Source organism: Primulina eburnea, chromosome 14 (assembly GCF_022965805.1).
Source record: "Primulina eburnea isolate SZY01 chromosome 14, ASM2296580v1, whole genome shotgun sequence".
NCBI classification, from domain to species: Eukaryota; Viridiplantae; Streptophyta; class Magnoliopsida; order Lamiales; family Gesneriaceae; genus Primulina; species Primulina eburnea.
Window position 1 is genome coordinate 14,428,069 of NC_133114.1, and position 72,089 is coordinate 14,500,157.

Consider the following 72,089-nt stretch of genomic DNA (forward strand, 5'->3'; position numbering starts at 1 on the left):
GTAGCGCAGCGGAAGCGTATATTATTAGGATTCTAGAATTAAGAGTCTAAACTTTTTGTTTATCAAGGATAAGCGAATTTCGAGGACGAAATTTCTTTTAAGGGGTGAAGGATTGTAAAACCCGTAAATTGGACTACGTATAAGCCATGCATAATTTTAGTATTTAAATTAAAATGATTTTATTGCGCTTGAATATTTAAATTTAATTATTTTCCGTAGTAGTTTAACTTTTATCATTTCGGTTAATTCAGTGAGGCCAGACTGGAGTTGGAGTTTTGAGATAGAATCTAAGATTTAGAAATCATTCCCAGAGTTTATTTTAGCTAGCTAATAAGTTAATTTAAGTTAAAAAGAAGGTTTAGGGAATTACTTAAACAACTTGAGGTGAGTAGAAAATAAGTTCATTTAAGTTCCATAATTAAGGGCTTAATTCACAAAATTATTTAAAGGATAGGTAAGACTTTAAAGGTTTAAAAATTTACTAAATAAACAACATTTCCCCTTCATTTTATTGTTTAATTTCGGCCACCCTTTGTTGTTTAAGCATTGATATGCCAACTCACACTTTGACCCATTCTTTGTTATTTTAGCATGCTAAACTTTTTAATTATTAACCAACCTTAATTAATTAATTATTAAGCATTATCCTAGTCTAGATTAGGATGAGAGAATCGGTCATGCACCCTAGCAAACACCCCAACAAATATTTGATATCAACCAAAATTCAAAATTTAAAAGAGGAGACTTGGTCATACCTTGGTATCCCTTTATTATTGGATCTCCCTCACCCTCTTAACCATTTACCCTCCCCCACCACCGAATATTTGAGAGAATTTCAGAGCTTGGACGTGGGTTTAGTGCGGAAAAATTGATAGCTCATTAAGAAAAAATCGAGTGAAGAACAAGGTAGCAAGAACGCTCCACTCCTCCGCGCCGAATGGTCTCATTCTTTCGTTTTTCTTTCAAACGAAACCAGGCATGCATATATTCTTCCTTGACTCTTCAATCAAGTCCTACTATCATTTTTATATTACATGATCATCAATTCATGCAAAATCCGAAATATGTCAAGAACATTTTGAAATAAAACATGCAGATTTCGACTTTCATGATGCTCTTCACGGGTTCTCTTTTTTTGATGTTTCAGGTGGATGGTTCGGCTCCAGGCTCACTAGGCTACATCTAGACATATACTAGGGTTTTTCAAGACCATTTCGGTCCATTCAAACAAGCCCCATGCATGATAGAATTCGAATTTGACAGCAACTCTTCAATCTTGGCCATTTGATTTTTCGAAAAATCTGTTGTGTGCTGTCAAGGGAATGGATCTGATCTGGGCTGCCACAAGGAATATAGCCATGGTTAGATCACTTCCCTAGCATGTCTAAGACGTGACGAAGTCACCCTTTTGGTGGCTTGGTCCATGGTAAATCGGTTTTTACAAAATAACACAAGAACATCCCTTTACCCATTTCGGCTCTTCATTTGTACAGCATGTGTGTTTCGAATTTTGGTGGATTGGTGTGGATCTTATTTGGCCTATGGCCCTTAGCCCTGGTTCAACCCATACCCCTTGATGTCTAGATTGTTCCATGGTAAACCAAATGGCCACTGGAAAGGTCCATGACAGCAAACGAAGCGAAACTCCCCAAGCGCGCAGATTACGTTCTCGGCTAGGAGTGTGGTCGTGTTTCTGGTGTGGTTCGGATTTGTTTGGCCTAGGGCCCTTAGCCATGGTTCGAATCATTCCTTGGGATGTGGATAAGAGTCTCTGGTCGGTGGTTCAAGCCCCAATGGCCGGTAGTCTCGAAAACAACACAAGAAAAGCAAATGTGCAGCTGCTGTAATTTTGACAGCAAGCGTGCTGTTGTTCTCAGGCATCGTTTGAGTTCTTGGTTGGCTTTTAGCCTATGGCCTTAGACTGGACGGTGACTCATCGCGTTAGTAAGGTCATGTTTTTGGCCGTTCATGATTCGGATCATTTTTGAGGTCGTACGAATATTTACGGTGCGATGTGCCAAATTGACTCTCGAAAGAGCGTTTCATGTTTTGGCCTCCATTCACCTAGATTTTGGCCCTCACCATTTTAGGAGCATTAACTCATCATTTTAAGCGTATTTTAATCATGACTATACGATGGTTCAGTGTTGGTTCGGGTTGGTTCGGAGTCATGATTAAATACGAAGTTGTTGGGCGTCATTGTGCATTTTCGGATTTAATTGCATAGTTTGCTCAAGAAAATCATTTGCATATTTAGGTTGTAGCGAGCCTGGAAGCGATCCAATCCAAATAGTAAATTATTACAGGATATTTAATTGTGCCATTTAATTATATTACGTGCATAAAAATATAAAATGTTCATTTTTGAGATTATGCGATATTGCTTGTGGCCATTTAACTATCATATGATTATTGCTATATCCGGTCGCCAGTTACCGGTCCGATCGCCAGTTACCGATCAGTTCAGTTTGTACCACCCAGTATACTGTGGCATAGTCTGATCAGACGTTCACTATTTTATCCGGTCGCCAGTTACCGGTCATGGGATCATTTTATTATCCGGTAGCGAGTTACCGGTCAGTTTCAGTGCAGGGGCCACTTGCGTAGACAATAATCTCAACAGAAAATTTATTACAGGCTATTTCAGTACAGGGCTACAAGAAGCAAACATTTTGACTATGACTTTCTGTTCAGTTATGCACGTATGATAATCGCTCATGATATGTTATTTTCACATTGTGCCTCATGACATGATATTTTTACTCCCATGAAATTTTTACTATATTTACTCTTTATTTACGATATATGCATGTTGAGTCTTTAGACTCACTAGGCTTGATTATTGTAGGTACTTATGATGTCGAGGCCGAGGGCGGGGACCAGTGAGCTAGCTTGGGTTGGCAGTAGTGGAACCCGAGGACCTCATTTTGCATTTACCATTTTTATGCTCAAACAGTTTATCTGTTGTTGGATTATTCTTAAATTGTTCTTTTGCAAACAAATAATTTCTTCCGCTGCTATTTTTAACATTTAAACTTTATTTAACGGTGTATTTTATGAATGAGGCATTTTACTTACTTTACAAAGAAAATTTTTAATTTTTCCGCAAATATTCAAACACGAATTTTCGGGCCGTTATAGCCTTGATCTTACGTATTAACATATCATCGTATACATATACATATCTTTATCCAAGAAAACACGATCGTCGGGCTCCCACTGAGACCATAACCCTCACAATATCTCCAACATATCATCGTATTAGTCACAATTACTTCACTTCCTTCAAAGTTTCAAATTTTTCATCACTTTATAAAATTTAAACATGCATATAACATTTTCTTTTAAACCATAATGCAACACATCTTTTAACGTTATCGTTTTATCATAAAAATCCATAATCGTTTAAAATAAACATTTTAATATCTTAAAAATCCATAAACCTTTAAAATAACATTTTAACATCATAAACATTTAAAATAACATTTTGACATATTAAATCATAAACATTTAAAATAAACATTTTGACATATTAAATCATAAACATTAAAACCACCATCATAAAAATTCATAAACATTTGAAATTATCATATTAGCATGTAAAATAACATTCAGGGCACTGCCATGACGTTTACTAATTTTCAAGTGTACAATTATCGTTTTACCCCTAGACGTAAAAAATTTTGTATTTATCCTTAGACCTCGAATTCAAAATCATTCCAAACTTCACATATAACCTTAAAACACTCCCATAAATATTTCTTAGGCTTAAAACTTAGTTTTTGATAGATTCCCCGATTCGTTTTTAAATTTAGACGTACCTCCCGGTTTTGACTCGTATGGACTCGAAATTTAACCAAACTTGAACCAAAGCCTAATAACACCTAAATAACCCATATTCAACCCAAATCAAGCCAAATAGAACCAATGGACAACCTAGGATGCCTACTGAAATTTTGTTCTTATTCCTTTGAAAACCCTAGCCACCCTAGCCTTGTAATTTTTATCCTAGCCCTCAAGCGACTCGACCAGCCCCTATGAGCCCTTCTTAGGACCATGACTGAACCCAAAACACGCTGTTGTACAGGACCTAAAAGACCTAGAACCTCAGCCCCTCAACCCATCAACTAAGCATGCACCTGTTTCCCCCAAACCCGTCCAAGCACATGCACATCTACCTTTCCCTTCGAGCCCCCCTCTTGCCCCCCTCTTAGGAACATCATGCAGCCCACTTAAGTCTACTGGACCCTCCCTAACCGCAGCTAGCAGCCATGACCCTCAAAGACTCCTAGTCGAAAAGTTCTTTCCCTTTAGAAGTCTATTTTCGTTTTTATTACTTCCCTATTTTTCCCAGCCCTTAAACATACAACTAGGGACCCTTAAACATGTGGAAAAACATCCCTTCAAGTATCCCTACCATGGCAACCCCTTTGTGCATCATTATGAAGAGTTTAAAAAAAAAAGAAAAATCTAGTTTTATGCATAATAAACCATAAAAACGAAAATACAAGGTAGTATTTCATATTTTTCATGCAAACATGCATCGAGATATAATATGGTTTGACAAATGAGAAAAAAGAAGATTAAGGCGTGCCTTTGCATATTTTACGCACGAATTCTCGTTGACGATTGCGAAGAACGAGGACGACAACCTTGGCTAGAAGTTCCTTGAAGCCTTCGAAATTTTTCCTCTAAAATTTTGATGTGTGTGTGTCGTGTATGAGGAGTTCTAGTGTGCCAAAAACTGAAAGTGGCCGTGTGTTATCATGATAATGGGGAGGGTTTAACATATTTTATAGTTAATTAATCCTTAATTAAGCTTAGGCCAATTAAGCATACAAATTAGGCCCATTAGTGCTTAATTAGAATTTAATTAAAATATTAAAATAGTTTTGTTTAAATAAGTTTATGAATTTATTAACGGGTTGCCAAAACATTTGCATTTTTGTTGAAAAACCAACACCGATAAAATTTACGTCTCGGTGTATAAAATCACATCAAACTCCTTATTTTCAATAATATGAAAAAGCATCAACCATATTTTAAATAATTAAAAACCATTTTTTGTAAAACCAATTTTCATTTTTCAGCCTCCGGTCTCCGTTCCTCGATCGCAACTCGAATAACCTTTTAAAAATACATTTTTAATGCAATCATGTAGAAAAATATATTTTAAACATGCAAATATGCACAACATAATTAATTCCTGCAATTAAAACATTTAATTAAAATACAAGAGAATTTAATAACTGCATGCATGTGGTTTGCGTGGACTTTTAAATTTTCGGGGTGTTACAGGTTGCGTGTGGCAGCATACATGGGGCTGTAAGCTTGGGGTATGTCGGTCCAGGAGGGTCCTAAGGTGGCTAGGAAGGGTTGGCCAAGGATGGTCCGAGCCGGTAGGGGGCCTAGGGTCGAAAATTTGCAAGATTAGTGTACTAGGGTTTGAAGGTGTCTTGTGCAGAAAATTCCAGAAACCTTTGGGGCTTTTTCGTGAGTAATAAGTGGTCTGAATGAGTATTTTAAGGGCTGGTCATGTAGGTTTAAGTGACGGAATAAATTTCGGGTTGAATCGAGCTAAAACCGAGACCTCAGTCCAAGTTTTAAAAAGAATCATTTAATTTTTTAAACGGACGCAAGTTTACATCTGAGAAAGGATTACTAATATTTTTTGAGGTGTTTTACGGAGTTTGGTAGGCTACAGATCGAAATTTTGAGGTCTTGGGGCAAAACGGTCATTTTGGGTTTCCAAAGGCAAAATGGTCATTTTGCACCTGGGTCGAGTTAGAAGTCGTGGCAGCGCACTAAACACGATTTTACATGTTTTAAATTTTTATTTGATTGTGTATGTGACCTTTTGTGAAATTATGAAAAAATGCGTTGCATGCTTGATTTTAATAAAAATTACGTATACGCATGATTTTGTTAAGTAATGAAATGATGATATTTTTGAAGGATGATAGTTGATTGTGACTGAAGATATATGTATACGATAAGCTGAGGCCAAGGATCAGTTGATGGGTAATACTGTTGCTGATGTCCCCGCCGCCGGGTACCACGGTTATATGTAGATGGATCCATCGAATAGAACTGATACGATAGAGCTGATATGATTAGAATTGATACGAAAGTCATAGCTAATAAACTGAATTCAACAAAAGTAAATGTATAAGTATATGACGATATGATGAACTGTTTTGAATCGCATGCATTTACGATATGTTTACGTTTTCAAGATCATGAAATTTAATTTTATTACAGTACTGATGGATCGGTTCAGGTACCTTTGAAGGTGCTTCAAACAAAATATTCTCAATAAGCTGCAATAGCGCGTGTTCTAAGAATATAAACCAAATGGAAAATACTTGAAAAAATAATTCGTTAAGAAAGCTAATCAGTTTAAAGCTTTTAACTTGTGTAAACTGATTAACTGATATAATGGGAATCGATTTTTGCATATATAAGTTCAGTTATGGTGAGACCCGAACTGGTAACAGCTCGAACTGATCAAATTAGTTTGAAAACAATAGTTAAAAAGTTAAGAACATAAGTTATGTTTATGGATGTTCGGATACTTCAACTGCTCCTACGTCAGCCCTTCTACCATATCGGGTATGATCCACTAGATGACGTTGATTTATACAACACATTGTACAAACCTACCCAGCTTAAAACTTATTCACTGGCTAACTGAACTCCAAGTCTAGACTGAAGGCATCACCTTCCAGCCAACACTTGTTTAATGTCTGTGTGTCAAAGACTACATGTCACGCCCCGAGTCCGAAGCGTTTTTGACATCCGGCATTGTTTAAAAATTAAATTGAAAACAATAAAACCTCGTATCAAATTAAACCAGTCATTTTCATAAATGTAATATTGTCCTACAATGACAATAAAAATGTAGATTACATCAGAGTTTTCAGAAACGAATTCAAAAGAAAAGTACGAAATCTTGAGCTTGCTATCGATCATTGATTCACCATCCCCAAAAAACTTCCTGCTCTTCCTCATCAATCTGCTCCTCATTCTTATCTAAAATTTGTAAGGGGTGAGTGTTTTGGGAAACACTCAGCAAGTGGGGGGTCGATCGATTTCCAAAAATACATATAGAACATAAGTCTTTAAAACAATTCTGTAACAATCTTTCAAATCTTACTACTTAACATAACAGAAACGAACATGAGACAAATATTTCAGAACGAAACAGATTCCTCAGAACAGATCATATCAGAACAAACAGAACACTGTTACTCATCTCATTTCCATGGTCAAATTGTCCCCAATATGTTACTCCTCTAAGGGGTGAGGCCAGAAATGGTTTTATACCCACCATTGGGGGCCAAACAGAAATAGTTTTATACCCACCATTGGGGGCCAGACAAAATCACAATTCTCATCCCATTTCCAATTGACTCGTAACAGTTTAAACAAAATTCAGACTTATCAGACATAACTTAACAGAATCTCAGACGGATACATCGGAATCAAAGAATCTCGAAGAACAGAAGAAAACATATAATCGATCGAAATTTTAAATAGACTGACATCATATTTTCAAAATGAAGACACACATATATGCATGTCATGATATACATATTCAAGTTTAAAAATACAAACAAATATATAACAAAAGCCCACTTACCTTTGTTCATTGGTTGATTCGAAACTCGCTTGAACTTGAACGGATCTCGACCGAACGCGAACCGTATTTTGGACAAGCCTTGGACGGCACTTGGTCGGATTTTTGGACAACAATTTGGCGAGCCTTTGGACAATATCTTGAGTTGATTATGTAGCACTTGGACATGCCTAGATGATGAACACAATAGCCGTGATTTGCCTTCCCTCATTTCCTTGCTATGGCCGAAACTTGGAGTGTTTTTGGGAGAATTCTTTTGTGCCTTTATATAGCATGAGGGGTGGTATTTATAGGCTGAAAATATGGCTTTTCAACTCCTCATGGCCGAAATCTTGAGCCCCAAGAAGTGCCATAAATGTGGTCAAGGCTATTCCAAGCATCAAAGGTCATCTAGGTTTTCTAAAGGGACTTTTCTTGCATCATAAATTTGTCCAAACTTTTAGCTCCCTTTCTTAGTCAAATTAATGGTCATTTCTTTCATAATAAGTTTGTTCAAACCTTTAGCTCATTTAGTTCCTTCCTTGGTTAACTCAATGGTCATCTCTTGCACAATAAGTTTGTCTAAAGTTTTAGCTTATGGACACTTCTTGCTCAATAAATTTGTCCATTCCCTTAGTTCCTCCTTTATCTTCCTTTTTGGTCCTTTTAGGACAATCATTGTTGAGCTTCATTGAGCTAGGATATTGAATTCATGAGCTAGGGATTTCCTCCCCGACAATCTTGGAGCTTCCTTGAGCTGAGGGTTTTAGCTTATGAGCTGAGGGTTTCTTTTCCAAGAATCTTGGTGCTTCCTTGAGCTGAGGGTTTTAGCTTGTGAGCTAAGGGTTTCCTCTTCCGAGTGACGTACCCTCAATTCTCAAGGTTTTGCATTGGCTCGGCTTCTTTTTTTGAGCTACTTTCCGAGTTTTGTTTTTTGAGGTGCTTTGCTTCGAAAAATCCGGGATCTCACATCCCACCCTCCTTATTGGAAGTTTCGTTCTCGAAACTTGAGTTAGCTAAATCTTTAAATAGTTGAGGGTGCCGAGTGCGCATACGTTCTTCAAATTCCCAAGTTGCTTCTCGTTCCATATGATTTGACCATTGTATCTTGACATATGAAATTGTTCGGCATCTCAGCACTTGGTATTTGGTATCCATTACCCGAATAGGGACTTCTTCATATTTCATTTCCTCGTTCACATTTCCTTTGATTAGTAGCGGTTCAACTTTAAGAATGCTACTTGGATATGAGACATACTTCCTTAGCTGTGAGACATGGAAGACGTTGTCAATCCTTGACATGTCTGGTGGTAAAGCCCGCTGATAAGCTAGGTTTCCCATTTTTCTCAGTATTTCGAAGGGTCCGACATATCTTGGAGTTATCTTTCTAGATTTGCTGAATCGAACCACTCCTTTCATAGGGGAAACTTTAACATAAGCTTTCACACCACTTTCAAACTCCAATGGTCTTCACTTTAAATTAGCCCAGCTCTTTTATTGATCATGAGCTGCCTTGCGTTTTTCCTTGATAATAGCTACTTTATCAACAATTCAAGTATCATGATAGCTTTCTCTCTGATTTCGATACTTCCATGATAATTATTGCTATCGGCAAATTCAATCAAGGGGGGTGTTTATTTAATTCCTCCGAGGTCCATGGCACACGCCCTAGAATATCTTCAATAGTTCGATCCACCGTCTTTGCCTCGTGTTTAATCCCTTTTGTAAAAACAGTACTTTAGGCTTTGATGATCGATAAATTTCACACATTTGAAACCAAAGAAATTGATTCTCTGGATCTTTGGCTCAAATATAATTCTGGCTAATTCAATATCATGTGTTGGATAATTTTGCTCACATGATTTTAATTCCATCGATGCATAGTCAATTACCTGCCCTCTTGAATGAGAATACATCACAATCCTCTTTTGATGCATCATTGTAAATGGTGAAATTCCTGGTTTATTCGGGAAGTACTAATAATGGCGTTGAAGCAAGTTTCTTTTTCAGGATCTAAAACTCTTCTCACATTCTTCACTCTAATTGAATTTAGATTTCTTCTGAGTGAGCTTGGTGAGCAGAGGAAAATTTTTCAACACATTTTCTTAATAGCCAACTAATCCCAAAAACTTCAAATTTCTATTCCAGTATTCGATCGAGGCTAGTCTATGATTGCCTCCACCTTATTGGTGATACACTGATATGCCCATTTCAGAGATTATATGACCGAAGAATGTGACATTTTTTAAATCAAAATTCACATTTCTTGAATTTAGTATTTAGTTATTTTCCTATGAGCATCGGTAGAGCAAGACGAAAATCTTCCTTGCGGTCTTTCTCACTTGTTGAATACGCAAGCATGTCATCAATAAATGCTACCACAAACTTGTCGAGGAATTTTCTTGAACACTCTGTTCATGAGTTCTATGAATGATGCTGGAGATTGGTCAGGCCTAAAGGTATTATCGTGAATTCATAGTGTCCATACCCTTTTCTTTTTAAGGCTGTTTTAGGAATATTCTCTACCTTGGCCTTCAATTGTGGTAGTCTGACCTTAGATAGAGCTTTGAAAAGATCTTAGCTCCTTTTAACTGATAGAAAAATCATCTATTTTTGAAAGATGACATTTGTTCTTAATCCTATTGAGTTCTTTGTAGATCGACACACTATCTTGTGTTTTCACCATTCTTTTGTGTCAATAAGACTGAAGCTCCCCAAGGAGAGGCACTTAGTCTGATTTGTTTTTGACTAACAAATCTTGGAATTGATCTTTTAGCTTCTTGAGTTCAACTGAAGCCATTTGCTAGGGTTCCTTAGATTTTAGTGTAGCACGAACTATCTAATTACTTTCGAATTCTACTTCACAGTCTGAGATATTTCAAAGTAACCTTTCTGAAGCTCGCTACCACATGAATATTTTATATCTTGAGCTTAATTACTTCTTTTGCTTCTCTCATTATCGCTAGTTAGACTTCTTACCCATACTCCATGGCTTTCTAAATCTGAGATGCAGAAAGGAAATATTTATGTTCTTTATCCTTGCCATGAAATACGATTTATTCCTGTATTGGAGTTAGGCATTCTTACCTCGACAATCTACCATTGCATGATTCTTGTCCAACCAATCAATTCTCAGAACCCGAATAAAATCAGTACTGAATATATGCATATCCATACTTAATTTATTTTATCTTAAAATTATCACGATTAATATCTCAAAACTTAAAACCAATATAGAATCTTAGAACATAACTCCTTTTCAGCCTATTGACTTAAGTCTCAATAATTTAGTTAAAATTTCTTTCAACCTTGTAAGGAAGAAACTAATTCCTCAAACAATTCTTCTTTTACTAAATCTTCTTTTAATCAAGACTATGAGTCTAGCATGCTTTAACACAAACAAGTTTCGTTGGATATCTTTCTCCTCAAATCATCCCCCAATATTTTTTTTTGTACTATAAGAAGAGTCAGAACTTATTATACATGTTACACTTTCCTCGATGTCCACCAATATCTCATAACTCTCTTTATTTACCTCAGGTAATGACCTTAATTTCTTAAGTTATTGTTTCTTATCATCATTAAATATTCCAAAATCCTACATATTTAAATTTATTGCTTAACATCCCAAATTATGTCCATACCCGTTAATTATTGACACAAAAATCAACTTCTACGTCTGAATATCAAAACTTATATATTTCTTATCTCATATTTTCATAAATAATTTATTATCCCCGAATCAAACATTTCATCTTAAGTCGGAAGCTTATCTTCGATAGGTAAATTCCCAAAAATATAATCAACTTATATCTGATAGGTACATTCCAAAAATATAATTCAATTTATTTTTGTAAATTCCCAAAGAAATATTACACTTTTTTCTTTTCATATCATATAACCATAATACTAGTCTAGCCTACCTTATCATCTCTCAACATTACTGTTAATTTTTTTTTTCTACTACATCCTAAGTGCTTCTTCTTTTTATTCCACGTTGTCCACGACAAGGTGCGCAGTCTATCTATTGCGCCATGAAGATTGGCGATGTAACATTCTTGCTTGCTAGAAAGGTCTTCATGTTGATGACGAGAGCGGTTAGCAATATTCTTCTCAGTTTCAATCCTTACTATCAACTTTCGATTAGGGGAAACTAGTCGTACCACGTGAGATGGGTTACGTAGTGTTAGGGAGAGCTGGCTCTTTGCTCAATCAAGGTGATGGTTGAGATGGTGTATATCAGTTTGAATCAGATTCTTAATCTTCGTGAGTTCTTGTTTTCCTCTAGTAAGTTGACGCATGCCAAGTGCAGCTTGAGCACGAGTACAAGACCATAAATTGAGGTAAAATTTCAGAATGGTATCAAGGTAAAGCATAGAAAGGTACAAAATTTGGATTGAAACAAAGTTTTCGTGGAACTTTTTATAATAGAAATTTCAGAATGATTGAAGGAGCTAGACTTTGAATTTCGAAGGAAATGACGTCGACATAAGACGTGAATGAATCCGATAGGCGAGTTTACTTTAGATAGGAATGCACTAGGCTTTTGCCAAACTTTGACTTTGTCAAATTTTGTCTGTCAAAATCCCAGCAGGATTATGAACCTGGCGGCTCTGATACCACTTAAATGTCACGCCCCGAGTCCGAAGTGTTTTTGACATCCGGCATTGTTTAACAATTAAATTGAAAACAATAAAGCCTCGTATCAAATTAAACCAGTCTTTTTCATAAATGTAATATTGTCTTACAATGACAATAAAAATGAAGATTACATCAGAGTTTTCAGAAACGAATTCAAAAGAAAAGTACGAAATCTTGAGCTTGCTATCGATCATTGATTCACCATCCCCAAAAAACTTCCTGCTCTTCCTCATCAATCTGCTCCTCATTCTTATCTGAAATTTGTAAGGGGTGAGTGTTTTGGGAAACACTCAGCAAGTGGGGGGTCGATCGATTTCCAAAAATACATATAGAACATAAGTCTTTAAAACAATTCTTTAACAATCTTTCAAATCTTACTACTTAACATAACAGAAACGAACATGAGACAAATATTTCAGAACGAAACAGATTCCTTAGAACAGATCATATCAGAACAAACAGAACACTGTTACTCATCTCATTTCCATGGTCAAATTGTCCCCAATATGTTACTCCTCTAAGGGGTGAGGCCATAAATGGTTTTATACCCACCATTGGGGGCCAAACAGAAATAGTTTTATACCCACCATTGGGGGCCAGACAAAATCACAATTCTCGTCCCATTTCCAATTGACTCGTAACAGTGTAAACAAAATTCAGACTTATCAGACATAACTTAACAGAATCTCAGACGGAAACAGCGGAATCAAAGAATCTCGAAGAACAGAAGAAAACATATAATCGATCGAAATTTTAAACAGACTGACATGATATTTTCGAAAATGAAGACACACATATATGCATGTCATGATATACATATTCAATTTTAAAAATACAAACAAATATATAACAAAAGCCCACTTACCTTTGTTCATTGGTTGATTCGAAACTCGCTTGAACTTGAACGGATCTCGACCGAACGCGAACCGTATTTTGGACAAGCCTTGGACGTCACTTGATCGGATTTTTGGACAACAATTTGGCCAGCCTTTGGACAATATCTTGAGTAGATTATGTAGCACTTGGACATGCCTAGATGATGAACACAATAGCCGTGATTTGCCTTCACTCATTTCCTTGCTATGGCCGAAACTTGGAGTGTTTTTGGGAGAATTCTTTTGTGCCTTTATTCAGCATGAGGGGTGGTATTTATAGGCTGAAAATATGGCTTTTCAACTCCTCATGGCCGAAATCTTGAGCCCCAAGAAGTGCCATAAATGTGGTCAAGGCTATTCCAAGCATCAAAGGTCATCTAGGTTTTCTAAAAGGACTTTTCTAGCATCATAAATTTGTCCAAACTTTTAGCTCCCTTTCTTGGTTAATTTAATGGTCATTTCTTTCATAATAAGTTTGTCCAAACTTTTAGCTCATTTAGTTCCTTCCTTGGTTAACTCAATGGTCATCTCTTGCACAATAAGTTTGTCCAAACTTTTAGCTTATGGACAATTCTTGCTTAATAAATTTGTCCATTCCTTTAGTTCCTCCTTTATCTTCCTTTTTGGTCCTTTTAGGACAAGCATGATTGAGCTTCATTGAGCTAGGATATTGAATTCATGAGCTAGGGATTTCCTCCCCGACAATCTTGGAGCTTCCTTGAGCTGAGGGTTTTAGCTTATGAGCTGAGAGTTTCTTTTCCAAGAATCTTGGAGCTTCCTTAAGCTGAGGGTTTTAGCTTGTGAGCTAAGAGTTTCCTCTTCCGAGTGACGTACCCTCAATTCTCAAGGTTTTGCATTGGCTCGGCTTCTTTTTTTGAGCTACTTTCCGAGTTTTTTTTTTTTGAGGTTCTTTGCTTCGAAAAATCCGGGTTCTCACGCTACATACACAAGTTTTTTGTCTTTGTACAAAACAGTATTTGAGTGGTGGTGTGTGTGTGTGAGAAAGAAGTTCCCATAATTGTTTTACTGATGTGAGTATTCTTAATTAGCTTCTATTCTCCATTCTTTATTGTATCTGATTTGATATTTGTTTAATTGTCGGTGATTTCGGGGACGAAATCATATCTAAGAGGGGGATAAATGTAATTCCCGAGATTTAATTACTGTATCATACATTGATTAATTGACAGAATTGAGGTTATAGGAACTCAAATGAAGAAGCAGTGCATCGTTACATTATAAGCCAAGATGTTGGACCGAACATCAGGCGCCCGAACGGTAGAAAAGAATCGCTCGAGCGCCAATGCGCCATGAGTTTACTTCTTGGACAGAATGTTTGGCGCCCGAGCGGTAGAACATTACCGCCCGAGCGCCAAGAGATAATCAATTGAGTATCTCGACAGAAACTTCCGCGCCCGAGCGGAAATTTATGACCGCCCGAGCGCCAACCAGAATTGAGGAAAAGCTAACACGTTGCTTGGACATGCAACATGTGAATATATATATGTATACAAACCTTCAGAATTCAGTAGAAAAGGAAGAGAGAAATCGAGAAGCCTCCAGAAATTCTTACGCCTTTAGATTTCGATCCGTCCGTCTGCTTTTGAATCCGACTTTGGTACTGTGTTCCTATCGACGCAGGCTTCAACTGGACGTAAGTTTTGAAACCAGACTGAAGAACAAATACCATAAAGAATTATTATGAATTTCGGAGTTGATTGGATATCAGAATTGAGTTGTTATTTATTATGAGTTATTGGAATTGATATCTTACTGATATGATAGGGCTGGGTATATTGAGATTATGCTATTATGCCGTTGAAACGAAATTTGATTGGATTCTGATTATATCCCGTAGTGATTTGAACGGGTATTGATATTATACTCTTTGATATTGTCATTGCCATATTGATATTGTCATGCTTTGAGTTTGAGACTTCGACAGAGTAACAGAACGAAAGGTATAAATTAATGTTGAGTTGGGATTGCACAACTCGAGTGAAGTTTGACTCGAGTTTCCATAAATCACATACCTTAGTTTATTGCAGTGATATTTAAAATTAATGATATTGATGTGTGTGGTCTATTGATTCATAGACAATGTATGTATTGAGTCATAGACTAATTCGCCTAGTCACTGGCTGATTCTCCTAGTCATTGGCTGATTCGTCAATTCGGTGGCCGATTCGCCCAGACACTGGATATATGCCGTTTAGGAGTTGATTCATTCATATCAACTGAGATTCAATATATTTGTCAATATCCAGACACCGGGATCCCTAGATTAGGAATGAGTTGAGTCTGAGTCTGAGTATGATTCATTGCTTGATATTGATTTATGTTTCTGATTTGATACATGTTATGAATATCTGTTATATGCTTTTATATTGTGAATATGATTGCATATATACATTGTTTATACTGGGATGTATTTCTCACCGGAGTTATCTGGCTGTTGTCTTGTTTTGTATGTGTGCATGACAACAGATGGGGTAGGATCAGGATCAGGAAGAGGATGAGAGATTCAGGATTAGCATGGAGATCCGGACTTAGAGTGGAGTGATTTTCAGTACTTGACATAGCGACTGAACTTTAATTAAGTTAAATAAATGTTGTGCAAGATTTTTACTATTACACTGACACGTGTACCAGAGTTATTATCTTACGTTTCCGCACTTGTATATTAAAAAAAATTTATGTCCCACTATTACTTAGTTAACTTTGATCTTAATAACAATTAAGTTTTGAATTAGGTTCGGGTCCCCACAATGGCTAGGGGGTGACTCGATAAAATGGAAGATGACTCGGCACTACAAGAAAATCTTAATTCAACAACACATCAAAGACAACAGTTTTTTGTAAAAACCTTTGTGCTTTGTCTTTTAACAACGGTTTCAAGAAAAACCGTTGTGGTAGGCTCAAAAAACCCGCTCATAGACAACAGTTTCTTAAAAACTGTTGTCATTGTTAGCTTCTATTTTTTGGGCTACGACAATGGTTTTTAATAACCGTTGTCTATTAGCTTGTTTTTTGGGCTACGACAACGGTTTTTAAAAACCGTTGTTGATAGGAATCATCATTCCTTGTAGTGCCTCTTTGAACTTCCTTAGCCGTCCTTTGAATGCCATGCCCGGTCAGATTCCTATCATACTCCCTGATGCGATCCCGCCCACGAGATCTTTGATTTTTCCTGATCTTTGAAATAAGTAATTGATAGGTGTGACAATCGCCTCTAGATCACGCGGTCTAGCAACAACTAATCAACGATAGGAACAATCGCGTTCAAGAGAACTTCCAAAGAACTCGTCCTTGGCAACCCTCGTGAAAATCGATCGACAAACGCAACAAAAGATAAATATTTTGATAAGTTTGATTTGATACGACACAAAAGTTATAACGAAACTTAAGCTTGTTTTTGAGAGAATTCTCAAATAAAAGTTTTATAAACTCAATCAATAATGAACAAAAGTTGTTTACAATGATAGATTTTCGAGTATATATTGTTCACAAATCTCAAAGATATGAAATCTAGTTACCAAAATAATTAAATCTCTAATTTAGGAAAAATATTCTCGCCTAAAACTAAAGGACACGGACCCCGTGTAGGCATCCGTGTACGGGTCCGTGTGTGCTCGGCAAAATTACTCTCCGGGAAAACAATAGACACGGACCCCGGGTACAGGTCCGTGTTCGGGTCCGTGTAGCCTCGGTTGTTCAGAAAGATCCTTGAATAATGTTCCTTTGGCCTCCCAACGACATCCCACGCATCACAAGCCCTTCTTCCTTGTTCATCATTCCTTGTAGTGCCTCTTTGAACTTCCTTAGCCGTCCTTTGAATGCCATGCTCGGTCAGATTCCTATCAGTTGTCTATTAGCTTGTTTTTTGTTGGCCTACGACAACGGTTTTAAAAATTGTTGTCTATGAGTGTGGTTTTTTTTGCTACGACAACGGTTTTTAAAAACCGTTGTCTTATAGTTTGGTTTTTTGGGTTACGACAACAGTTTTTAATAACCATTGTCTATTAGCTTTTTTTTTGGGCTACAACAACGGTTTTTAAAAACCGTTGTCTTATAGCTTGTTTTTTTTTGGGCTACGACAACGGTTTTTAAAAACCGTTGTCTTATAGCTTGTTTTTTTGGGCTACGACAACGGTTTTTACAAACCGTTGTCTATTAGCTTGTTTTTTGTTGGCATACGACAACGGTTTTAAAAAACCGTTGTCTATTAGTGTGTTTTATTTTTCTACGACAACGGTTTTTAAAAACCGTTGTCTTTCAGCTGGTTTTATTAGAGCTACAACAAAAGATTTTTAAAACGTTTTCTTCTCTTAGTGGTTTTATACGGTTAACGACAACGGGTTTACGAAAATCGTTGTCGTAGAATTTTTTTTAAAAAAAAATTGTAATGTTATCTAATTTTATTATCTTTAATTAGGCTATATAAATAACTAGTGCATCAGCACTACTTTTTTTTTAATTTCTCTTAATTAGTTTGTAAAAGATGAACGGATAATTAACTTTTGATCACCCAAAATTTTTAAATTATAGCGCCCATATACACACAATACATGCACATACATCCCAAACCCCAAACCAATCTCCCCTTCTCCCTTTCTCTTCAAGCCGCGTCGCCGCCTGCATAGAGCTCTGTTTTGGCTTTGACTCCTCCGAAATTGACCAGCGCTTCTCCGATACATTCCCGATTACGGCCTCTACTACGCCATCAACAAGAATTGCAATATCCCTGTTGCGATGCAGTAGAAGCTGGCCGAGTCTCCCCCGATATCTCCGATGAGCATCTCGGTCAACGATATGATGTCTTCCATGCGCCAGCTGTAGTAGAGAAAAGTGAAGTCCATGCCTCATTCATGGATGGGTGGAAATTCTTCTCCGAGGACGCACTTGACACGATCCGATAACTTCAGCCTCCCAACGACTCCAACCGGGATCTTGACCCAAACTGAGATTAGCTATTTTGACGCATGGGAGGAAGCAGTTCCGGTGATGCAGAGGGTCGAATCTGTTAGGGATTTGAGGGCCAAGATGCTCGAGAAACTATGCAAGGGGAATCTCCTGGATCTAAATCCGAATCCGGATGTTGGGTGGGTGACGAATCTACTCGAATAGGTTTGATTCGAATATTGCTGGATAAGGAATCGCCATTTTGGAATCCAACTTTGTAAGTACGAAAATGGGTTTTTAATGGGCTTTCTATGTGTGGATTATATGCCAGGGATGAAATGGCAGAGGAAGGTTTTGATGCATAAATGTTGATGAGGTTTGAGGAGATCGAGGCCGATGATGACAAAAGATTGCAGTATATACGTATTTTTTGTTTGGAAAATGTTGATATTGTGGGACTCTACTGCCACATTGCCACGTTGATGACGAATATGTATCAAGGTCAATTGCAATACTAAATTCAAATTTGTAAAATTTTTGTTTATCGTTGGCATATTTTGGAAGATAGATTTTGAACATAACATAGTCACGGATTTAACGTGGTAAATATTTTGTTTTCGATTGTTATATTTTGTATAATTATTATTATATATATTATAAATTAAAAGAAATTTAATAAAAAAATTTTACCTAATGAAAAAAATTATTAAAGACAACAGTTTTGGATTCTCACTACAAGAAAAATGGTATACGGCATTTGTATAAGCGTATTTTTGAGACATTCGACAACTATTTAGCGACGGTTTTTTCTTTAACCGTCGCTAAAAGTAGCGAAGATTTTATTGAAACGTCGATTTATAATTTTGTGACGGTTTAATCTACACCGTCGTTATATTTAGCGACAGTTAAAAAAAACTGTCGCATGTTTAAAACTAACGACGGATTTGCCAAAACCGTTGCTAAAGTTGGCGATAGTTAAATAAAAACCGTCGCAACGTTTAGCGACAGTTTAGATTTAACCGTCGCCAATTTATAATTTCGCGACGGTTTAAGTAAAACCGTTGCCATTTTCAAAAAAATTCCTTCCCGCCTAAACTTCCCCCATTTTCTTTCACCACTCTCTATAAATACATGCAAATTTGCTTCAATTTCTTCCACTTCACTTCACAACAATTAAAATTTTTCTCACTTACACGATTTTACAACTTCACAACACTTAAAATTTTTTGTCTCTTACACGATTTTACAATTCAAAACACTTAAAATTTTTATCTCTTACACGATTTTACCACTTTACAGCACTTAAAATTTTTATCTCTTACACGATTTTTTTACCACTTCAAAACAATTAAAATTTTTAACTCTTAAACGATTTTGTCACTTCACGACTTTTAAATTTTTTATCTCTTACACGATTGTTCCAATTGAAAACACGGATTTATTAAATTCTTAATTTTATTTTATTTTACCTAAAATATTAGCGACAAAATCTATAAACCGTCGCTAAATAGAGACGATTTTGCACATGAATACCGTCGCTAACTATAGCGACGGTTCGTAAACCGTTACTAAATTTAGACGGGGTTTTAAACAGTCGCTAATTAGCGACGGTTACTATATGCAGAGCGTCGCAAATATCTTTTGCGACAGTTGTCCAAACCGTCGCAAATTGTAGTTTCGACAACACTTTTTCTTTTGCGACGGTTTTAAAAATGTCGCAAATTGTAGCTATGACAACGGTCAAAAACCGTTGTCTTTGAGCGGACCATTTAACAACAGTTTTAAAATAGCTACGACAACGATTAAAAACAACGGTTTAAAACCCTTGCAAAACCGTTGTCGTTGGTAGAAATTACAACGGTTTAATACCGTTGCAAAACCGTTTTCTTTGAGCGGACCATGGGGACTGAAATAATATAAAAGACTAAATTTAGAATTTAGGAATTTTATATTGAAGTTTGGGATTTTTCGGAATTAAAACGCCTTCCAAACGTCCAATTACGAATTAATTAAAAAGCCTCATTTTTAAGCTAAATAAAATTATAAGAATTTTAATTTAATCTTCAATAATTATCTGGGACATGTTAGAGTCAATAAAATCAAGAAAACGTCAAAAACGTAAAACGTCACGTCCAGGGGTAAAACTGTCTTTTTACACCGAAAAATTAGTAAACGTCATGGAAGTGCCCTATTTGCTGTTTTATATGCTAATATGTTAATGTATCATGTTTATGAATTTTTACATGTTGAAATATGATTTCTAAATGTCATGAATTATTAAGGATTAAATTGGACTAATAAAAGACATGTTGCATGCTTGGTTTAAAATGAAAAATGTTATATGCATGATTTTTCTAAGTGATGATAACATGTTGAAGGATGTGAAAGGATTGTGACTAACACGATGATATGTTGGAGATATCGTGAGGGTTATGGTCCCTGTGGGAGCCCGACGATCGTATTTCCTTGGATACGGATATGTATATGTATATGTATACGATGATATGATATTACGTAAGGCCAGGGCCCAGTTGACCGGTGAGAGTGTTGCTGGTGTCCCCCGCCGTCCAGTATTGTGGTTACATGTTGATGGATCCATCACCTAACACGTATACGAAAGTCACAATCAACGATCTGAATTCAACAAACACGAACATGAATATGATTATGAATACGAATATGGACATGGACATGATTATGGATATCATTTGAATATGTGTATGTGATACATTTATGTTTCTTTTGAAAATGTTTAAGTTTAAAGTTTATGCATTATTAAGAAAATGATATTTTAAGTATAAGTATTTTTCACTGTTATATGTTAACTGTATTACGTATTACTTGTTATCAAAGATAGGACGTGTTAAGTCTTTAGACTCACTAGGTCTGTTGATGCAAGTGAGATAAATAGCAATGATATTGGAGCCCTTGACGAGTGACTTGCTGGACTGTCGGTGCACATAACCCGAGGACTAGCGCTTCTATTTCCGCATTTAAGTTTACGACTATTAAGTTAAAGATTTTTTTTACGATATTTTACTTTATGCTTTTGAGAGATTTTTGAGAGGTTTAATGGGCTACACTTTTCAAATATTTATTGCTTTTTAGGTTTGGTAAAACGATTTACGATTTCATGTTTGACTTCTCCTTTTGGATTTGCAAGTACTAGTAGGATGGATTATTTTAGAAATGGTGACAAGATATTTTAAAATATTTATATATAAGTATATTTTTAAGTAGATTAAAAAAAAAATTTCTAGTACTTTTTAGAAAAAGAATAAGCAGACCTTTCAGTTGGTATCAGAGCAAAGGTCCTGTAAAGGGTTGTGCCACCATCAGCGCCGTGAAGTCCAGTCGTCAAGCCTCAATTTGTAAGTTTTACATGCTTTATATGATTTAATATGATGTTACCTGCGTGATAACATGAATAATATGTTTACGTTACATGTTTACTATCTTTTGATTATTTTTTTCTTTATATGCTTAAATTTCTAAATGAGCTAGGATATTACTCATGATTAGAGGACTTAGATTTAAATGCTTGTTGGTTACGTTAGAATTTGGAAAACGTTCAGATAAAATGCCTCCTAGACGTGCACACGTTATCGAGAATCAGGAAAAGAACAGTGTTAATCGTCGAGGGAATAGTCAAAGAGATGCGCCACCACCACCACCCCCTCCTCCAGGAGATCCTGCTACTCGTGCATTAGAGGGTATTGCTCGTCTCTTCGAGCAACAGTTACAGCAGCAATAGCTACAGCTGCAGTTACAGCAGATGCAGCAGCCACCTAGGCCACAACATGATATTTATGATCAGTTCCGAAGGCTAGGGCCGAAGGAATTTTCTGGCACTACTGATCCCTTCGCCGCTGAGAGTTGGATTCGCTCACTCGAGGTACAATTTCGCTATCTAGACATGGGAGATGCTAACCGTGTGATGTGTACCACTTATCTGTGTCCAGATGACGCTTCTTTATGTTGGGAAGAAGCCGAGCATGGTGTTGACCTTGCTACACTCACTTGGGCACAGTTCAAGACAAAATTCTATGAGAAATACTTCACTGCTGATGTCAGAGGACGGATAAAGAGGGAATTTATGACTCTCCGTCAGGGAGACATATCTGTTGCTGATTTTGTGAAGAAATTTGATAGGGGTTGTCACTTTGTACCTCTTATTGCTAGGGATGCGGAAGAAAAGCTTAGACACTTCAAGGATGGCCTACGACCTACCATTCGGGATAAGGTCATGATGATGCGTCCTGGAGATTATTCCACAGCAGTTAGCTATGCATATCAGGCTGAGCAATCCCTAAAGGACATTGACTTTGAGTTACAGCATAAGAGGCAACAACATCAGAATAATAACCAACCCAACAAGAAGCCATATACGGGTCCTCCTAGACCTCAAGGGCCTCAAAAGCCCCAAGGTCAAGTCAAGAAACCAGCACCACCAAAGCCACCACCTACAGCACCAAAGCCTGTCGATAAGCAACCTTGCAAGGAGTGTAAACGTTTTCATTTTGGAAAGTGCATGTGGGGATCTTATAAATGCTTCATCTGCAAGGAAGAAGGGCACAAGGCTTCCGATTGCCCGAAGAAGAAAGCACCTACGGTTGGAAGAGCTTATGTGACGAACGCCGAGAAAGCTGAGGAAGAGGTAGACACTACGCTCATCACAGGTAACCTAGTCATTTAACATTTTTATATTGCTTATTATTGCATGAAATGTTAAATTGGTTATTAGAATTGATTTGGGAACAAGATTCAACCTAGAAGAAATTAGGTTGCATGTTTTACTTAGTTGAATTCAAGTTACGATTTTAGAAACCATAGGAAATGATATAAATTTTGTGCCTTATTTTATGTGAAAGATGAAACAATTCCAAATAAAAAGTTTTAGGGCCAAAATTAAAGAGAATCATAATTAAGGTGTTGGGGAGAATTTCAAATTTTGGAAGGATCAACATGCAATTACCGAAATTTAAGGGACCGAAATGCAATAAATCGAAAGATACGTGACCTAAGTGCAATTTCTGAATTTTTATAGATCAATAATGAAATTCTCGAAATATGAATTGCTGAATCAGAAATTTTTGAAAATAATATCAGGATTTATTGGCAATAATTCGATAATATGGGGTCAAGAATGAGAATTACGGAAAATTGAATGACTAAATGCAATTTTTCAAGAGATACCTAAGTTCAACACGAATCTTCACCTAACCTTTGGGAAATTAATGGTAGTAAATCCTTAAGTTTCGACACGAAAAGATTATAAATACAATTCTCACCGCAGGGAGGATCATCATTCTAGGTGTAGTGATAAACATAAAAATTGTACATTAATTAAATGTTTTATAATATAAATATATAGTTTTTGTTTTAATAAATGTTTAAATATTATATGTTTTATAATAAATTGTATAAAATATAAGTTGTTGTGTAATTACAAGTTTTTACTATTTTTTACAGGTTCGATAAAACAAGAATAAACTTGGAGTTTCAAATGGGATTAAGATGATTCTTGGACCTGTAGAAAGTTGATGTTAATATCTACAATATTGATGGCAAGCATGAGATAAAAATCTTCTCACAAGTGAGATCAAATTAAGCAACAAATAAAGTTACCAAAGGAGTGGCAGTTTTACCATTCTCTAGTATTTTGACCATATCTCTCAAAAATTACTTGGTCAAATGGTTTGAAAAAATTACCACAACTAGACAACTCAATTATCCACATGTTTCTTTTTATGTGAAGAAGCAAATTCGGAGAAAAGATTTTCAAAAGTGATGTGTAATATAATATAATATCTTGGAACACCAATGAAGACTTTTGTGTAAAAAAATAATATTTTATTTGTGGTTGTCTCCCCAAATTTGGCTATAAATAGGGGTGCATTGTGATATATTGGGATATCCCTCATTCTATGAACAAACCTTTGAGTTCCTAATATTTCTCTCTATATTTTTCCTTTATTTCTTCATTTAAATATAATTAGCATGATAATTTCATATTCAAAGTTTTACACTTTGAATAATGAATAGCTAACTTCATAAAGTTGAGATGAAAAGGTGAAACTCTTGGCATGATAATAAGGTTACTAAAAGGTAAGAATCTATGTTTTATATTATTTAATCATTATTTATTGTTTATGTTATATTTATTTCTTTAAGTATTTTTATATCCTACTTATAAGTGGGAGTTTTGATTTATTGTTGCTATATGTTACACTAAATTCTTAGAACCATTTAAATGTTAGTTTGGTACTACCAACCATTTAAAGTGGATGCCTTGATTTACTATATATAAATATATCATAATATTAATTTCTTGGTACCATTTAAATGTTAGTTTGGTTTTACCAACCATTTAAAGTGGGAACCTTGATTTAGTGTTTACAAATATTTATAGCACAATAAATACTTGACCACATTTATAAGTTTTGGTATATATTATATACTTATAAGATAATAATATATAACATGATATAAATATGATTATTTAATATATTAGAACCATTTTATTAAGTGGATTTCAATATTGTTCGTTAATGTTAACTTTATTAAAATACCAAGAGTGGATCCTTTAATCTCAACTACTTAAATTAAAATTTGAACAATTAAAAATTACCAATTAAAGATTCAAACCATTAAAAGAAATAAAAAACAAAAAAAAAAAGACATTGTAGTGGACTTGTAATTACCTTAGCTTCCCTGTGGATACGATATTCGGACTCACCGAATTATACTACTTTGTGGACAACCTGCTCTTGGGAGTGCAACAATCAGAGTCGCAACAAGTTTTTGGCGCCGTTGCCGGGGAAGTATAATTTAATTTCAAGTCTATTTAATTTTGTTTATAGTTTATTTTTCTTTATTTGAATTTTTGTTGCTTTTGTGTGTTTTTATTCTTTTGCATTTGCATTTGCATGAGCATTTGGTCACGTACACTTGGTGGTCGACTCATTCGAAATAACCCTTTATTTTTACAAAACATGGCGGAATAACCCATCCAAGAAAATGAAGATGAAATTCAATCTCAACATGATAATGATAGACGAAGAACACTTAGAGATCACATGAATCCTACACGTACTAGTGCACCTTCATGTCTAGTTTTTCCCCCTGATGCATCTCATTTCAATTTTAAACCTGGTATTATCCAACTTTTACCCAATTTTCATGGCTTAAATTCTGAAAATCCATACATGCATTTAAGAGAGTTTGAAGAAGTGTGCAACACATATAATGATTTAAATTTTAGCATGAACATCATTCGACTTAAGTTTTTTCCTTTTTCTTTAAAAGATAAAGCTAAAACTTGGCTACAAAATCTTAGATCGGGATCCATTCGAACTTGGGATGAATTGCAACAACAATTTTTGAAAAAGTTTTTTCCATCGCATAGAACAAATTCTTTCAAAAGGCAAATCATCACTTTCACTCAAAAACAAGGAGAAACTTTTTATCAGTGTTGGGATAGATACAAAGAATTGCTTAATCTTTGTCCACATAATGGTTTTGAAATTTGGAGGGTTGTTTCTCAATTTTATGAAGGCTTAACACCTAAAGATAGGCAAATGGTTGAATTTATGTGTAATGGAACATTTGAAGATAAAGATCCAAACGAGGCAATTGAGTATCTCGATTCATTAGCTGAAATGCTCAAAATCGGGACACTATAGGTACAATCGAACCATCAAACAAGATTCAATCTCCTACATCTGGTGGAGGTATGTACACTCTCAAAGATGAACATGATCTTCAAGCTAGATTTACCTCTTTGGCAAGAAAAGTTGAGGCACTTGAATTGAAAAAGAATGGTCAATTAAAATCTGTGCAAGAAATTGCGTGTCACATCTGTGATACAAGTGATCATTTTACAAAAGATTGTCCCACTTTGCCCTCTTTTAAAGAATGTCTCCATGAACAAGCCAATATTTTGAACAATTTCAAAAGGCCAAATTTTGAACCATTTTCTCAAAATTACAATCCAGGTTGGCGAAATCATCCAAATTTTAGTTGGAAGAATAATAATGCTGCACAATTTTCCGCAACCACATTTTCAAAATCAACAAAATTTTCAAAATTATGCACCTTATGTTCCTCCACCTAAAAGGAATTTGGAAGATTTATTGAATTCTTTCATTGCAAAGCAAGAGTCTATCAATACTCAAACTGCTCAAACCATGACAGATTTGAAAGATACTCTTGCTAAATTTGCATCTGCACTTAATGTTCATGAAAAAGGTAAATTTCCTTCACAACCTCTGCCTAATCCCAAGGATCATCATTCACAAATTGGAACTTCTGGAACTCAACCGATGGATCAGGTAAAATCTGTTATTACCCTTCGAAGTGGTAAGGTTGTGGAAAAATCCATTCTTGAACCTTGTGAAGATGATGATAAATCAACTTCAAATGGTAAGGAAGTGGAACCTATAACTTGCGAAGAGGAGGTTCAACAGACAGTGTCACCACCATTCCCTCATGCATTAAAAAATACAAAAAAATCAAATTTGAATTCTGATATATATGATATTTTTAAACAAGTAAAAGTTAATATTCCTTTATTAGATGCAATAAAACAGGTACCATCATATGCCAAATTTTTGAAAAACTTGTGCACTGTGAAAAGAAAATTGAATGTGAAAAAGAAAGCATTTTTAGCCGAACAAATAAGTGCAATCATTCAAAATAATAATACTTTAAAATACAAAGACCCAGGTTGTCCTACTATTTCTTGTATTATTGGAGAACGAAAAATTAAAAAAGCATTGCTTGACCTTGGAGCTAGTATGAATTTACTTCCATATTCAGTTTATCAAGAACTCAATCTAGGCGAGTTAAAACCTACTTCGGTAACACTTTTACTTGCTGATAGATCTGTTAAAGTGGCAAGAGGTATGATAGAAGGCGTGTTGGTCCAAGTTGATAACTTTGTATATCCTGTCGATTTTATAGTTTTAGATACACAACCTATTGAAGCTTGTAATGCAATTTCTATAATTTTAGGTCGTCCATTTTTAGCAACTTCTAATGCTCTTATAAATTGCAGGAATGGAATAATAAAGTTGTCATTTGGTAACATGACCTTGGAGCTTAATGTGTTTAATCTTTGTAAGCAACCACATGACAAAGGAGATGAAAGTGAAGATGAAAATCTTATTGAAACTCTTGTGGAATAAAACATTCAATAAGGGAGTACTCGTGATCAATTAGATATTTGTTCAATTGAAACTGTCAAAGAAAGTGCTGAAATTGATCTTGATGATTTTATCACGTATCACTCGTTACCAGGATCAGAGAAAGAATTTGATGCAAAATATGAGAACAAAAACGAACCACCCATAATGGAGTTAAAACCCTTGCCAGAAGAATTGAAGTATGCATTTCTTGGAGAAGATGAAACATATCCGGTGGTAATTTCTTCCAAACTATCAAGTAATCAAGAAGGTAAATTAGTTGATATGCTTAAAAGACATAAAAATGCAATTGGTTGGACACTAAAAGATCTTAAGGGCATTAATCCACTAATTTGCACTCACAAAATTCACATAGAAGAAAATGCTAAAACATCTCAACAACCACAAAGGAGATTAAATCCACACATAAAAGATGTTGTGAAAACTGAAGTTCTCAAACTACTCGATGTTGGGATTATCTACCCTATTTCTGATAGTAAGTGGGTAAGCCCAACACAAGTAGTTCCAAAAAAATCTGGCATCACAGTGATAAAAAATGAAAAAGGTGAATTGTTAACATGTCGATCCCATCTAGTTGGCGGATGTGTATTGATTATATAAAATTAAATGACGCCACTAGAAAAGATCATTTTCTATTACCATTTTTGGATCAAATTTTAGAAAGAGTAGCTGGTCATCCATACTACTGTTTTATTGATGGATATTCAGGTTATTATCAAATTCTCATTGCACTCGAAGATCAAGAGAAAACTACATTCACATGTCCTTTTGGAACATTTGCATTTAGAATGATGCCATTTGGATTATGCAATACCCCAGCAACATTTCAAAGATGTATGCTAAGCATTTTTTGCTACATAATTGAAAATTGTTTGGAAATTTTCATGAATGATTTAACTGTCTTTGGGAATACATTTGATAATTATCTTGAAAATTTGGAAAAAGTTTTAAAAAGTTGCGAGTAAAAAGGTCTTATTTTAAATTGGGAAAATGTCATTACATGATTACTTCTGGAATTGTTTTGGGACATGTCGTGTCATCTCATGGAATTGAAGTTGATAAAGCAAAAGTTGATGTCATTGCCAATTTACCCCCTCCAAAAACCATTAAAGAAATTCACTCATTTTTGGGACATGCTGGATTTTATAGGAGGTTTATAAAGGACTTTAGTTTAATCTCTAAGCCCATTTGTAACCTCTTAACAAAAGACACTGCATTTGAGTGGACTCAAGAATGTCAAAATGCTTTTGATAAAATCATTCGACATTTAACATCAGCTCCTATCATGCAACCTCCTGACTGGACTTTACCATTTGAAATCATGTGCGATGCGAGTGATTATGCAGTCGGTGCAGTACTGGGTCAAAGAAGAAACGGTAAGCCTTATGTGATATATTATGCAAATAGAACTTTAAACAATGCTCAAATGAATTACTCCACAACTGAAAAAGAGCTACTTGCTGTAATATTTGCATTAGATAAATTCGTTCTTATTTGATTGGATCAAAGACTATTGTGTTTACTGATCATTCTGCTATTAGATATTTGTTGACCAAACAGGATGCAAAGCCACGACTGATACGATGGATTTTTTTGCTCCAAGAATTTGACATTGTGATCAAAGATAAAAAAGGAACCGAGAATGTCGTAGCCGATCATTTATCGAGACTAGTAACAGGATCATCTTGTGAAATGACACCAATTAACGATAATTTTCCTGATGAACATCTATTTTCAGTTACTACTACACCTTGGTTTGCTAACATAGTAAATTTTCTTGTGACAGGAAAAATGCCACCGCAATGGAGTTCCCAAGATAAAAGAAAATTTTTGAATGAGGTAAAAAACTTTTATTGGGATGATCCTCATCTGTTCAAGTATTGTCCAGATCAAACTTTTCGACTTTGCATACCCGACAATGAGGTAAGTAGTGTCATTAAATTTTGTCATTCAGAAGCATGCGGAGGACATTTTTCTTCAAAGAAAACGACTGCAAAAATCTTGGAGTGTGGATTCTATTGGCCCAATTTGTTTAAAGACACCCACGAAATCTGCAAGATCTGTGAAATTGTCAAAAACTGGGTGCGATTTCAAACAGAAACATGATGCCTTTGAATCCTATCATTGAAATTGAAATCTTTGACTGTTGGGGAATTGATTTTATGGGACCTTTTCCACCGTCGTTTGGATACTTGTATATTTTAGTTGCAGTTGATTATGTTTCCAAATGGATAGAGGCAATTCCATGTCGAACAAATGATCATAAAATCGTCATCAAATTTTTAAACGAAAATATTTTTAGTAGATTTGGAATTCCTCGAGTCATGATAAGTGATGGGGGAACTCACTTTGTTAATAAACCATTTGCTTCATTAATGAAAAAATATGGTATTACTCACAAAGTAACTACTCTTTATCATCCTCAAACAAATGGACAAGTTGAATTAGCTAATAGGGAGATAAAGCAAATTTTGGAAAAAACTGTTAACTCAAATAGAAAAGATTGGTCTATGCGACTTAGTGATGCACTTTGGGCATATCGAACAGCTTTTAAAACATCATTGAATATGTCTCCCTATAGGTTGGTTTATGGAAAACATTGTCATTTGCCTGTGGAATTGGAACATAAAGCTTATTGGGCGATCAAAACTTTAAATTCAAGCATGGATGATGCCAACAAATTGCGTAAATTGCAAATTAATGAACTTGATGAACTCAGAAATGACGCGTATGAGAATTCAAGGATTTATAAAGAAAAAATCAAGTCATTTCATGATAAAACAATTCTTAGAAAATCTTTTGAGATTGGTAAAAAAGTTTTGCTTTATAATTCTCGACTTCACATATTCCCAGGAAAATTACGATCAAGATGGACAGGCCCATATGTTGTAAAGCATGTATATCCTTATGGAGCTGTGGATATTGAAAATCCTAAAAATGGTGATGTTTTTAAAGTGAATTGACAAAGGCTTAAACCATTTTTGGAAAATGAAATCTTTCAAGAAGAATTTATTTCCCTTTCTGATCCTTAAATTTTTATGTTGCATTTAATTTGGTTTGTTATTATTTCAGGTTTCCTTAATCTTTTTATTTCCCGGTTAAATGGCGGATACCGGTACTCCGTGACTCTCATAGTCGGTTAAATCAGTTTCCCACAATTGCTGATAAAAAAATAAGAAAAAAATCATTTCTTTTCTTTTCAAAATGGATGAAATTCTCTCAAAAATTTGTAAATATTTTCACTCTGTTTCTGAAAATGTTCTAAGAAAAATTTATGCAGGAAGGTGTGAAAGATTGAGATTGCTAATGCAAAAAGGAATTCCAGAAGATATTCGACTTGTAATAGAAGCTAAGGTCCGATTAGGAGGAGAAGTTCCGCAACCATTGCTCATTCGGTATTTGCCTGGATTAGGAAAAAGCACTTATGCGAAAAAACGAAGGGCCAAAAGTTTAGGGGTTTGTCATAAGTGTGCAAGATGGACTTGTGACAAACGATGCAGATTTTTGGGATGTGTTTCCAATAACAGAGAAGATAAAATTGGTTTCATTAAGAATGGGCTGAGTAAGGAGTCTTTAGATAACATCTTATTGACTCTTGAGACGCATTCTAGTGGACATGTGCATATTGAACTTCTCCGTTTATGGAAACAATTCCAAGATGAGCGTCATAGTCTTGGGAATCCGACTAAAAAACACATTGTTTGCCAATTTATAAGAAAATTGGATGGGAAGCATATCCTCGACTCATAGAAGGCGTTGAAGCCGTTTCTGGACGTAAAACCAGAGGAAAATTTTGAGCCACAATCACACTACTGTTTATATGCATGTGTGTCATTATTGTTTTTACTATTTATTCTGTTTACAGCTATGATCCATAGTTTTGTCATGATAACATATTACACCTATAAAATCTCTCATTTTTCTCTCTATTTTCGCAGACAAAAAAAAAGAAAGTAAAAACATGGCTGGATCCTCTGCACAAACATTGAAAAATATTTGTGTATTTTGTGGGTCGAGTCCTGGAAAAAATGAAGTGTTTTTAGAAGCAGCGAATAATCTTGGAAAGATATTGGCTGAGAGAAAAATTCACTTGGTATATGCGGGAGGTAATATTGGGTTAATGGGATTTGTTTCAACATCTGCTCATCTTGGAGGTAGTCAGGTTTTGGGTATTATTCCTACAGCTTTAGCTGAAGGAAATATTACAGGTGTTGCGATTGGGGAGGAATTAAAAGTTTCTTCTATGTATGAAAGAATCACTCAAATGATTGAAAATTCTGATGCTTTTATCGCACTACCAGGTGGTTTTGGTACATTAGAAGAAATTTTTCACACTGTTTCTTGGGCACAACTTAATATCCATAATAAACCTGTGGGCTTGTTGAATATCAATAATTATTATGACAGTTTGTTGACATTTCTTGATAAAGCTGTGGAACAGAATTTCATTTCAGAAAATTCACGACGGATGCTCATCTATGCTTCGACTGCCGACCAATTAATTGATGATTTGGAAGCTTTTGTTCATAAGCCAGATCCGATGATAACAAAGATCAATTGGTCGCAATCAAGCAGTAAGAAAATGAAGTTGGATCATTGATTCAAAAGTCGTGGATTGGTTTGCGTTTGTTTCAGTTTGTTATCTTCAATAAAATTCCAGGTGATATCTCTTTCATTATGTACTCTTTATTAATAGTTATTTTGACATTAGGGACAATGTCATATTCTGATTGGGGGGAGAACAAACTTATAAAAAAAAAATTTTAAAAAAATATATAAAAATATATATATAGTAAAATCATGTTTATTGCTTGTATCTTTGTAATTTTTGCAAAAAATATCATACATCACATATTTGAAAGGTTTAAATTAGAAAATGTATTAATCTATTTAAGGATGTTTAATTTTTATTTGAAAAAAAAAGTCAATTTTAATATTCTAATCAATATAAAAATATGATTTATGAAATCTTTTTGAGTGATTAACCATTGTGATAAAATCAGGTATTAAAGTATATGGCCCAAGATATACCTTATAAGAGTGCCTAAAATGTTAAACTCACACATATTTTGTGAGTGAGTGGAGAGGATTGAGAAAACAGCTTTCGACCTTTTATTGATCATGAGAGAGACTATCTATTGTTTAGATCTTGAGTTCTTATTTTGAAAAAAAAATGATATTTCCTGAAAAAAAAAAGAGGAGAAAAATACAAAAAGAAATATATTGAAGATCTATCTAATTTTTAAGTTATATGCTACGACCCATATATCTCTCATAAAAAAATTAAAAAAAAAAAGAAAGAGAGAAATTTATTGTACAAATTAAATAAATATGTGGTCAAGAAGCATAAACTTAGTCTGATTCCATGATGTTATGAAAAAAAAGAAAAAAATATATCAGGAAAAAAATATATAATAAGAACAACTAGATTTTGAATCAATGGATTTTCTATCTTTTGATTAGTTTGGCTCGTTTGTCTGTCTGCATTCTGTAAACCATTTTTCTGAGCATTTATCTGTATTCCAACTCCATGAGAGAAATCGTTGCCATAAATTGAAACATTTATTAACCTTTGAGGATATGGAGTTGAGACCCTTACTAGGAATTTCTGAAGGCCGTGTACATTTAACTACCTGAAATAAGCTTTGAATTGATCATCTCAAATTATTTCATAAATTATAATTATGATGATCTTGATATAACTTTGACAGTTTTAAAATTTAATTTAAATACTTAGATAGTTCTGATTGCATTTCTATTTAAATTAATCAATATGTTTTGTATTGCTATTAACGCTTAAATTGCTAGGGACTAGCAATAAGCTGGTTGGGAGGTGTAATAAACATAAAAATTGTACATTAATTAAATGTTTTATAATTTAAATATATAGTTTTTGTTTTATTAAATGTTTAAATATTATATGTTTTATAATAAATTGTACAAAATATAAGTTGTTGTGTAATTACAAGTTTTTACTATTTTTTACAGGTTCGATAAAACAAGAATAAACTTGGAGTTTCAAATGGGATTAAGATGATTCTTGGACCTGTAGAAAGTTGCTGTTAATATCTACAATATTGATGGCAAGCATGAGATAAAAATCTTCTCACAAGTGGGATCAAATTAAGCAACAAATAAAGTTACCAAAGGAGTGGCAGTTTTACCATTCTCTAGTATTTTGACCATATCTCTCAAATTACTTGGTCAAATGGTTTGAAAAAATTACCACAACTAGACAACTCAATTATCCACATGTTTCTTTTTATGTGAAGAAGCAAATTCGGAGAAGACGATTTTCAAAAGTGATGTGTAATATAATATAATATCTTGGAACACCAATGAAGACTTTTGTGTAAAAAAATAATATTTTATTTGTGGTTGTCTCCCCAAATTTGGCTATAAATAGGGGTGCATTGTGATATATTGGGATATCCCTCGTTCTATGAACAAACCTTTGAGTTCCTAATATTTTTCTCTATATTTTTCCTTTATTTCTTCATTTAAATATAATTAGCATGATAATTTCATATTCAAAGTTTTACACTTTGAATAATGAATAGCTAACTTCCTAAAGTTGAGATGAAAAGGTGAAACTCTTGGCATGATAATAAGGTTACTAAAAGGTAAGAATCTATGTTTTATATTATTTAATCATTATTTATTGTTTATGTTATATTTATTTCTTTAAGTATTTTTATATCCTACTTATAAGTGGGAGTTTTGATTTATTGTTGCTATATGTTACACTAAATTCTTGGAACCATTTAAATGTTAGTTTGGTATTACCAACCATTTAAAGTGGAGGTCTTGATTTACTATTTATAAATATATCATAATATTAATTTCTTGGTACTATTTAAATGTTAGTTTTGTTTTACCAACCATTTAAAGTGGGAACCTTGATTTAGTGTTTACAAATATATATAGCACAATAAATACTTGACCACATTTATAAATTTTGGTGTATATTATATACTTATAAGATAATAATAAATAACATGATATAAATATGATTATTTAATATATTGGAACCATTTTATTAAGTGGATTTCAATATTGTTCGTTAATGTTAACTTTATTAAAATACCAAGAGTGGATCCTTTAATCTCAACTACTTAAATTAAAATTTGAACAATTAAAAATTATCAATTAAAGATTCAAACCATTAAAAGAAATAAAAAACAAAAACAACAAGACATTGTAGTGGACTTGTAATTACCTTAGCTTCCCTGTGGATACGATATTCGGACTCACCGAATTATACTACTTGTGGACAACCTGCTCTTGGGAGTGCAACAATCAGAGTCGCAACATGTAGCTACCTACGCATTGCTAGATTCGGGAGCTACACATTATTTTATATCTGAAACCTTCATCAAAAGACTGAAAATTACTCCTCAAGATATGGGTTTGGGTTTCAAAGTTTCTATTCCTTCCGGTGATCAGATGCTCACGTCTAAAATTGTCAAGAATCTGGAGCTTCGTTTATTCAGGGATGTTGTTCGGGCAGGTCTTATTGTGCTCCCTATTCCCGAATTTGATATTATACTTGGGATGGATTGGCTATCAGCGAATGGAGCATCGATTGATTTTCGACAGCGATCAGTATCTATTAGGCCACATAGTGGTAAATCTTTTGTCTTTGAGGCGGCAAGAAACAAGCAAATGCCGCACAATATCTCTTGTCTATGTGCGAGGAAGCTTATTAAGCGTGGATGTGAAGCTTATCTAGCATGTGTCACTATTACACATGAATCCATCAGTCAGAAGTTTGAAGATGTTGATATTGTGAGAGATTTTCCTAGCGTCTTTCCCGTGGACTTTTCTGGCATTCCGCCCGATCGTGAAGTGGAATTCTCTATTGATCTTATGATGGGCACTGTTCCTATATCAAAAGCACTATATCGTTTAGCACCTGTCGAAATGAAAGAACTAAAAGATCAAATCCAAGAATTACTCGACAAGGATTTCATTCGCCCTAGTTACTCTCCATGGGGCGCTCCGGTATTGTTGTTGAAAAAGAAGGATGACAGCATGGGTCTTTGCATTGATTATCGAGAGCTTAATCGGGTCACTATCAAAAATAAGTATCCACTGCCTAGAATCGAAGATTTATTTGATCAGTTGCAAGGAGCATCGATATTTTCTAAGATTGATCTGTGATCTGGATACCATCAATTGAAAGTCAAAGAATCTGATGTTCACAAGACAGCGTTTCGCACGAGATATGGGCGCTATGAGTTCATGGTCATGCCATTCGGGTTGACCAATGCACCAGCGATCTTCATGGATCTCATGAATCACGTATTTCAGCCGTATCTGGATCAGTTTACTATTGTCTTCATTGATGACATATTGATCTATTCCAAGAGCAGAGAGGAGCATAGTCGCCTTTTGAGGAAAACATTGCAAGTTCTACAAGATAGAAAGCTTTATGCAAAATTCAGCAAGTGCGAGTTTTGGCTTGATAAAGTGGCATTCTTAGGCCACAATATTTCTAGTAGTGGAGTGGAGGTCGATCCAAGTAAAGTTCAGGCAGTAAAAGAGTGGCCAGTACCGAAGAGTGTTACCGAGATTCGCAGTTTCTTGGGGCTAGCTTGCTATTATCGCAAATTCATCAAGGGATTCTCATCTATTGCATTGCCTTTGACATCTTTGACTAAGAAGAATGCGAAGTTTATTTGGGGGTCCGAGTGTCAATACAGTTTTGACAAGCTGAAGCAAGCCTTTATATCCGCACCATTGTTATCTATGCCATCGGGGCAAGGGGAGTATGTTCTTTATTCCGACGCTTCTAAACTTGGTTTGGGCGCAGTTCTGATGCAAAACGACCGAGTTATCGCCTATATGTCAAGACAGTTGAAAATTCATGAAAAGAACTACCCTACTCATGACCTTGAGCTTGCAGCAGTAGTCTTTGCGCTAAAAATTTGGAGACACTACCTTTATGGGGAGAAGTGCAAAATATTCACTGATCATAAAAGTTTGAAATACTTCTTCACCAAAAAGGAGTTGAATATGAGACAGCGCAGATGGCTTGAATTGGTAAAGGACTATGATTGTGACATTAGCTACCACCCGGGGAAAGCTAATGTAGTGGCCGATGCGTTGAGTAGAAAAGCAGCAGTTATCACTCATTTATCACTCCAAAGACCGTTGCAGTCCGAGATACAGCAGTTTGAGCTTACAGTATATGCTAGGCGCGAGGCCCCTAATCTTGCCACATTATCAGTGCAGTCGACTTTGAGAGACAGAATTCGTGATGGACAGTCTACTGATGAGCAGTTGCAAAAGTGGAGAGCAAGAGATGAGGCCAAGGGCCGGAATTTATATTCAGTAGTGGATGGTTTAGTCCGTTATCGAGACCGTCTATGGGTTCCTAGTGAAGGTCCCTTGAGAGATTTTTTTATGAGGGAAGCCCATGACACCCCTTACTTCATCCATCCGGGAAGTACCAAGATGTACAGAGATTTGCAGCTATTATATTGGTGGCCAGACATGAAGAGGGACATCCTGAGATTTGTATCTGAATGCTTGACTTGTCAACAAGCCAAGGCAGAGCATCAAAGACCAGCGGAGAAATTAAAACCACTCCCTATTCCCAAGTGGAAATGGGAAAACATCACTATGGACTTTGTTGTGGGATTGCCAAAGACTGTTAAGGGATTCAATGCTATATGGGTGATAGTTGATCGTCTTACTAAATCAGCACATTTTCTACCTATTAAGACGACTTTCACCATAATTCAGTACGCCGACTTGTATATTCGGGAGATAGTTAGTCTGCATGGGATTCCTGTATCCATCGTTTCTTACAGGGATCCGAGATTCACGTCATCTTTTTGGAAACGTCTGCATGCAGCGATGGGGACCAAGTTATTGTTCAGTACAGCGTTCCATCCTCAAACCGATGGTTAGTCAATAAGAGTTATACAGATTTTAGAAGATTAACTGCGATCAAGTGTTATTGATTTCCAAGGCAGTTGGGAACCAAAGTTACCTCTAGTGGAGTTCACCTACAATAATAGTTTCCAATCTTCAATTGGTATGGCTCCTTTTGAGGCACTCTATGGAAGGAAGTGTAGATCTCCAATTCATTGGGACGAGGTTGGGGAAAGAAGAGATATTGGCCCAGATGTGATTGAAGATACTGCCGCGCTTGTAGTCAAAATTCGTGAGAGAATGAAGACCGCACAAAGCCGACAAAAGAGTTATGCGGACAAAAGACGAAGGGACTTAGAGTTTGCAGTGGGCGGCCATGTATTTGTGAAAATAGCACCTATGAAGGGTGTTATGCGCTTTGGCAAGAAAGGCAAGCTGAGTTCAAGATTTATTGGTGCATTCAAGATTTTGGAGAAGATTGGGACACTATCCTATAGAGTGGCGTTGCCACCAGCGCTTTCAGGAGTTCACAATGTGTTCCATATTTCAATGCTGCGGAAGTACATGTCGAATCCGTCACATGTGCTTAATTATAAACCACTCCAACGAACTCCAAACATGACCTATGAGGAAAGACCTGTCCAGATCTTAGCAAGGCAAGAAAGAAGATTGCGAAACAAAGTCATTCCAATGGTCAAGGTCAAATGGCTGAATCACTCGGAAGAGGAAGCTACTTGGGAAACGAGAGGAACTTGAAGAGTCGCTATCCAGATCTATTCGGTAAGTTCTAATTTCGAGGACAAAATTTTATTTTAAGGGGGGAGGAATTGTAAGGTCCAAAATTTAAACGACGTAATCCAACTGCATGCAAATCTAGGAAATATGAAAATAATTAATTAATTGATTTAGTTGCTAAATTATTTGTGTGACATGCATGATTTCATATTGAATATGATTTAATTGTCATTTTTGCATAAAGCTATATTTTAAGGAATATTCAAGTGGCGATCGAAGAACGGAGACCGAGGACTGAAAACGTAAAACGTTTTATTTAATAATTATTTTTAAAATATGATTGTGGGTTTTTCTTATTTTTGAAAAATAAAGGGGTTTTGAGGTGATTTTATACGCCGGGACGTAAATTTTTTCGGTGTTGGTGTTTCAAAAAAAATACGAACTTCTTGGCAACCCGGCTATTTAATTTACAAACTTATTTTTTTACCAAAACTATTTTTATATGTTAATTAAAGACTAATTAAGCACTAATGGACCTAATTATATGTTTAATGGGCCTAAGCCAAATTAGTAAGCAATTAACAATAAAATATATTAAAAACCCTCCCCAAAACCACAACTTCACTCCACACAATCCCAAAATTGTAAAACTCTTCCCCCAGCAGCCCTACTTTACAAAGCACATGGCACACACACTTTAAGCTATGAAGAAATTTTCGTGGGAAGCTTAGGGAGATTCAAGCCAAAGGTTCTTGTCCGTTCTTCGCAATCGTCAACGGTTTTTCATACGTAAATTATGCAAAGACACGCCTATTCTTTCCTTCAAAAACCATCATCACATCATAGTATTCTTTTATGCATGGAGAACATGAAAAACAAGCAACACATTATGTATTTTTCGTTTTTGTATGTATCATGTAAGTTTCAAGTAGGATTTTTTTATCCAAATTGTGTTGTTTATGTGCATAAAGGGGCTGCCATGACTAGGAAGTGTTATGGTATTGTTTTACAGGAGTTTAAGGTGTCTTAGAACCACACAAAACGCAACATCAAGCACAGAACACAAGCTGGAGACGTGTTGCTGTCATGGAGGCTTAGTTCGCTTGTTTAAGGGTTGGGCTTGGTTTGGCTGCAACCAGAGGCTAGCCACGTTTGTGAGTAAGTCCAGGTCAGAGTCCTAGCCATGCTAGGACTCGAGCTAAGGGGCTTGGGAAGATTCCTTGACAGCAAGGACTGCTACCCGAGAAACTGCCACTTTGGTGCACATGGTGTAGAGCTTGTTTGGGGTGAGGGGGCTTGGCCTGTGTAAAGGCCTAGATATCCTTGCTTGAAAATTTGCGGAAAATTAAATTTTTTTTTTCTTTTTAAAATAAATGGATTGCCTCATTCATAAAATCAACTGACAAATCAAGTTCAATGTTTAAAGTATAGCAGCGGAAGAAAATAAAGTTTGCCAAAAAGAACAATTTAAAAATATCCAACAACTGATAAAAATTGTTTGCGGAATAAAATAATAAATGCTGAACTGAGGTCCTCGGGTGCCACTACTGCCGACCCAAGCTGGCTCACTGGTCCCCGCCCTCGGCCCTGGCCTCATCAGTACCTACAACAATCAAGTCTAGTGAGCCTAAAGACTCAGCATGCAAATATCGTAGGTAACGAGTAAATACTAATGCAAAATTTGCATGGGATAAAATATCATGTCATGAGGCATACTGAAAATAACTTGTACTGAGCAATTATAATACGTACATAACTGAACTGAAAATCATAGTAAAAATGCTTGCTCCTTGGAGCCCTGTACTGAAATAACTGGTAAAAATTTTCTGTTGAGATTATGGTCTACGCCTGTGGCCCCTGCACTGAAGAACTGATCGGTAACTGGCTACCGGGGAGTATCAAAGTGAACTGAACTGACCAGTCACTGGCGATCGGGTGGTACCAAACTGAACTGATCGGTCACTCGCGACCGTGTAAAATAATGCTCCCATAATAGTGAATTGACCACAAGTAATATCGCATAAATCTCAAAAACAAGTATTTTCTATTTTCATGCACGTAATATAATCAAATGGCATAATGAAAATATCCTGTATATTTTACCAACTGGATTGGATCGTTCCCAGGCTCGCTGCAACCTAAATATGTCATCAAAAATATGCAATAGCTTATACTTGTCCAACTATGCAATTCAAGTTCAAAAAAATACGACTATGACGCCTAATGACTTCGTATTTAATCATCACTCCGAACCAACCTGAACCAACACTAAACCGACGTATAGTCATGATTAAAATACGCTTAAAATTATGAAATAATGCTCCTAAAATGAAGGGGGTCGAAATCTAGGTGAAATGGAGGCCAAAACAAGAAACGCTCTTTCGAGAGTCAATTTGGCACATCGCACCGTAAATTCTCGTACGACCTCAAAAATGATCCGAATCACAAACGGTCAAAAACATGACCTTCCTAACTCAATGGGGTACTGTTCAGTCCAAGGCCATAGGCTAAAAGCCGACCGAGAACTCGAACGAGCCTCCGAACCGACACAGCAACTTGCTGTAAATTTCCAGCAGCTGTACCATCGCGTATCTTGTGTTGTTTTCGAGACTACCAGCCATTGGGGCGTGAACCACCGACCAGAGACTCTTACCAACATCCCAAGGAATGATTTGAACCATGGCTAAGGGCCCTAGGCCAGCCACAATCCTCACCATTCCAGCAACCAACCAAAAGCTCTTACCGAGGGCCCTCATGCGTGCGTGTGTGGTATTGTGCTTCGCTTGCTGTCTCGACTCGTTCCAGTGGCCATTGATTGACCATGGCGCGATCTAGACAAATAGGGGCATGGTATGAACCGTGGCTAAGGGCCATAGGCCATCCAAGATCCATACCAACCCAACAAAAGCTGAACTCTTATGCTGTCAAAACCGAAGGGGGCCGAGAGGGGAGGGGCTGTTCATGCTTTAAAATTGAAAACCGATGAGCCATGGACCAAGCCACCAAAAGGGCGACTTAGTCACGTCTTAGACATGCTAGGGAAGTGATCTAACCATGGCTATAGGCCATTGGGGCAGCCAAGTCAGAAGTTGCTGTCATTTGCGAATTCAAGCAAGCATGGGGACTGAAATATTGGACTAAAGTGATCCTAATCCATGCTAGAACATGTCTAGATGTCACCTTGGGAGCTTGGAATCGAACCAATACCTGAAACTCACAACACAAGGCAAACCGTGAAATGCATCTTGAAATATCGAAAGTTCTGCATGTATAAGTTTCTGAAATTTGCTGGTATATTTCGGTTTTTTGCTCACTAAAACATGATCATGTACTAAAAAATAATTGATAATAGGACTTGATTGAGGTTTGAAAGAAATCTTGACATGCCTGGTTTCGTTTTGAAAGAAAACGAACGAAACGACGACGACGCGGCGCGGAGGAGTGGAACGCTTTCTTTCCTACCTTTCTTGCTCTCGATTTTTCTCTCCTCTTTTAAGCTATGAACCTCACGGTTTTAACACTCTGAAAATGCTCTGAATTTCGAAATTTGGGAGAGGGGAAATGGTTAGGAGTGTGTGAGGGAGATCCACTAATAAAGGGATACCAAGTCTACCTCTCTTTGAAATTTGAAAAGTTGTTTGATATCAAATCTTCTTGGGGTGCTTGTGGATAGGGTGGCCGATTTTCTCACTTCTAATCTAGACTAGGATAATGCTCATTAATTAATTAATTAAGGTGGATCAAGAATTAAAAAGATTTTGCATGCTAAACAAAGAATGGGTCAAGGATGATGAGTTGGCAAGGCATTCTTAATCATCTAAAGTGGCCGAAATTTTTAATAAAATGAAGGGAGGAATTGTTGATTATTTACTAAATTACTAACTCTTAAAAACCTCACTAATCCCTTAAATAATTTAGTGAATAAAACCCTTAATAATAGGAACTTCATTGAATTAATTTCCTACTCACCTCAAGTAACTAAATAAATCCTCAAACCTTCTTATTGACTTAAATGAACTTACTTATTAGCTAAATTAAATTCTGGAAATATTTTCTGAACCTTAAATTTTATCTCTAAACTCCAACTCCAGTCCGGCCTCACTAAAATACGGTCAAGAAGAGAGGACTGAATCGTCAAAGTTGATAGACGAGGAACTCTACCTTGAGGGTATGACTCTAGATCAAACCTCTGAATCTCAAGCTGAAGAGGTCTCTGAATCATCAAATGAGCCATCACTGCGACTTTTCTGCTCAGTGCATCTGCCACTACATTAGCTTTACCCGGGTGGTAGCTAATGTCACAGTCATAGTCTTTCACAAGCTCCAACCAACGCCTCTGTCGCATGTTCAGCTCTTTCTGCGTAAAGAAATACTTGAGGCTTTTGTGGTCGGTAAAGATCTGGCACTTCTCTCCATACAAATAATGCCTCCAGATCTTCAGGGCGAATACTACGGCGGCCAACTCTAGATCATGGGTGGGGTAGTTCTTCTCGTGGATTTTCAGCTGTCGAGAAGAATATGCTATCACTCTGCCATGCTGCATCAATACTGCGCCAAGACCGAGCTTCGAAGCATCGGTATACAGAACAAACTCGTCGGGTCCTGACGGTGTGGCCAAAACTAGTGCTGAAATAAGAGCTTGCTTCAAAGTATCGAAGCTCTTCTGGCACTCATCGCTCCACACAAACTTCACATTCTTCTTTGTCAATGATGTGAGTGGAACGACAATGGAGGAGAATCCCTGGATGAACTTTCTGTAATATCCTGCTAGCCCCAGAAAACTGCGGATCTCGGATGCATTCTGAGGCACAACCCAATCTCTGACTGCTGCAACTTTTGCTGGGTCTACCTCGATGCCACTTCTAGAAACGATGTGGCCTAAGAACGCCACCTTCTCTAACAAGAATTCGCACTTACTGAACTTTGCGAATAATTTGTGCTCCTGCAATGTCTGCAACACTGTAGTCAGATGCCTGCTGTGCTCCTCCCGACTCTTGGAGTAGACGAGAATGTCATCTATGAACACTATCACAAACTGATCGAGATACGGCTGAAATACGCGATTCATGAGATCTATGAAGATCGCTGGCGCATTCGTCAGACCGAACGGCATCACAAGGAACTCGTAGTGACCATAACACGTCCTGAAGGCAGTCTTGGAAACATCAGCATCTCTCACCCTCAACTGGTGATAACCAGAGCGCAAATCAATCTTGGAGAAAATCAAAGCTCCCTGCAACTGGTCAAACAGATCCTCAATCCTCGGCAGTGGGTATTTATTCTTCACTGTAGCCCTGTTCAACTCCCGGTAGTCAATGCAAAGCCTCATAGAGCCATCCTTCTTCTTAACAAACAAGGCTGGCGCGCCCCATGGAGAAAAGCTCGAGAGAATGAATTCTTTATCGAGAAGTTCCTGAATCTGCTTCTTAAGCTCTGCCATCTCTGTCGGTGCTAATCGGTACGGCGCTTTGGATATCGGAGGCGTACCTGGCATAAGCTCAATGGAAAACTCCACCTCTCTCTCGGGTGACATACCAGACACGTCTTCGGGAAAAACGTCTAAGAAATCTCTGACAATCGGAACATCTGAGGCTGACTGGCTGGGTTCCTCGGGGACAGATAAAAAGGTCGCTAGAAATGCCCGACACCGTCTATGCATGAGCTTCCTGGCCTGAACATAAGGGATAATGCACGGTAAAAGAAAGTACCTGTCCAGCTCAAATAAGAACTGCTCCATTCCAGGCGGTCAGACAAGAAGAGATCTCCGCTGGAAGTCTATCAACACTCTGTTCCTCAATAGCCAGCCCATCCCTAGGATAATGTCAAATTCTGGCATCGGTAGCACAATCAGATCCGCATAAACAAGATTACCGTGCAGCTCAAGGTCTATATCTCGGATAACATTGGTAGCTGCCATCTCCTCGCCTGACGGCAACACTACTGAAAAGGCTATATCTAGCCCAATGGTCTTGATCTTGAGAAAGTTTGCAAAGACCTCCGAAATAAACGAGTCAGTGGCCCCCGAGTCTATCAAGGCCTTGCTAGCGGAACCAGATATAAAAATTCTCCTTGTCAACAACATAGTCTCCGGGTTGGTTTCCGCGGCATGGAGAGCAAAAAACTCTGCCTTGAGTAGGCAGATTCCTCTGAGGGCACTGCAGCAACATGTGGTCTGGACTACCACACTTAAAAAACTTTCCTGAGCCAGACTTACACGCTTCAGGATGGCGGCGTGAGCACTTGGGACAGACTGGGTGCTCAAAAGTCCACGGGGCTAGGCGCCCCTGCTGCTGCTGGCCTCTGTTTCTTGGCGGCCCATGAAATGGCCTCTTGTTTTGCTGTTGATGCTGATGAGGAGGAGGGCGGTGTGGTACCTGGACTGGGCGCTTGCCCTGGCGATCCCTGTCGATATCCCGCAGATCCTGCTCTGCGGCTAGGGCTTTGGAGACCGCAATCTCATAAGTAGTAGGGTCAGACACCCTAACATCCCGGCGCAAGATCGGCCGTAGACCCACCAGGAAATGCATCAACTTGGCTTTGGCATCATTCGCGATTAGGGGCACAAAATGACAGCCCCTCTCGAACTTACGGATGAACTCCGTAACCGTCATATCACCCTGCCTCAGACTCATGAACTCGGTGGTCAACCTGGTGCGCACTTCCTCAGCAAAATATTTGGAGTAGAAAACCTCCGTGAAGCGTATCCAAGTCAGTGTAGCCAAGGTCAAGGCTACTGACGCTCCTTCCCACCATAAGCGGGCATCTCCACTGAACAGATAGGTGGCACATTGGACTCTATCTGCATCTCCCAGCTCCATAAACTCGAAGATGACCTCGAGGGATTTGATCCATCCCTCGGCAATCATGGGGTCAGACGTCCCAGAAAACTCCTTCGGGCGCATCTTCATAAACCTTTCATAGACAGCCTCGGGCCCTGTCGGCCTGGCTGCGGCAGTGGCAACGGCATTGTTCCCCGCAAACTGTGCGAAGAACTGCGTCATCCCAGCTAGCATCTGGGCATTCATATCCGGTGGAGGAGGAGGAGGAGGTGCCTGCCTCTCTTGTCTCTGATCAAACCCGTTCTCATGACGGCGCCCACCACCGCCTCTCGGGCGTCCGACTTGACGTCTAGGGGGCATAATGTTCCATACATAACCCATATGTAACTAACATGCATAATTCCATAATTTACTTTAAATGAACACTGAAATACTGAAAAATCTGGTCGAAATTATTTCATGGAAGCATGCTGTCAAAATAATTCATGCTTTAAATAAAATGCTGAACTGTAAAACTTACAGACCGACGGCGTGGCTTCGTGAGCTTCTCGTGGTCAGTAGTAGTGTAACCCTATACAGAACCACCGCTCTGATACCAATTGTAAAGGCCTAGAAATCCTTACTTGAAAATTTGCGGAAAATTAAAATTTTTTTTTCTTTTTAAGATAAATGGATTGCCTCATTCATAAAATCAACTGACAAATCAAGTTCAATGTTTAAAGTATAGCAGCGGAAGAAAATAAAGTTTGCCAAAAAGAAAAATTTAAAAATATCCAACAACTGATAAAAATTGTTTGCGGTATAAAATAATAAATGCTGAACTGAGGTCCTCGGGTACCACTACTGCCGACCCAAGCTGGCTCACTGGTCCCCGCCCTCGGCCCTGGCCTCATCAGTACCTACAACAATCAAGTCTAGTGAGCCTAAAGACTCAGCATGCAAATATCGTAGGTAACGAGTAAATACTAAAGTAAAATTTGCATGGGATAAAATATCATGTCATGAGGCATACTGAAAATAACTTGTACTGAGCAATTATAATACGTACATAACTGAACTGAAAATCATAGTAAAAATGCTTGCTCCTTGGAGCCCTGTACTGAAATAACTGGTAAAAATTTTCTGTTGAGATTATGGTCTACGCCTGTGGCCCCTGCACTGAAGAACTGATCGGTAACTGGCTACCGGGGAGTATCAAAGTGAACTGAACTGACCGGTCACTGGCGACCGGGTGGTACCAAACTGAACTGATCGGTCACTCGCGACCGTGTAAAATAATGCTCCCATAATAGTGAATTGACCACAAGTAATATCGCATAAATCTCAAAAACAAGTATTTTCTATTTTCATGCACGTAATATAATCAAATGGCATAATGAAAATATCCTGTATATTTTACCAACTGGATTGGATCGTTCCCAGGCTCGCTGCAACCTAAATATGTCATCAAAAATATGCAATAGCTTATACTTGTCCAACTATGCAATTCAAGTTCAAAAAAATGCGACTATGACGCCTAATGACTTCGTATTTAATCATCACTCCGAACCAACCTGAACCAACACTGAACCGACGTATAGTCATGATTAAAATACGATTAAAATTATGAAATAATGCTCCTAAAATGAAGGGGGTCGAAATCTAGGTGAAATGGAGGCCAAAACAAGAAACTCTCTTTCGAGGGTCAATTTGGCACATCGCACCGTAAATTCTCGTACGACCTCAAAAATGATCCGAAACACAAACGGTCAAAAACATGACCTTCCTAACTCAATGGGGTACTGTCGAGTCCAAGTCCATAGGCTAAAAGCCGACCGAGAACTCGAACGAGCCTCCGAACCAACACAGCAACTTGCTGTAAATTTCCAGCAGCTGTACCATCACGTATCTTGTGTTGTTTTCGAGACTACCGGCCATTGGGGCGTGAACCACCGACCATAGAATCTTACCAACATCCCAAGGAATGATTTGAACCATGGCTAAGGGCCCTAGGCCAGCCACAATCCTCACCATTCCAGCAACCAACCAAAAGCTCTTACCGAGGGCCTCATGTGTGCGTGTGTGGTGTTGTGCTTCGCTTGCTGTCTCGACTCGTTCCAGTGGCCATTGATTGACCATGGCACGATCTAGACATCTAGGGGCATAGTATGAACCGTGGCTAAGGGCCATAGACCAACCAAGATCCATACCAACCCAACCAAAGCCGAACTCATATGCTGTCAAAACCGAAGAGGGCCGAGAGAGGAGGGGCTGTTCATGCTTTAAAATTGAGAACCGATGAGCCATGGACCAAGCCACCAAAATGGCGACTTAGTCACGTCTTAGACATGCTAGGGAACTGATCTAACCATGGCTATAGGCCTTTGGGGCAGCCAAGTCAGATCCTTTCTCCTTGACAGCAAAACCGAAACTTCGAGACACAAAATGGCACCGATAATAAAGTTGCTGTCATTTGCGAATTCAAGCAAGCATGGGGACTGAAATATTGGACTAAAGTGATCCTAATCCATGCTAGAAAATGTCTAGATGTCACCTTGGGAGCCTGGAATCGAACCAATACCTGAAACTCACAACACAAGGCAAACCGTGAAATGCATCTTGAAATATCGATAATTCTGCATGTATAAGTTTCTGAAATTTGCTGGTATATTTCGGTTTTTTGCTCACTAAAACATGATCATGTACTGAAAAATAATTGATAATAGGACTTGGTTGAGGTTTGAAAGAAATCTAGACATGCCTGTTTCGTTTTGAAAGAAAACGAACGAAACGACGACGACGAGGCGTGGAGGAGTGGAACGCTTTCTTTCCTACCTTTCTTGCTCTCGATTTTTCTCTCCTCTTTTAAGCTATGAACCTCACGGTTTTAACACTCTGAAAATGCTCTGAATTTCGAAATTTGGGAGAGGGGAAATGGTTAGGAGTGTGTGAGGGAGATCCACTAATATAGGGATACCAAGTCTACCTCTCTTTGAAATTTGAAAAGTTGTTTGATATCAAATCTTTTTGGGGTGCTTGTGGATGGGGTGGCCGATTTTCTCACTTCTAATCTAGACTAGGATAATGCTCATTAATTAATTAATTAAGGTGGATCAAGAATTAAAAAGATTTTGCATGCTAAACAAAGAATGGGTCAAGGATGATGAGTTGGCAAGGCATTCTTAATCATCTAAAGTGGCCGAAATTTTTAATAAAATGAAGGGAGGAATTGTTGATTATTTACTAAATTACTAACTCTTAAAAGCCTCACTAATCCCTTAAATAATTTAGTGAATAAAACCCTTAATAATAGGAACTTCATTGAATTAATTTCCTACTCACCTCAAGTAACTAAATAAATCCTCAAACCTTCTTATTGACTTAAATGAACTTACTTATTAGCTAAATTAAATTCTGGAAATATTTTCTGAACCTTAAATTTTATCTCTAAACTCCAACTCCAGTCCGGCCTCACTGAAATAACTGAAAGAATAAAATTAAACTGCTGACTAAAATAATTAACTTCAAAGAAAAGCATTTAAATAATCATGCAATGAAGTCAATTTAATTTAAAATACTAGAATTATGCATGGCTTATACGTAGACTGATTTACGGGTTCTACAGCCTGGGTTTCGAAGGCTGGGTCTGAGGGGGTCCTTAGGGTCCTAAGTAAGTGCACATCAGGTGGGTTCAGGGGTTAGGCTCGCTGGTAGGGTCCTACGAATTAGAACAAGGAATCCTTCCATCCTAGGACTCTCGGCCAGCTTAGGTTATGGGATTGGGGGCTTCGTTTTTCTTTTTGAGGTGTTTTACGTGGGATCCTTGGGTCCAGTAGGGTGCTCTAACATGTTGGTCAGGGTCTGGTTCATTATGGCTCGGGGGTGACTCGATAAAATCGGAAGACGACTCGGGGTCGAAGATTTTGTGTCATATTAGGGTTTCCTAAACCTAAAAACTTGAACAACAGCTCACGGGGGTCGAGTCGTGGTTCATGGGGACTGAAATAATATAAAAAGACTAAATTTAGAATTTAGGAATTTTATATTAAAGTTTGGGATTTTTCGAAATTAAAACTCATTCAAAACGTCCAATTACGAATTAATTAAAAAGCCTCATTTTTAAGCTAAATAAAATAATGGGAATTTTAATTTAAACTTAAATAATTATTTGGGACATGTTAGAGTCAAGAAAATCAAGAAAATGTCAAAAACGTAAAACGTCACGTCCAGGGGTAAAACGGTCTTTTTACACCGGAAAATTAGTAAACGTCATGGCAGTGCCCTATTTGCTGTTTTATATGCTAATATGTTAATGTATCATGTTTATGAATTTTTACATGTTGAAATATTTCTAAATGTCATGAATTAATAAGGATTAAATTGGACTAATAAAAGACATGTTGCATGCTTGGTTTAAAATGAAAAATTTTATATGCATGATTTTTCTAAGTGATGATAACATGTTGAAGGATGTGAAAGGATTGTGACTAACACGATGATATGTTGGAGATATCGTGAGGGTTATGGTCCCAGTGGGAGCCCGACGATCGTATTTCCTTGGATACGGATATGTATATGTATATGTATACGATGATATGATATTACATAAGGCCAGTGCCCAGTTGACCGGTGAGAGTGTTGCTGGAGTCTCCCGCCGCCCAGTACTGTGGTTACATGTAGATGGATCCATCGCCTAACACGTATATGAAAGTCACAATCAACGATCTGAATTCAAAAAACACGAACATGAATATGATTATGAATACGAATATGGATATGGACATGATTATGGATATGATTTGAATAGGTGTATGTTATACGTTTATGTTTCTTTTGAAAATGTTCACGTTTAAAGTTTATGCATTATTAAGAAAATGATATTTTAAGTATAAGTATTTTTCACTGTTATATTTTAACTGTATTACATATTACTTGTTATCAAAGATAGGACATGTTGAATCTTTAGACTCACTAGGTGTGTTGATGCAGGTGAGATAAATAGCAATGATATTGGAGGCCTTGACGAGTGACTTGCTGGACTGTCGGTGCACATAACCCGAGGACTAGCGCTTCTATTTTCGCATTTAAGTTTACGACTATTAAGTTAAAGATTTTTTTACGATAATTTACTTTATGCTTTTGAGAGATTTTTGAGAGGTAGCATGGGCTACACTTTTCAAATATTTATTGTTTTTTAGGTTTGGTAAAACGATTTACGATTTCATGTTTGACTTCTTCCTTTGGATTTGCAAGTACTAGTAGGATGGATTATTTTAGAAATGGTGACAAGATATTTTAAAATATTTATATATAAGTATATTTTTACGTAGATTTTTAAAAAAAATTCTAGTACTTTTTAGAAAACGAATAAGCACACGTTTCATTATACATAATAGAACTGGATATACCAACAACTTGTTGTTTTTAATGCTTTAAATGCTGCATCAATATTCAGTCTCTTTTTACTTGAAGAGCAGTTAATTTGCCTTGGACTTGATCTCTGTGCTGGATAACTGGTCGAGCTGACTCAAACTGGAATCAACTGAGGCTGAACCGCATTGATCATCTACTCTGATATGATATAGCAGTTAAGTGGCGGTAATTATTGTGGGGACCCGGACGCTGATCTTTTTCTTAATCTTCTTTTGGGATTTAATTATCAGTTCTGATAAACAGGGTCTAAAAATTTTTCTTTTTAAAATGTCAAGTGCGGAAGGTAATGGAATCTAAATAATATACATTTCAGTATAAAAGTACAATGCTGTACAATAGTCTTTCAACTAATCTCGGGTTCAGTTACTAAGTTCCAGTACTAAACCATGTCTACAGTAAGTCCGGAATCACCACGCTAATTCTTCTTCTCTCCTCATCCTCTTGACCCCGATCCAACCCCACCTGTTGTCATGCACACATACAAAACAAGACAACAGCCGGATAACTCCGGTGAGAATAAATCCCAGTATAAAACATGGTAGACATGCATATACACAAAGTAAATCATGAATAAAACTAAAAGCAATAGGTTTCATAATCTATGAAATCAAATCAAATAAGCATGCAACTCGAATCTGATAAACATGCAACTCAAATCAAATCATAAAACATGATATCATAATTGAAAGCAATACCAATGGGTTTCATAGTCTATGAAACCACATTCATAAACGCATGCAGTTCTAGTCAAATCATGTCTAGACTCGACTCAACTATAACTCTAGGGATCCCGGTGTGAATAAGACGTCAATGGCTGTCACCTACCCTCCCAATCGGGGTGACTGTACGTCTTATTCCTAGACTTCGGTCTGAGCTGTATCGAGTAATCTACAATAGGAGGGTGTCTGCTCCTACGTAACGATACACCGAACGTCTAGAAGTCTAACTATCTGTCAAACTTTCTATCTCAAATGCAATTTATAACGATCTGTAAACAAAGCATGTTCATTTCAAAAGATTTGAATATAAGTCTATAAACAAATCCTAATCATATCAAAAGATAAACAATAATCAAGTATGTGATTTTATTGGGAAACTCAAATCAGATCTGATTTGAGTTATATCTTCCGAAATATCACATGAATTATACCTTTGTCGTCCCGGTCTGACGAAGACGAAGTCTCGAAGTCGAATCTGTCCATATCAATCTGATAATGACAAACCACATAAATACAATATCAGTATATATCTCAGTTCAGAATCTGTTCTGATCAATACTCAACTCGGTATACAATCTGATCCAAGTCAACAATATAACAATGAATCTCAATCAGTATCATATCTGATCAATCTAAATCAATACTGATGTTTCGACGGCATAACAATACAATCTGAATAACCCCGTCAATCTGAACATCACATATATAATACTAGAACTCATAATCTCGATATCGGTATATTCAAAATCAGTGATACACAATTCTGATATCAAAATCTTAGTCAATATCTTTCGAAAATCATAACAATTACATAAATAGTCTGTTCTTTAATTTGACTTCCATTATACAATATCTACGGTAGCAGAAACATCATATCTGAATCATATTCGATTCTAGCAACCTCATAATTTGAAATCATGTCTAAACGTAACAAAACTTACGTCCAGATGAAGCCTGCGTCGATAGGGACACATTACTGAAGTCAGATTCTAATTCAGACAGACGGATTTCTCACAAAAGGCGTAAGGATATTTCACTCTTTCCCAGAAACCTTTTCTCGATCCTTTATCCTCGTTTCTGAAGAAATCTCGAAGCATACATATATATAAATATATACACATATACGATGCATGCAAGAAGGCAAGTGTCTCATCTCACCTATTCCACGTCTCGCGCTCGGGCGGTAAGAAAGTACCGCTCGAGCGCGGCACTTTCTGTCCGGATGCTTAGCTTATTATCCATTGGCGCTCGGGTGGTAACTTTCTACCGCTCGGACGCCACAAGTTCTGTCCGAATGATGTTCCTATTGAACACCGGCGCTCGAGCGGTCATATTCTACCGCTCGGGCGCCAGATGTTCTGTCCAAGATCTACACTTAAAATGTACCGACGCCCGGCTTCCTTGCTTCAGCTCCTGAAATCTCAATTCTATCAATTAATCAACGTCTGATTACAGGAATTAATTCTTGGGCATTACATTTCTCCCCCTCTTAGATCTGAGTTCGTTCTCGAACTCACAAGTAATCAATTCAGATATATCAGAAGAAATGTATACAGAGTTTTAAATCAAAAACTCATCTCAATGAATCCATTCTGAAATCTCAATCTTATATTCTCAATTCTATCTCTCAAATGGCTTTGAGAAAATCAATTTCGCAACACTGGCTATACACTATCCGTATATGTCAATCTACAGTTCATAGTAATTCAATACTATTGACGGTTACCAATTCTGTTTAGCCCGATCAAGGATATATTCAATCTTCCACTCCAAATACCAAGCATCATCATCTGATGTTGGTTTATCAAATATGTCATTTCTGAGCTATCTTTATTCCTTTCTGAATCTTCTTTATAAAGACTCTGTAGTACTCACTGTACAATGTGTCGTCTGTAACTATCTCAGTACTCTTTTGATAGCTATCACCACACAATCACCCATAAAGTAACAATACCTAATGTCAACTACTGCTAACATCCAGCACTACCGCTCTCTGGATATCTTCCATATCTGCATAGTACACTCTGGCTATTCGTCAATCGGTGAAAAATCTGCGAAATAACGTATGGTATACTCTGCCATATGTGCACAATGAATCATAATCACAATCTGATACATTTTTATTTCCACATTCTGTGCAATCTGATTATTTCTTTGACATCAATCTGTGTCATTTGCTCATGTTTGTACATCATCTTGTACAAACTGATAAATATAGATTGAACAATGTGTCAACCACAATCATATCATATTCCAATCTGGAGAAATTGGCGGTAATTTCATTACGAAAGCCATAGAAATGCACTCCCATTTCTATTCAGAAACATACACATATGTAATAATCTTCTGATTTCTGTCTTCATTTGTTGACAATTCGTACAATTCAGTACAATTTCTGCCAAAATTTCAGTACAAATCTGTCACAACTGACTTAATCTGTCTATATCAAAACTGTCTGTTCGAATATCATATATTCTCAGTCACAAACATGACAACTGAAGTCACTACAGCGCATTGCTGACACTATCTGTGATTTCAGATCCGAACTATTCGGCATAACAATCACTTAATAATAAAATTAAAGAAGAAATACCTACCTGGTATTCGGCTCTGACTATCAATATCAATTCTGTTATACAATACTGAAACATTCTGATATCACAAGCTAGTCAATTTCATACAGAACACAAAATCATATATCTGTTACTCTGATCGATGCTCCATTCTGATTATCAATCAAGCTCTGAACATTCTGATCGCATTTCTGAATAGCTGTACCTCTCGAAAACAACTCTGATACAATTGAACTGTATAAATTCTCAACGGTTCACAACAATCTGTATCATATACGAATTCAAAACAACAGTAATATCAAATCAGATACAAAATATCAGTAACCTATACAGATCTAGTGAGTTCAGTGAACTCATAAAACAACTGGTTCTAGTAAATATCTTCATGTCATTCGGATCAACTGCTATATCTCATCTGCAATTAAAATATGCTCCCCAAAACAATATAAGATGTCTCACATACTGATTTAGAACAATAACAATATTCAGCAGATATAAAGCAACAGTCGAATAAGATAATTTGTCAAATCAGACATAGTAATTTCTGACATTTCTGACATTTCTGAAATCTCTGATCTTCTGACATCGGTATCATTCTCAATCACTGATCCCAATTTCATCTGTGTCAAGGTCAATCTGTATACTAATTTCAGATATCACTTACTCTGAATACAATCTGTTTCAAGCGGAATTCTTATCTGAATAATTTCTGTATACAATCATCACAGTTCTCAAAATATTCAATATAATCTTCAGATATTTGATTAAATAAATCAAATGCTGCAGTTATATCAAAATCTCATAAATACAATGAACATAAAATCATCATAACATTTCTGAAGATACTGACACATGCCAAAGAGAAACACTAAATCAGATGTAACTCCTGGTCGATATTCTTCTACTGATCTTTCAATTCCTTCTGTATCATTCTGTACGCTCAATATCATTCTATACTGAATTCTAAAACAACAATCAGTATCTGATCTGAATTCAATTCTGAAATCTATCTTTCTGATATAAAGCAATTCTAAAATCTTATCTGGCAACATCAGCCACTTCTCACCTCATTGGAAAATCTGCCAATGCTAGGCTCGATTTCAGTGGATCTACTGAATACATAAGGATGCAATCTGCTCCTTTCTGTACTAATCGAGTCATATACAATACAGATATCAAAGGAATTCTAAATCTTGAATCCTTATCGTGGTATCTCCACTGATCAGTCATCTCTGGTCTGACTCTTACCATTTCTGGAAAAATTCTACAATATGTCTGTACTTGTTCAGCATATACATATCAATAATGCGTTCAAATCAGAAAACACAAGTACATGATAATCTATCTCTATTTCGTTCTCATCTTACTGTAGTATACACTATATACAGAAATCTCTGATATCAACATTTCCCCAACAAGCAAGGACATCAATACTACAGTACAACCAACCCAACAGATATAGCATATCTCCATGCAACTCAGTCAAAGATATTCTTAACAAATGCATTAGTATATATCAATACATATGCAATAGAATCATAAAGAATAGTACCTGTTGTAAATTCTGGATCTGTGTTTTCAATTGAACTCTGTTCCCTACAATCTTCGGGAACGCTTCTGGGGGCAAACTTTAACAAAGTGTCCCGGCTGTCCACAAATATTACATCTACCAGTCACTCCCTGGCATTGCTCGGTGGCATGTCTCCCTCCACAACTCCGGCAATACACTCCAGTATGGCTTGGACCAGAAACGCTAGAGCTAGATGAACCACTTCCCATCTTCTTGAATGGCTTCTTCCGAGCTTTCAGCAAATCTTGCTTTTCACTCGTACTGCCTCGATCAAATCGAAAAGGGGATTGCTGTGTCTGGGGTTGCTTCACACACAACCTCCCTAGCTGTCTAATCAGACTCGCCTCAGCTCTCTTCGCTCTATTCAGGATGTCAGCAAAATGGTAAGGTCGCTGCAGATTCATCAATGCAACTACCTCTGAATTCAATCCTCTGATGAACTGATTCACTACAGCTTCATCATTCCCAGCTAAATGAGGAACAAAACACAATAAAGTAGAGAATTTAGCAGCATATTCATCAATATTCAATTGGCCTTGTCTCAAATTCTCAAATTCTGCTCTTTTGTCCTCCCGGTATGAAACTGGGAAAAATCTTTGATAGAATTCAGCTTTGAAGACTTCCCACGTGATCACAATACCACGTTGTGCTAATACTCCGTTAATTGTAATCCACCAACTTCTGGCAACCTCTCGTAACTGGTGGAATACCAGTTTAACTTTCTGTTCATCTGTACAATCAAGGAAATCAAACAATATTTCTATGTCATCCAACCAGTTCTGACAGTCTTCAGATGTCTCGATACCACTCAAAATTGGCGGCTGAAATAACTGTAATTCTACCAAATTAGTTCTATATGAGTTTCTGATGCATCTATCTGTTCAGACGAAGTACTACCCTTTTCTGAAATTCTTCGAGGCGGTATATCTGAATAATCAAACAGATTAGTACATAATCTATACAATCTGTCTCAGCCCTCCTCTGATCATATACGTCTAATCCAGACTCGGTTCTGATTCAGGCTTAACAATTACATGCTGCAATCAACTCAGATACAAACAACATGTAATAGGGAAAACAGTAAATCATGCTAGCACATATCATGCAAGTCAACATTGACATAAATTTCATGCTAGCAATCACATGCAAGGAAGAAAGTTCAATATACCCCGCTCATTCTCTACTACCTCAGTCTAGAAGATCTATCAACTCTGACTATCTCAATCTAAAGAAAACATGGCTCTGATACAACCTGTTGTGGGGACCCGGACTGTGGGGACCCGGACGCTGATCATCTTCTTAATCATCGTTGGGATTTAATTATCAGTTCTGATAAACAGGGTCTAAAAATTTTTCTTTTTAAAATGTAAATGCGGAAGGTAATGGAATCTAAATAATATACATCTCTGTATAACAACTACAATTCAGTAGAAAAGCACAATACTGTACAACCTCAATCTAGGGTTTAGTTACTAAGTTCAAGTAATAAAACAAGTCTACAGTAAGTCCGGAATCACCACGCTATCTAGTCCAGCCTCTTTCTCATCTTGACCCTGATCCAGCCCCACCTGTTGTCATGCACACATACAAAACAAGACAACAGCCGGATAACTCCGGTGAGAATAAATCCCAGTATAAAACATGGTAAGCATGTATATAAATAATCTAAATCATAAAACATGCTATCATGAATATATTCACAGCAATAGATTCCATAATCTATGAAATCTACTCAAAATAAGCATGCAACTCCATTCAGATAAACATGCAATTCAAATCAAATCATATAAACATGCTATCATGTCTGAAAGCCATAAACATGGGTTTCATAGTCTATGAAACCACATCTCTAACACATGCAGTTCTAGTCAAATCATGTCTAGACTCGACTCAACTATAACTCTAGGGATCCCGGGGTCAATAAGACGATCTGTCACCTACTCTCCAATCGGGGTGACGGTACGTCTTATTCCTAGACTTCGGTCTGATCTGTATCGAATAATCTACAATAGGACGATGTCTGCTCCTATGTAACGATACACCGAACGTCTAGAAGTCTGACTGATCTGTCAAACTTTCCTATCTTAATGCAATGCATAACAATCTGTAAACAAAGCATAATCATATCAACATATAAATAAAGCATATTCAAATCAGAATATAAAAATATCTAGTATGTGATTTTATTGGGAAACTCAAATAGGATCTTATTTGAGTTATGTCTTCCCATATATCACATGAATTATACTTTTGTCGTCCCGGTCTGACGATGACGAAGACCTGTATTCAAATCTGTCCATCTCGAATCTGAAATGACAATATTGAATATGCTGTATCAGTGAATAACTCAATATACAATCTGTTCTGATCAATACTCAATTCAGTATACAATCTGATCAATGTCTGAACAAGATACAATCTGAGTCATATCAATAATATCACAATCTAATCGAAATCATATATGAATCTGATCAATCTAACTCAACTGATGTTTCGACGGCATAACAATACAATCTGAATAACCCCGTCAATCTGAACATCACAAATATAATTCTGAACTCATAATCTGTGCCCCCATAATTCATACTCTGAATATTAACACAATTCTGATATAAAATCTCAGTCAATATCTTTCAAAAATCATAACAATTACAGGAACAGTCTGTTCTTTAATCTGACTTCAATTCTATAATGTCTACGGTAGTAGAAACATCATATCTGAATCATATTCAATTCTGACAATATCATAAATTCAAATCATGTCTAAACGTAATAAAACTTACGTCCAGTTGTAGCCTGCGTTGATAGGAACACAGTACTGAAGTCAGATTCAAAATCTAAGGGACGGATTTCTCACAAAAGGCGTAAGGATATTTCAACCCTTATACAGGAACCTATTTCTCGATTTTCCCTTCCTCGATTTCTGAGGAATGCCAAAGGATATACGTATATATATCCACTTTGCATGTCCAAGCTACGTGTTTACTTTTTGTGACTTTAGGTCGGCGCTCGAGCGGTGCTAATCTACCGCTCGAGCGCGGTATATTCTGTCCAGCAATTACAAGTCGCACCCTTGGCGCTCGGGCGGTCGAAATCTACCGCCCGGGCGCCGAACCTTCTGTCCGAGCAATAACTTGTGATGCATTGGCGCTCGGGCGGTGCTTTTCTACCGCTCGAGCGCCGAGGGTTCTGTCCAAAAACTTGGCTAACAATTGCAACGACGCCCGACCTTGTCATATCGGTTCATTTGAGGTCTTATAACGTTAATCATGCCAATTAATCAACATCTGATTAAAATGATCAAATTTCGGCCATTACATTTCTCCCCCTCTTAGATCTGAGTTCGTCCTCGAACTCACCAGCAATTCCATTTAGATATAATAGAAGAAATGTATACAGAGTTTAACTTAAACTCTCATCTCACTCACTCCATTATGAAATTTCTTTCTGGTATCACCCTCTGATTTCAAATATGAAATAAGACTTCATAAACTATACTATCATAATACTTCTCAAATTAACTCTGACAAAATCAATCTTGCCATGTTGGTTATACCACATCCGTATAAACCAGTTACAATTTTTAACAAAACAATATTAGTACTTTTTATTCAATCTGTTTACCCTGATCAAGGACCTGTATAGTCTTTAGCTTCGAAGACCAATCGTCATCATCTGACGTTGGTTTCTAGAATCGGTTCATTCTGAACTATCTTTATCTTCTTTCGAATTCTCTTCAAAAGAAATAGAAATCTATAGTATTCACGGTCACTGTCTTGCCTATAACTATCCCATTACCAACTCTGATACGCTGATAGGTATTGTCACATAGTGATACTAAGTCATATCCATTAGTGCTAACATCCAGCACTATATAGCTCTACCAAAGCCTTCCAATATCTGGATAAACTATACTCTGACTGTCTGTTAATCTGCGACAAATCTCAGGAAAAAAACTCATGATATATTCTGTCATAAGTACAAAATCAACCAGAAAATCACAATCTGATATAATCTACTGTGGCATTCTGATCTTTCTGACCACTTTTCTGACATCAATCTGTGTCATGGGGTCAGGGATCATGTTTGTACGATATCTGGTACAAACTGATAGATATAGATCGAACAATCTGTCAATCTTAATCATATCACAATCTGTAGAAAATTGGCGGTAATTTCATTACGAAAGACATAGAAATGTACTCTCATTTCAATTTAGAATTATACAATTCTGTAATAAATCTTCTGATTTCTATCTTTCTGTCTTTTCTGTTAGCAATTCAGACATATCAGTACAAATTTCTGCCAACATTTCACTACAATCCTGTTATAACTGATCTCATCTGTCTATATCACCATTATCTATTCGAATATCATACATGCTCAGTCACAACATGACAACTGAAGTCACTACAGCGCCTTTCTGCCATTATCTGTGATTTCAACTTCGAACTACTGACATCAACAAATTAGTGAATAACATAAATGAAAGAAAATATACCTACCTGGTATACAGCTCTGACTATCGATATCAAGCTTGGCTGTACAATTCTGACATTTCTGAAATTTCTGATGTCGGTTTCTTATCAATCCCTGATTGCAATCTCAACTGTAACGCAATCAATCTGTATACTAATTTTCAGATATCGCATACTTTGAATACAATCTGTTGTGGATTCTGGGTCTGTTTCTCACTTAACGCTGTTCCCTAAGATCTTCGGGACCGTCTCTGGGGACAAACTTTAGCAAAATGCCCCAGCTGTTTACAGATATTGCATCTACCAAGCACTCCTTTGCATTGCTCTGAGGAATGTCTCCCTCCGCAAGTCCTACAATAGACATCGGTATGGCTTGGACTGGAACCACTTGAGCTAGAGGAACCACTTCCCAACTTCTTGAATGGCTTCTTTCGAGCCTTCAGCACATCTTGCTTGCCACTCGTACTGCCGTGATCATATCGAAGAGGGGATTGTTGTGTCTGAAGTGGCTTCACACACAACCTTGTCAGTTGTCTAATCAGACTCGCCTCAGCTCTCTTTGCTCTACTCAAGATATCAGCAAAATGGTAAGGTCGCTGCAAATTCATAAATGCAACTACCTCCGAATTCAACCCTCTGATGAACTGATTCACTATAGCTTCATCATTTCCAGCTATCTGAGGAGCAAAACGCAGTAGAGTAGAGAATTTAGCAATATATTGGTCAATATTCAGCTGCCCTTGGCTCAAATTTTCAAACTCTAATTTCTTGTCCTCTTGGTACGAAGCTGAGAAAAATCTTCGATAGAATTCAGTTCTGAATATCTCCCACGAAATCCCTGTACCTCTCTGTTCCCACATTCTTCTACTGGTAATCCACCAACTCCTGGCGGCTTCTCGTAACTGATAAGGCACCATTTTAACCCTCTGTTCATCTGTACAGTCAAGTAAGTCAAACAAGATTTCTATATCATCAAACCAGTTCTGACAGTCTTCAGATGTCTCGGAACCACTCAAATTCGGCGGCTGTAATAACTCAAATTCTTTCATCTTTTCTTCTAACTGAGTTTCTGATACATCTCTCTGTTCAGACGAAGTACTGCCCTTTTCTGAAATTCTTCGAGGCGGTATATCTGAATATCAAACAGATTAGTACACAATCTATACCATCTGTCTCAGCCCTCCTCTGATCATATACCTCTGATCCAGACTCGGTTCTGATTCAGGCTTAGTAATTACATGCTGCAATCAACTCAGATAACAAGCAACATGTAATAGGGAAAGCAATAAATCATGCTAGCACACATCATGCAAGTCAACATTGACATAAGTCTCATGTTAGCAATCACATGCAAGGAAAGAAAATTCAATCTACCCCGCTCATTCTCTTCTATCTCAGTCTAAAGAATCTATCAACTCTGACTATCTCAGTCTAAAGGAACTATCAGCTCTGATACCACCTGTTGTGGGGACCCGGACGCTGATCATCTTCTTAATCATCGTTGGGATTTAATTATCAGTTCTGATAAACAGGGTCTAAAAATTTTTCTTTTTAAAATGTAAATGCGGAAGGTAATGGAATCTAAATAATATACATCTCTGTATAACAACTACAATTCAGTAGAAAAGCACAATACTGTACAACCTCAATCTAGGGTTTAGTTACTAAGTTCAAGTAATAAAACAAGTCTACAGTAAGTCCGGATTCACCACGCTATCTAGTCCAGCCTCTTTCTCATCTTGACCCTGATCCAGCCCCACCTGTTGTCATGCACACATACAAAACAAGACAACAGCCGGATAACTCCGGTGAGAATAAATCCCAGTATAAAACATGGTAAGCATGTATATAAATAATCTAAATCATAAAACATGATATCATGAATATATTCACAGCAATAGATTCCATAATCTATGAAATCTACTCAAAATAAGCATGCAACTCCATTCAGATAAACATGCAATTCAAATCAAATAATATAAACATGCTATCATGTCTGAAAGCCATAAACATGGGTTTCATAGTCTATGAAACCACATCTCTAACACATGCAGTTCTAGTCAAATCATGTCTAGACTCGACTCAACTATAACTCTAGGGATCCCGGGGTGAATAAGACGATCTGTCACCTACTCTCCAATCGGGGTGACGGTACGTCTTATTCCTAGACTTCGGTCTGATCTGTATCGAATAATCTACAATAGGACGATGTCTGCTCCTATGTAACGATACACCGAACGTCTAGAAGTCTGACTGATCTGTCAAACTTTCCTATCTTAATGCAATGCATAACAATCTGTAAACAATGCATAATCATATCAACATATAAATAAAGCATATTCAAATCAGAATATAAAAATATCTAGTATGTGATTTTATTGGGAAACTCAAATAGGATCTTATTTGAGTTATGTCTTCCCGTATATCACATGAATTATTCCTTTGTCGTCCCGGTCTGACGATGACGAAGACCTGTATTCAAATCTGTCCATCTCGAATCTGAAATGACAATATTGAATATGCTGTATCAGTGAATAACTCAATATACAATCTGTTCTGATCAATACTCAATTCAGTATACAATCTGATCAATGTCTGAACAAGATACAATCTGAGTCATATCAATAATATCACAATCTAATCGAAATCATATCTGAATCTGATCAATCTAACTCAACTGATGTTTCGACGGCATAACAATACAATCTGAATAACCCCGTCAATCTGAACATCACAAATATAATTCTGAACTCATAATTTGTGCCCACATAATTCATACTCTGAATATTAACACAATTCTGATATAAAATCTCAGTCAATATCTTTCAAAAATCATAACAATTACAGGAACAGTCTGTTCTTTAATCTGACTTCAATTCTATAATGTCTACGGTAGTAGAAACATCATATCTGAATCATATTCAATTCTGACAATATCATAAATTCAAATCATGTCTAAACGTAATAAAACTTACGTCCAGTTGTAGCCTGCGTTGATAGGAACACAGTACTGAAGTCAGATTCAAAATCTAACGGACGGATTTCTCACAAAAGGCGTAAGGATATTTCAACCCTTATACAGGAACCTATTTCTCGATTTTCCCTTCCTCGATTTCTGAGGAATGCCAAAGGATATACGTATATATATCCACTTTGCATGTCCAAGCTACGTGTTTACTTTTTGTGACTTTCGGTCGGCGCTCGAGCGGTGCAAATCTACCGCTCGAGCGCGGTATATTCTGTCCAGCAATTACAAGTCGCACCCTTGGCGCTCGGGCGGTCGAAATCTACCGCCCGGGCGCCGAACCTTCTGTCCGAGCAATAACTTGTGATGCATTGGCGCTCGGGCGGTGCTTTTCTACCGCTCGAGCGCCGAGGGTTCTGTCCAAAAACTTGGCTAACAATTGCAACGACGCCCGACCTTGTCATATCGGTTCATTTGAGTTCTTATAACGTTAATCATGCCAATTAATCAACATCTGATTAAAATGATCAAATTTCGGCCATTACACGGACGCTGATCTTTTTCTTAATCTTCTTTTGGGATTTAATTATCAGTTCTGATAAACAGGGTCTAAAAATTTTTTCTTTTTAAAATGTCAAGTGCGGAAGGTAATGGAATCTAAATAATATACATTTCAGTATAAAAGTACAATACTGTACAATAGTCTTTCAACTAATCTCGGGTTCAGTTACTAAGTTCCAGTACTAAACCACGTCTACAGTAAGTCCGGAATCACCACGCTAATTCTTCTTCTCTCCTCATCCTCTTGACCCCGATCCAGCCCCACCTGTTGTCATGCACACATACAAAACAAGACAACAGCCGGATAACTCCGGTGAGAATAAATCCCAGTATAAAACATGGTAGACATGCATATACACAAAGTAAATCATGAATTATTCTATCATGAATAAAACTAAAAGCAATAGGTTTCATAATCTATGAAATCAAATCAAATAAGCATGCAACTCGAATCTGATAAACATGCAACTCAAATCAAATCATAAAAACATGCTATCATAATTGAAAGCAATACCAATGGGTTTCATAGTCTATGAAACCACATTCATAAACACATGCAGTTCTAGTCAAATCATGTCTAGACTCGACTCAACTATAACTCTAGGGATCCCGGTGTGAATAAGACGTCAATGGCTGTCACCTACCCTCCCAATCGGGGTGACTGTACGTCTTATTCCTAGACTTCGGTCTGAGCTGTATCGAGTAATCTACAATAGGAGGGTGTCTGCTCCTACGTAACGATACACCGAACGTCTAGAAGTCTGACTATCTGTCAAACTTTCCTATCTCAAATGCAATGTATAACGATCTGTAAACAAAGCATGTTCATTTCAAACGATTTGAATATAAGGTTATAAACAAATCCTAATCATATCAAAAGATAAACAATAATCAAGTATATGATTTTATTGGGAAACTCAAATGAGATCTGATTTGAGTTATATCTTCCGAAATATCACATGAATTATACATTTGTCGTCCCGGTCTGACGAAGACGAAGTCTCGAAGTCGAATCTGTCCATATCAATCTGATAATGACAAATCACATAAATACAATATCAGTATATATCTCAGTTCAGAATCTGTTCTGATCAATACTCAACTCGGTATACAATCTGATCCAAGTCAACAATATAACAATGAATCTCAATCAGTATCATATCTGATCAATCTAAATCAATACTGATGTTTCGACGGCATAACAATACAATCTGAATAACCCCGTCAATCTGAACATCACATATATAATACCAGAACTCATAATCTCGATATCGGTATATTCAAAATCAGTGATACACAATTCTGATATCAAAATCTTAGTCAATATCTTTCGAAAATCATAACAATTACAGAAATAGTCAGTTCTTTAATTTGACTTCCATTAAACAATATCTACGGTAGCAGAAACATCATATCTGAATCATATTCGATTCTAGCAAACTCATAATTTCAAATCATGTCTAAACGTAACAAAACTTACGTCCAGATGAAGCCTGCGTCGATAGGGACCATGTACTGAAGTCAGATTCTAATTCGGACAGACGGATTTCTCACAAAAGGCGTAAGGATATTTCACTCTTTCCCAGAAACCTTTTCTCGATCCTTTATCCTCGTTTCTGAAGAAATCTCGAAGCATACATATATATATATATATATATACACACACATATACGATGCATGCAAGAAGGCAAGTGTATCATCTCACCTATTCCACGTCTCGCGCTCGGGCGGTAAGAAAGTACCGCTCGAGCGCGGCACTTTCTGTCCAGATGCTTAGCTTATTATCCATTGGCGCTCGGGCGGTAACTTTCTACCGCTCGGACGCCACAAGTTCTGTCCGAATGATGTTCCTATTGAACACTGGTGCTCGGGCGGTCATATTCTACCTCTCAGGCGCCAGATGTTCTGTCCAACATCTTCACTTAAAATGTACCGACGCCCGGCTTCCTTGCTTCAGCTCCTGAAATCTCAATTCTGTCAATTAATCAATGTCTGATTACAGGAATTAATTCTCGGGCATTACAATTATGAATATTAAGCTCCAATTAAATCGTCAGTTTCAGCTGGTCGTTGGGTTTCGTCTATTGATCAGTTGAACTGTTAAGCTTGCAACTAAAATCTTATCCATAGATCATTTTAGTTGTTCTGCTGTCAGTTGAACTCAGAACCATGCAAGTTGCTAAGACATCAAAGTTACTGAATCGAGAGAAGTTGCTACAATGTTAGTTGCAGAGCCAAAAACCTTCTCTCTTCTCACGGCAAACTCATAAAATTTTTAAGAGGCTTTTAAGATCCATTTTAAATAACATATTTTAAAATATTAGCTTTCAAATGTCCTTCTTAGAACAGCTAGCTCTGTTACCAATTGATGGATTGGTTCGGGCACCTTTGAAGGTACTTCAAAAACAATATTCTCAATGAGCTGCAATAGCTCGTGTTCTAAAAATGTAAACACCAATGAATTAAATCGAGTTTGCTTATAAACTAAGCGGTAAATACTTGAAATAGTCCTTCGTTAAGAAAGCTAATCAGTTTAAAGCTTGTAACTTGTGTAAACTTATTAACTGATATAAGAGGGATCAGTTCTTGAATATATCAGTTCAGTTATTGTGAGAACTGAACTGATAACAGCTCGAACTGATCAAATTAGTTTGAAAAAAATAGTTAAAGAGTTAAGCACACAAGATATGTTTATGGATGTTCGGAAACTTCAACTGCTCCTACGTCACCCATTCTACCACCTCGGGTAGGATCCACTAAAATACTTTGATTTATACAACACCTTGTACAAACCCACCCAGCTTAGGACTTACACACTGCCTAACTGAACTCCTAGTCTAGTATGAAGGCATAACCTTTCAGCTAACACTTGTTTATTGTCTGTGTGTCAAAGACTACATAAAAAAAGTTTTACCTCTATGTGCAAGACTGTATTTGAGTGGTGTGTGTGTGTGTGTGAGAAATGATCTTTGAAAACAACCCAAAAGGTGTTCTCACACACTGAGGGAAATAAGATTTTATACTAAGCTGAACATGAAGTGTTCCCTCGATTGGGCTGATTGCTTCTTTGTAAGCTAATATGCAATAAGCGTGCCCTTTCTTTTCTCTTTTGTTTTTCAACACGTTGTTGATGGTCTTGATTTGTATTTATTGCAGCAATGAAACCATACATCAAGACTCATCACATGTGATCGTTGCAATTTGAATGCGTTCCTTGAAATTTGTGTCTCGATTTTTTCCGACAGTCATTCTGGGACATTTTGTCTCTAAGCTTTGCTGCAACGTCCATTATTGTAATATTGATAGTACATTTGATTTTCCTTAATGCGCGCAGCTGGATTCCACCTTTGATAAGCTTGTCATGTTCTGCAAACTGAATAAATCCGAACTGATGCTTTGACTGGTCAGTTGAACTGGTCTTCAGTTGGGCTGGTGAAATCCGTTGACTCGTTAGTTGAACTCATTTCACTCTTTCAGTTGGGCTCTTCATCAGTTGAACTCATTATCAGCTGGCCGGGCTTCTGAAGGTCTTCTGCTAAACCACATATCAGCTGGACAATCAGTTGAACTGGTCTTTGATATATCAGTTGAAGTGATTCAGTTTGGGCGATCAGTTGGTTCATTCAGTTTAGTTTCAGTTTCTGCGCACTTAGTTAAAATCATTATAAACAAAATAACAAGTTCTGTTAACATCAAAATCAAGATTGCGAACATGTAATGTTATGTATTTGCTATTAACGGTACATGTGTTTTGAGTCTTTAGATTCACTAGGTGTGTATGATGTAGGTGAGCAGATCGATGAGGAGGCTGGAAGTGATGAAATCTGAGTAGGCATGTCTGGATGTGCGCACATGACCCGATGACCATATTTTCTGCACATCACGTTTTTATGAGTTTAGAGTGGGCATGAACATTTTTATGCAGTGGTTTGAAATGTTGATGGTTATTAGGAGTTTTACATGCTTATTTTTACGCACATTTTTGGATGGACAAGTTGGCCATTTTTAACTGTAGTGTTTTATTTGTAATTTAATTACGATCATTTTAAAATGGTATTTTCCAGAAATGTCGCATGCATGCAACTTATAAAATTTTCGAAAATGAGCTTGTCAAAAAGATAATAATTTTTTTAGCATTTTAGCCAGTAGACGTTTCAGTTAAGTTTATCTATGATAATATTACTATTGACGATATCTTACTGGTTGATAATTTGAAATATAATTTAATCAGCATTAGTCAATTATGCGATCATAATCATTAAGTTGAATTTAGTAAACAAGCATGTACCGTAAAAAAATCAACTGGTGATATAATTTTTGTTAGATATGAATTTTATTGTGGCGATGATAACTAAAACCAGTAGACCAGCAGACCAGAACAACAGAATAGATTATCAGTAGCTGCTGCTCTAGTAAAACTAAACCAGTAGAAAAAGGATAACAATACAAACCAGTAGAGAATGTCTTCTAACGTTGCTATCTTAATTGTTACCGTTAAAGAGTTCCTAGTACTAGTATTAATTGCAGCATTAAATACTATACGGAGTCATTTAATGCATATTATCCAATTAAGTATAAAACAAGACTGATTGTTTTATAGCTTTTCTGCAGGAACTCATTTCGGTAATAAAGCTGATTGTATCAGTTATCTGAAGACTTCTCTGATTGTGAACGTTGAACTCAGTCGATTATATATACTTGGATCAAATCCTTGTTAAACAGACACTTCGCATAATATCATTTTCAAGGAACAAAGCTACTCTCTTATCAAACGAATATCAGTTTTCCTTGAGCATTTTAAAAGTTCAACACAAAGAAAAGTAGCACACGCTTCATAGCTTATATCTGATCTTTTGTAGATCATCTTGTGCTACTAATTCTTACACTCTTCACGATCTTTACTGCACTAATATTTTATCAGAAGAGTCTGTAATCTGAAAAGAGTCTTTTCAGAACTTTGTGTTTCGCATATTTGTGAGTTGAGAAACTAAGAGTTTCAGTAGGCTGAGGTGTAAGTCCTTCTGAAGTGGGTGTGTACAAGTGTTGTACTGTAATATCCAAAGTCTTTTAGTTATACCTTCTGGAAACAGAAGAAGGGGAGACGTAGAAGAGTTTATCTTCGAACTTCCATAAACAACTACTGTCTACTGCTTTATTGTTGTTTCAACTACTTCATCAGATTGTTTCCGCACGTTCTACTGTAATCAGGTGAAAGTATTCGCACAAGATCAACTACTATCCTTAACAGGATTTTAGTACCTCATCAGAACAAAAAACGAGTAGAGTTTATTCACCCCCCCTCTAAACTCAAGTTCGATCCTCAACAATTGGTATCAGAGCAGGTTATTCTTGTTTGTGAAAAACTACAACAAATGGCACACTTCAGCAAGATCCCTATGTTCTCTAAGGAAGATTTTGACGATTGGAAGATAAGAATGCAAGCTCATCTTGCAGCACAAGATGATGACATGTGGTATGTCATCACAGATGGTCCACTGAAAATCATAAAGCCTAACACAGCTGTTGCTGTTACTGACGGTGCACCACAGATGGTCGAAAAGGCAAGAAGTGAATGGACCAGTGAAGATAAGAAGAAGGTCAATCTTGATAATGTGGCGAAGGATATACTGTATAAAATTCTTGACAAGAACACTTTCAGCAAGATAAAAATGTGCTCTACTGCAAAGGATATTTGGGAAAAGCTCATCCAGATATGTGAAGGAAATGAGCAAACAAAAGAAAATAAACTGTCTGTAGCAATGCAGAAGTTTGAAAATCTGAAAATGAGAGCTGGTGAAACTCTAAATGAGTTTGATGAAAGATTCAGTAGCTTGGTCAATGAGCTAGCTGCTCTGGGTAAAGAGCATAGCAACAGAGAAATAGCCCTCAAGGTGATGAGAGCCTTACCCAGAGAATGGGATGTTAAAACAATGGCTATGAGAGTATCCAAAGATTTGAACAAATTGGAACTGCACGACTTATTTGCAGATCTAAAGGCCTACGAGTTCGAATTGGAAGTGAGAAGTGGAGAAGAGCCTTCAAGCTTACCCACCAAGGCTCTTGCTGCTACTGCTACTACTTTTACTGCTACTGCCTCGACCTCCTCTACTGCTGCTGCAGTTGTACCTCAGGCATCACCTGCCGTGATCATTGACAATACAATGGAGAAGACTGCTGAACAAATCAGTAGTGATGCTATGTCCTTATTTGTAAAGAAATTCTCCAGGTTTATGAAGAAAAACCATCGAACCTATCAAGGTCCCAATCGCAACTTCAAGAAAGATTCACCATCTGGTGATATGGGATGCTTCAACTGTGGAAAGATAGGTCACTTCATTGCTGATTGTCCTAAACCAAAGAAGGATGATCAAAAGAGAAAGGATTACAAGAGGAATGACAAAAAGTCCAGAAGAGATCGAAAAGCGATGATTTCCGAAGAAAGCAAATCTAAGTGGGCGGACTCTAGTTTTGAGTCATCTGACTCAGAAAGTCATTCCACTGACAGTGATGCAGAAGAAGTCAAATGTCTAATGGCAAACAATGACTCAACCTCGACATCTGGAGAGGTATTTGATTTTGACTCTAGTGAATTTACACGAAATGACTTGATTGATGCACTGCATGAAATGGTAAAAGAGTATTCCAGACTTTCTCAATCATTTGAAGAAGTTAAGATTGAAAATCAGAACTTAAAAAATCAGAACAGTAAGTTAACTTGCTTGCAAGTAGACAGCTGCAATGATTTACAAGTTAAGATGAGTAAATTAATAACTGAGAATGAAAGAGCCAAAGCAGATTACCAGAAAGTGCTTTCTGAAAACCAGAAGTTGTCGCTACTGGTAAATGCTTGGAACGAGTCTTCTGTTTCATTGGAAAAGATGCAAGAATTACAAAAACAGTCAGGAGATAGGAGTGGTCTCGGTTTTTGTAATAATGAAGGCACTTCTGAAACGAATACTAAGCCAACACTGAATATGTGCAAAGGGAAATACATTCACTTTGTGAAATCCAGTGTGGTACAGGAACCAGAAGTACCTACTGCTTCAGTTGAAAGGAATGTAAATCTGACGAACAGAAGAATGCACTATGGTCTGGGTTACGTTAAACCTAAGGAAAAAGTTGACCAGAGTTCTGGATTCAGAAAAGAATTCAACTCTGGAAGACAACATCCTATGAAGGTTAAAAACTACCAGTACTACAACTCTAAACCTGTTCAGAAGAGATACAGACTGGAAAATAGAAACAGAAGGGAAGAACAACATTTTGGTATGCATACTGTTAGAAATAACAGACCTTCTGTTGCACACACATCTTTGGATACCCGAAGTACAAGGTCACCAAGAATTGTACAAATGTGGGTTCCTAAAGGACTGATAAGGCTTGGACCCAAATAGATTTGGGTACCAGTTACTAAAATTTGTGTTTGCAGGAACAGCAGAAGGAAGCAGAAATCAGTAACTCTACATGGTATCTGGACAGTGGTTGTTCCAGACACATGACTGGACAAAGAAACCTACTTTCCGAGATAGTGAGCTGTACTGGACCAAAGATAACTTTTGGAGACAACTCAAAAGGTAAAACCATTGGTAAGGGTAAGATTATCCATGGTAATATAACTATTAGTGATGTGTTATTAGTTGACAATCTTTGTTACAATCTTATCAGCATTAGCCAACTATGTGATAATGGGTATTTTGTGGCTTTTCAAAAGCATTCATGTATAGTTAGAGATTCTGCTGGAACTACTGTGTTAACAGGAAAAAGAGAAGGCAATACTTACAGAGTCTCTGGGAACTCAAATCATATTTATACTCCTACATGCTTAGTTGCTTCTCTTAGAAATAAACATTGGTATGGCACAAGAAACTGAATCATCTGATTTTCAAGTCAATCAATTATCTCAAGAAGCAGAATATAGTCGATGGATTACCTGACATTAATTTCGTTAAAAATCACGTTTGTTCTGCTTGTCAGCTTGGGAAACAGATAAGATCCAGCTTCAAGACCAAAGATAGCAAATCAACTTCAAGATGTCTGGAACTACTGCATATGGATCTATTTGGTCCAATCCCCATCATGAGCTTAGGGGGAATGAAATATACTCTTGTTGTTATTGATGATTTTTCTAGATTCACGTGGGTAATCTTTATCACAGGAAAAGATCAAACCAGTAGTCTCTTGATCAAGCTTCTGAAAATGATTCAAAATGAAAAATCTTCTACCATCATTAAAATCAGAAGTGATCGGGGTACTGAATTCACTAACAAGTATCTTGAGTTATATTTGAATAAGCAGGGAATTCATCATGAATATTCAGCTGCCAGAACTCCTCAACAAAACGGAGTGGCTGAGAGAAGAAATAGAACTCTAAAAGAAGCAGCTAGAACAATGCTAGCAGATGCAGAAATTTCTCAGCGCTTCTGGGCTGAAGCTATCAATACTGCTTGTTACACGCAAAACAGATCTATGGTCAACAAAAGACACAACCAGACTCCGTATGAAATATGGAAAGGGAAGAAGCCCAATGTATCTTATTTTCATGTGTTTGGTTGCAAATGTTTTGTACTAAATAATGGCAAAAATCATTTGACGGCATTTGACTCAAAATCAGATGCTGGAATATTTCTTGGTTACTATGCTGTAAGCAGAGCCTTTAGAATCTTCAACAATAGAACTCTTAATGTGGAAGAATCAATTCATGTTGTCTTCGATGAAGACAGCAGTGCTGAAATTTCTAACATATCTGATTTAAGTAACAGGTTAGACATGATTCACTTGGAAATCGACAGTGAAGATGATGTAGATGCAAATACCAAGGATCTTCAAAATCCAGAACCAGACATTCCTATAGTGGAACCAGAAGCACAGACTCTGGATCTACCAATACCAGCAGAAGATGCTCAAGAACCTACTACTTGTTCTGTAGAAGACAATCTTAACATATCAAATCAGGAAGATGTCCACTCAAATCCGTTTATCTGGAGAAAATCTCATCCTCCATCATTGGTTATTGGTAATCCAGCAGCGCCGTTGAGAACCAGAAGGCAAATGCTTAATGAATACATGCATGCTGCTTTTATATCTCAGGATGAACCAAAGAAGATTGAAGAAGCTCTTCTGGATCCTAGTTGGATTGAAGCCATGCAAGAGGAGCTGAATCAATTCAAACGTAA